This window comes from Callospermophilus lateralis, chromosome 1 (assembly GCF_048772815.1).
Source record: "Callospermophilus lateralis isolate mCalLat2 chromosome 1, mCalLat2.hap1, whole genome shotgun sequence".
Taxonomy (NCBI): domain Eukaryota; kingdom Metazoa; phylum Chordata; class Mammalia; order Rodentia; family Sciuridae; genus Callospermophilus; species Callospermophilus lateralis.
The window spans coordinates 55,572,383-55,634,099 of record NC_135305.1 but is presented as its reverse complement, the minus strand read 5'-3'; the positions used below and the strand labels follow the sequence as shown (position 1 = coordinate 55,634,099).

The 61,717-nt window shown below is 38.2% G+C and overlaps 3 protein-coding genes and 1 non-coding gene across 7 annotated transcripts in view; 2 read left to right on the top strand and 2 right to left on the bottom strand.

Moving 5' to 3' along the window:
* Nucleotides 1–5,729: 5,729 nt before the first annotated feature.
* Nucleotides 5,730–33,843, top strand: Rint1 (RAD50 interactor 1). 2 transcript variants are annotated; one of them, XM_076862401.1, is made up of 15 exons: nucleotides 5,730–5,882; nucleotides 6,512–6,557; nucleotides 10,763–10,947; nucleotides 12,412–12,653; nucleotides 15,134–15,307; nucleotides 15,409–15,558; nucleotides 16,099–16,255; nucleotides 18,373–18,483; nucleotides 18,576–18,801; nucleotides 20,016–20,153; nucleotides 22,181–22,380; nucleotides 29,669–29,883; nucleotides 31,458–31,638; nucleotides 32,187–32,305; nucleotides 33,280–33,843. In XM_076862401.1, exons 1-15 carry the CDS (start codon nucleotides 5,841–5,843, stop codon nucleotides 33,470–33,472), a joined length of 2,379 nt encoding a protein of 792 aa, XP_076718516.1. In that variant the 5' UTR covers nucleotides 5,730–5,840; the 3' UTR covers nucleotides 33,473–33,843. The 2 variants fall into 2 exon arrangements, with proteins under 2 accessions (XP_076718516.1, XP_076718520.1); XM_076862405.1 differs by having other exon boundaries at nucleotides 5,740–5,867.
* Nucleotides 23,489–23,560, top strand: Trnaa-ugc (transfer RNA alanine (anticodon UGC)). The gene has a single exon. It is a non-coding gene; the product is annotated as a tRNA-Ala (tRNA).
* Nucleotides 33,625–40,633, bottom strand: Efcab10 (EF-hand calcium binding domain 10). Its single transcript, XM_076853618.1, has 4 exons — nucleotides 40,525–40,633; nucleotides 35,314–35,478; nucleotides 35,112–35,199; nucleotides 33,625–33,664 (listed from the first exon to the last, which is right to left on the bottom strand). Exons 1-4 carry the CDS (start codon nucleotides 40,631–40,633, stop codon nucleotides 33,625–33,627), a joined length of 402 nt encoding a protein of 133 aa, XP_076709733.1.
* Nucleotides 40,634–57,781: 17,148 nt separating this feature from the next.
* The window catches only part of Atxn7l1 (ataxin 7 like 1), a 236,872-nt gene continuing 232,936 nt past the window's right edge, over nucleotides 57,782–61,717 (bottom strand). For 2 of the 3 annotated variants that reach the window (XM_077110607.1, XM_077110618.1), the window contains exon 12: nucleotides 58,023–60,937. In XM_077110607.1, coding sequence (XP_076966722.1) covers nucleotides 60,896–60,937 — 42 coding nt within the window. In that variant the 3' untranslated portion in view covers nucleotides 58,023–60,895. Of the gene's footprint in view, nucleotides 60,938–61,717 lie in introns of all 3 variants that reach the window. The other variant, XM_076834751.1, reaches the window with a different exon arrangement.

Sequence of the window (61,717 nt, the reverse complement as noted above, 5' to 3'; positions counted from 1 at the left end):
AAAAAAAAAGTTTAAAAAATAAAAAAATAAATAAGCCAGGCCAATGGCGCCTGCCCGTAATCCCAGCAGCTGAGGAGGCCAAGGAAGGAGGATCATGAGTTCAAAGGCAGCCTCAGCAAAAGCAAAGTGCTAAGCAACTCAGTGAGACCCTGTCTAAATAAAATACAAAAAAATGGTTGAGGATATGGCTCAGTGTTAAGTGCCCCTGAGATCAAACCTGGTACTCACCCCATACCACTAAAAAAAGAGCTAGCAAATCATGAAAAGACATGGAGGAACCACCTATGCATAGGACTAATTGAAAGAAACCAATCTGAAGAGGCCACATACTGCATGATTCCAACCATAGGACATTCTAAGAAAGAAAACTATGGAGTCAATAAAAAAAAAAAAAAAAAAAAGTGTTTGCCTGGTTTAGGATGCATGAACATGCAGAACACAGAGAATTTTTGTTTTGTTTTGTTTGGGTATCAGGGATTGAACTCAAGGGCACTTGATCACTGAGCCATATCCCCAGCCCTATTTTGTATTTCATTTAGAGACAGGGTCTCACTGAGTTGCTTAGCACCTCGCTTTTTGCTGAGGCTAGCCTTGAACTCTTGGTCCTCCTGTCTCAGCCTTTCCAGTTTCTGGAATTATAGGCATGCACCACTGTACCTGAACACAGAGAATTTTTAGGATGATGAAAACACTCTATCATAATATAATGGTAGATATATGTCATTGTACATTTGTTAGAACTCATAGAACCTACAACACCAAGTGGACCCTAATGTGAACTATGGACTCTGGGTGATAATTTTGTATTAATGTAAACTGATCAATTGTAACAAAGGTACCACTTTGGTGAGGGCTGTGGATGGTGGAGGAAGCTATGCATGTGTCAGGGAAGGAGATAAATGGGAAATCTCTGCAACTAATTATCAATTGTGCTATAAACTAAAACTGATCTAAAAATATGAAATTTTTCTAAATATTTCTGAGATTGTGTGCAAACTCCTCACAAATGTGTTTAGGAGAAAGACCTTTCACATTTCTTTGGCTATTGGCTGGGTCCATGGTTAAAACTTAAAAATTTTTTGCATCTTAGTCAAACCTGACTTACATAGGGTCCAAGTGAAATGTGCATCTTTAATTTTCTGTATTCCAAAATGGGTGACTCCATTGACTTTTATGGTTAAAATAACTCAGAAGCATTCAAAGCCTCTCCCTACTCTAACACACTTTACTAATCATTTAACAATTAAATGTTCTCAACTTTAAAACTTCATTTATATTATATACAATATTGAGTATATTGCTTTTAACTCTACACCAGCAGTATATACATTCCTAAGTGCCTATTATACACAATATATCTTCTTTCAATCTATGATTGCCTAGTATTCTGTCCATCTTAGACGTCTTTCTCCAAACCCCAGATAGCAGTTAATTTTTCTCTGTACTCCCTCAGTCATTACAAACCTTTCTGTTGTTAAGCTTCATACTCAATCCCAACTTATTTGTTTCCATGTCTATGATTTTTTTCAGAGGCAAAATTTTGAGTTCAGGGAAGTGTCTTTTCTCCTTTGATTCAATCTTTAAATTTTTATCAGACTTATGCATGTCTGTGATTAAGAGGCAAATAATTCTATAGACACTTTGCAAGGTTTGCAATGAAACAGCAAAACCTATATCCTTATCCCTCCCCTCTTCTTACTTGTATCCACCTTCTCAAAGGCAGTCATTTTTCTTCTTTTAACTGATTATTTATCTCCATCTCTATATAACATGCTTGTATTGCTGTTTTAATTTTTCACTTTTATGCATTATCTATTGATAATGGCCAAAAAAAGGCCTTAGTTTTCCTTCCTTCTCATTTCTCCACTATACTTCTCATCCCTCCATTTGCTCAATACAGTTATACTTTCTTTAGATTGTGTTTACTTCATTATAATGATGAAACTATCACTCTCATCTTGGGCAAGTAGGAAACTATAATTACTTCTCTTTCTCCTGCAAAGGCTTTTGTTTTTGCTGTAGTTGATATTCTCTTGGTTTATTTTTTATTACTAAGCCAACCCCCAATTCCTTAATGATTGTTTAAATTTCCCTCTCCAGATGTTTGATTAGGTGAGGTATTCTATCAGTTTCATCTATCTGGAGGAGCATCTTCCGGAGCCTTCTGACCTGCAAAAATCCATGCCTAGTACACACTTGTTGACAGGGAATCTCACTTCATTTCCCTCCTGTGTTATATATTCTGTTTCCTACATCTATGTGCTATGGTTTGAATGTTTCAACCAAAACTCATGTTAACATTTAATCCCTATTTGTGAGGTATTAAGAGGTGAGACCAGAGCTGTAGATATAACTCAGTGGTAGAGAGCTTGCCTAGCATGCAAGAGGCTCTGAATTTGACCCATGGGACCATAAAAGGATGTGGGGGGGGTGAGGAAGAAGGTGGGACCAGGAAGGCCTTTAAAAGAGTGGATCTGTTAATAAAGGTCATCTTGTTCTGACTCTTAGATCTGAGCTGCTTTTACCATCATGTTATGCTCTGTGCTGCCTTGGGACTTTGGCAGAGTCTACACCAGCAAGTCCTTTACCAGATGCTACCCCTTAATCTTGGACTGCTCAGTCTCAGTAACTGTGAGTTGAATGAAACCTTTCTTCCTTTTTTAAAAAAAATTTTTTTTTTTTTTTAGTTATAGATGGACACAATATCTTTATTTTATTTTTATGCGGTGCTGAGGATTGAACCCAGTGCCTCACACATACTGGGTGAGCACTCTACCCACCGAGCCACAACCCAAGTCCCCAAACCTTTATTCTTTATAAAATATCCAATCTGTGGTATTATAGAAACAGAAAACAGACTAAGACACTATGTCTTTTCTCATTGATTACTTTCTCATTTTAGGGGAAATAACCTTCAGTAGCTTCCTGAGAAAGAAAAGGTAAATGAAACATCAAGTTTTGAGATCTTAAATGTCTGAATATGCCTTTATTCTAATCCCAAAATTGAGTGATGGGTTACTAATCAAATATAGCATTCTAGTTTTAAAATAAATTTCCTTTAGATATTTGATGAAATTACTCTTTGGTCCTCTTTGTTGCTCTGAGAAATCCAACAATATTGATTCTTCTTCTTATTATTATTATTTTTTTTAATTTTAGCCACTGAACTAATTCTCCAGTCCTTTTTATTTTATTTTTTAGTGGTGCTGCGTTCAAACCTAGGGCCTTGAACATGCTAGTCAAACACTTTACTATCGTGCTATTGAAGCCAGAATTAAACAAGCAGATAGGCAAGGGTCAGATCCAGAGAATGGGGGAATAGAGATGTTATTTCCTTCAGAGCCCTTCCTCTACCCTTATCAAAATAACCTGCTCCTGCTCTAATCTGTTGCTAAGGTAACCTGTCCCAGGGATTGTCCTTCCTTATAAGGAGTTGTTAATTCCGCCCCACTTCTTGCCCAGATCACTCCACCTTGGCCCTTCCAGCTCATCTACTTCTCACCTTTTGGAGATCCCACTGAACATCTCTTGGGCCTAGTCACTACACAGGAAGGAGAAAGAAGGGGAAAAGAGAGCAGGAGAACAAAGGATGCCTAGGAGATTAAAAAGGCAGAACACCCTCACTTCTAGATAGATACTAGAATACCACCTTTGGCCCCCCTTCTTCTTCCCAGAAGTTACCCCTTTTTAAATAAACCCTGATTTATATGCTTGCCTCTGAGTGCTTCTCTAATGTCATACTTCAACACATGAGAAAGCAAAACTCGGCACTGGTAACCAGCAGCATCACTGTAACTCCATTCCCTTATTTTTTTAGACAGGGTCTCACAAAGTTGTTGAGGAACTTGCAATCCTCTGCCTCAGCCTCCTGAATAACTGAGGTTATAGATGTGGACCTTTTTTTTCCTGGATTGATTCTTTATTCTTTGTAAATGATCAGTTTTCTTTCTTTCCTCTTCTTCTTTTAATTGGAGCTTTATATTTATACATTGTAGTTGGGTTAGTGAATAGTTTCTCTCTCTGAAAGTCTTTTTGTCCCCAATGTTCTACAATTTCAGAGGGATGAGCCATGGAATGAATCAATTTTTATGAATTGTGCCAGACAGTTGGTGCATTTCAATTTGGAAACACGTGATTTCCAGTTTTGTGTAACTTTCTTGAATTATTTTGTTCAATGGCTCCCCCCAACCCCCCCCAGGATATTTCCCACCATCTATCTTTCAGTCATAGGGCTTTTCATTTCTGTATGTATGTGTGTGTGTGTGTGTGTGTGTGTATGTGTGTATAATTGGTCTCTGAATTCTCCTTTTAAAATACTATCCTATCCTATTCTTATTTTATGTTGGCAGTTGTAACTCATAGCATATCCAATACATATATTTCAATTTTCTCCTCACTGAAGAATTTGTTTCCTCCAAGGTTACTTTTTCTTTTGCTTTGATCTTTATGAACTTGAAGGACATGGAAAAACAACTCCCACGAAGTAAAAAAGGATAATGGGTCCTAGGGAGAGAAGGAAAGCAATGGGCTCTGGATTTTCAAAATTTCCCGTGTCTACTGTTGTTCCCCAGACTTCCCAACCAACACATTCTGCTATGATTCAGTTTCACTGAACCCTGTAAAATTCAGACCCCTACTGTAACCAGTTGCCATTTTCTCTCCTGAAAAATATGCCCCTCCGTTGCTTAATAAAGGATCGTTGATCCATTGAGGTCTGTCTCCGTTCTTTTCTTTTCTTCATTTTGCTTTCAGTACTTCCACATTAGTTTGTTTATGAAGTTATCAAATCCCGGGTTCCTTTACCAACCTTTGCTGCTAGGAACTCCCATTCCTCCTCCCTGGCAATCAGCAGGTGACGGGCGGGGGGGGGGGGGGGTTCCACTGGGCAAAGTGCGCGTTAGGTGTTGAAAGCTCTTCCTCCAATCAGCTCCTAGGACGCTACCAGAGCCTCATTCTCCAGGTAGGAAACCGGAGAGTTGTCCCTAGGAATCTGATCATCCTTAAAAGAAAAATTAAAGATCCTAACTGGAAGGTCCTTGTTTAGCATCTGGATGGTCATCTTAAGTGACAGCTGCATTTTAGGAAAATTTTCGCTTTCCCCCTTAAGGGGGTTCTGAGAAAGGCTCACCACTCCCTCATACCAATCCAACCTTCACTGCCCATTAGGACCCGCCCGGGTCTAATCCCCGAGCCTGCCCCATAAAAGTCCCGAATCCCAAACCTGTGTTGCCTCTCTCTCTTATGGAGAGATGGCCTTTATTTGTCAGCTCTAAATAAACTCTCGTGTGTATCCCTGCCTGGTCTGCGTCTTTCATTTCCCGCTCGCCCGCCCCGTTTCCTCGCTTTCCTTTCACTAAAATTCTTTGAAAATGTCCCTATTAAACCGGACCAAATAACCTACATTTACTTTTAAGTTCTTAGTCAATAAGCTTACTCACACTCTCTAACATAATATTGTCTTAAGATATAAATTTAAATGATTTACAGAATCTATGGCGTGGAGGAAGCATACCTTCAAGCTACATTATCAGCAGCTCCCAGCAAGCAAGGGGCTTTACAATGATTGAGAGGGATTGCCCCTCCCCTCTCCCCAACCTTACGGGTTCCTGAGCGGCCATTCTGACCCTCGGCCAGCAGGTGGTGCCACGGCGCGGCCCGGGGCTACGCTGCCATGGCCTCTCTGGGCCCAGAGGAAGGAACCAGAGAGACAGCAAGAGGAAGTCGAGGTGGCGCGTAGTCCTAGAGACACCGAGTCGGAGCTGGTGTCTGTCGCTGGCCGGAGTCGCACTCCACACACCAAGCTGGCAGCGCATGGAGCCGAGGACTCGTGCGGAGGCAGAATGCATCAGACCGGCGAGATCTGCGAGGTGCTTGCAGCCCCGGTGAGGCGACCTGGGGAAGGGACGCTGGTGGCCCAGTCAGATAGTCAGATGGTACAGATCTCCCAGGGTAGATTGTTGGGGTGAGATGACCCTAGAAACTAGTGGTACCCGTGGCTGAGCTGGAGGGTCTTCCAAGACCGAGTTGTGCGGGCCGTGGTGACGCAAGCTTGTAATCCCCATTGACCCAGGAGGCTGAGGCAAGAGGAGCGCAAGTTTAAGACCAGCCTGGGCAACTTAGCCAGGCCCTAAGCAATTTAGTGAGACCCTGTCTCAAAATAAAATAAAAAGGACTCGAGATGGAACTCAGTGTTGAGACGCCCCAAGGGACGTAGGTCCAACGAAGTGGGTCTGATGGTCTGGGTGAGATGACAGATATCATTGGGTGGTAACCTCGGCGACTGGGCAGGTAACTCTGGTCTTAAGTGTCACAGACCTGGGAAGGTGGCAGTGGTGGCACCAAGGAGATAGCTATCTTTCAAACTGATATCTGATTGCTCTGGCCCCTAAGAAGGCCTCGAAGGGAGGGAGACTGGGACTCCTGTCTTCCAGTGGGTGTCCTTTAGGAGCCCTGTATGAGTTTCATCTTACTTCATTCTTAATTTGTTTTGTCACACCTATTTTCCTTCTAGTGTTCCTCTGAAAGTGGCGAGGAAGGGAAGAACATCGAAGAGAAAAGTAAGTAGGCTCCAAATACCTTCGCTCTTTTTTGCCCAGCATTCCTTCCAAATTCACCCTTCCAGGGTCTGCAACAGAAAAGGGTTCTTAGCCTGTTATCTTTCAGATGAACTATTTTCTTTCTGTGGAATATGCTTATATAGTAATAAATACTGATTATCATTATACACATATTGCTGTGTAAGGTTGTAAATGTGGGAGGCTTTGGAAAAGAACACTTCCTGACTCTCTACCTAGAACAGGAACTGGTATGGCTTCATTCAAGGTCTGTCCGTCAGATACAACTCAGAATAATTGGGACCTGCTTGTCACGTTAATGATGCATCAACTTAAGCATCAGGAGTTTGGAGAAGCTAATGATCTAGGAAACATGACGAATATCTTAATCAGGTTCAAAGGAGGTAAATGATAATCATTTAGTTGCACTTTTACCCTCAGTGAATTTGCAATTAAAATTTGCTTTGGGAAGAGCACGATGGATAATTTGAGTTCTGGATCTTGGACTGGTCAGGGAAGGGGGAAAAGTTGGTGCCTACATTTCATACCTAGGATAAGAACATATGCCAGGAATGTTGACATTTGTCATTTTACTTTAATGTGATTTTTTTTTTTCTTTTTAAGTTAACGTAGTAGAATCAACTCTGTAAGATACAGCAACCTAAGTATGGCAGGTTATTGGAAATCAAGGAATCTTCAGGGGCTTTTGAAGTGAATTTTTCTTTTGAGGCGGGGAGTAGAGCATATAATAGCTCTTTTATGGGAATCAGGGATTGATACCACTGAGCCACAATCCCAGCCCCAGGTCATAACTCTTGACAGTCATGGCTGCTACAGCTTAATTCCTTTTCCTTGAAGGATATGAGGGTGCCCCATAATTTTTAGTTAAACCCTTCTGTTATGGTTTAGATATGAGGGGTCCCTTGAAAAGCTCATGTTAGGCAATGCAGGAATGTTCATAGGTGAAATGGTTAGATTATGAGAACTGTAACCTTATCATTGGATTGATCCACTTGGATTAATACTTTGAATGGACTTTGGGTGATAACTGAAAGCAGGTAGGACATGGCTGGAGGAAGTAGGTCACTGGAGATATGCCCTTGGACTATATCTGTCCTGGCTCCTCTTGCACTCTGCTTCCTAGCTGTCATGAATTGATAGCCTTCCTCTGCCATACCCTTCTGCCATGGTATTCTTCATTACCTCAGGGTCAAAGCAATGGAGTTGGCCAACCATGGACAGAACCTATGAAACCGTGAACCCAAAATAAACTTTTCCACCTCTAAATTTTTTTTGTAAGATATTTTGATCACTGAGGTGAAAAACTGAATAACATACCTTTCCTTTTCCACATTCAGATGCCTCGGAAGTCTGATGCCTACCAATATATCATTTTAGTAACAGGACAGACACTGATTGTCATATCATGGACTTTGTCCTTGTTCCCAGTGTTCAGTCAACTACTTTGCAATTAGTAGTGCTCCTTACAAAAAAACAGAAAAGGAGAGACATAAAAATCTCCTAAATCACCAGTGTGTCATTTTGAAGTATGTCACTTGATCAAGAATGTACTATGTGACACATTTGAATTGTTATATACATAAAGAGTGTGATTTTTTTTTCTTTTATGTTGGGGTAGAATCAACTCCCTAAGTTGTAGCAACCTAACTTTTCCTGGAGGATTCCCTGTCTCTGTTTATTTGTGGATATACACAACTCACTTATTTATAATAAATAGGAAAAAAATAAGAAATTGTGAATATACAATGATATTAATATAATATTCATATATAATGATTAACTTACAATTGCACTAATGTATGATATTATGTATTGTGATTAATATACTGTATTATTATATATTAATAAAGTGTGGATGAAGACAGGTCAATCCTGTTCATATTTGAAGGAGAAGAAAATAAATAGTATTGGATTAAGAACAGGAAATGAGGGGCTGGGGATATGGCTCAAGTAGTAGCATGCTTGCCTGGCATGCGTGAGCACTGGGTTCGATCCTCAGCACCACATAAAAATAAAATATAGTGTCCACCTAAAGCTAAAAAATAATTAAAAAAAAAAACAGGAAATGAATTTTAGAAGTTAAATAAAAAAAGGGAAATTTTAGTTTTTGGTGGTAGAAGGAAGGGTGGGGGAAGAACATACCTGAAACCAAACATACTGATATGTATTTTGTTAGTCTTTACATGAATAACTGAATAATAGCTGATATTTACATTTTACATTTAGGTATATATTTAGATGTTAATAGTTAGGATGACTTGTAATGAAGGTGATTACATGTTGTTCTCAGGAGGCTCTGTTTCGTTCCCCCCAGCTTTATCCCTCACACACACACTTTTTAAAATTATTTTTAAACTAGGAATTACTCGAATCTAGAAAGGTTAATTCATCAATGTGGAAAAATTGAAATTGTGGAGGGAGTAGAACTGAGTGTGTTTATCAATGAAATGAAGTATAATTATACTTCAGGTTTTCTAAACTTGCCTGGAAGAAGAAGCTATGAGTAATGAAAAGAGGATAGCTTATGCATGGAAACAGATTCCTCAGAGAGAAACCTGAACTCAGCACACTGGGGTGGGCTGCGAGGACTGTTCCTGGTTTCCCTTGTGCTCTCCCTTTTTCTTTGGTCATGTCACCTCTTAATTCTTTGCCAAGAAACTGCTATGAACCTCCAGGTCCCTGAGGTGCAGGGCAAAGTTCAGAAAGCCACCTTGAGCCAGGCACAGTGCCACACCTGTAATCCCAGCTACTTGAGAGTGTGTGACAAGAAGATCAAAGTAGTCCAGCCTGGGTACCTTAGTGAGACCCTTTATCAAAATAAAAAGAGCTAGAGATGTAGCTTAGTGGTAGAGCACTTGCCTAGCATACAGAAGGCCCTGGATTCAATTTCTAGTATTGCAAAAAATAAAAAAAGAATGCCACACTGGTCAGCAAAGTATAGCAAGAGATACCTGATAAGAAGAGCAATGCTATTGATCCACAAATTGAGGACAATTGAAAATAAGTTGCCTTTGAAATAGACTATTTACTAAAAATTTGTTTTCTTAAGTATTTTGTTAAGATGAAACTTAAGCTGGATGAGGTGGTGCATGCCTGTAATCCCAGTGGCTCCCTGTAATCCCAGTGGCTCAGGAGGCTAGGACAGGAGGATCCAAAGTTCAAAGCCAGTCTCAACAAAAAGCGAGGTGCTAAGCAACTCAGTGAGACGCTGTCTCTAAATAAAATATAAAATAGTACCCCTGAGTTTAGTCCCTGGTACCCCCCCCAAAAAAAACTTGAAAAATTTAAATTTATATATTTGACTTTTGCTTCATTCCACAAAGAATTACAGGTAACTTTAATTAGGTCTTAATAAACATCCTTAAGAGTATTTGGGAAATTTCACATTGCTCTTCAACAAGAAATGGCTTCAGGGTTCCAAGTCATCTGCTTTGCCACGTTTTTACTAAGTCCAATATAAATTGGGCTAAATCTGGTTTGTTTGCTATGGAAAGAATCTCATTTTGTACAAAATAGCCATTTTGATTTTTTTCAAGTAATTTTTGTATTTTCTCTCATGTATTCTTTTTTCCTTCTTCCTGTTTCTGATATGGACATCTTTGTAACAATGACATTTTAAGCTTTTAAAACTGTTTAAGAGAGTTTTTACTTATTGGTCACCTTTTCAAATTTCTTCCATATACTTGAAATATTTCAATAATTTAACATTTTAAAACTAGAGAACTTATTTGTTGTTAGTCTAAATCTACCATTGATTCCTCATAAAATTAGAAAAGGGGGACTGGGGTTGTAGCTCAGTGGTGGAACACTTGCCTAGCATGTGTGAGGCACCAGGTTTGATTCTCAGCACTGCATATAAATAAATAAAAATAAAGTTCTATCAACAACTAAAAAAAAATTGAAAAGTTATTATCATTGTCATGGCAATGTCTATTGAAACCTCTGGTTACTAGGTCAGACTTTATGAGATTTTTTTCTTCACTCTGAATTTCTTCCACTCTTAAGTATTTTACTTGCTTGATAGACTGCTTTATAGCTATTCATTTAAATATTATGTGTCTATATATAGTGTATGTGTTTTAAAATTATTAGTGTTTAAAGGTAAACACACTGTCTTGTGTATCTTTTATATTTCCTTTAACTCTATAGTGCTTAGTGGTATTGAGTAGTTCCTTTTTAAATTTTAGGTGACATGAACATTGCATCTCTCGTGGGAGGTGAAGAGGTCTGCAGAGATACAGATAGTGGTGACCTTCCTTCTTATGTGTCTGCATTCATAGAAAAGGAAGTTGGAAATGACCTTAAATCTTTAAAAAAACTTGATAAACTCATAGAACAAATGACAGAAAGTAAAATGCAGTTAGAAGAACAGGTAAGTATTAAAACTTGTTGAAATAATATCAATAATAATGGGGCTGGGGCTGGAGCTCAGTGGTGGAGCGCTCGCCTGGCACATGTGAGGCCCTGGGTTCAATCCTCAGTACCACATAAAAATAAATAAAAATAAAAAGGTATTGGGTCCAGCTACAACTAAAAAATAAATATAAAAAAATAATTTCAATAACATACTCATTATAGGAATAGAATATAAACATAATCACTATTTATAGAATTTTAGAATTTGGATTGTGACAAAAGTCTAATCATTTTTAAACTATTTAATAGGTTTTTAAAGACCTACAAAGGTACTACATATTTTATAGATTATTTAAAAGACAAAAGTTCTTGCTGATTTATGTCTTGAAAACATAATGATAGCTAACATTTTATATAGCTTTTATAGAATGACTTCTAAAGTGCTTTATGAGTAAATAATTTTGTGGTTTACAAAAATGTTTAGACACTGTCATTCCAGTTTTTTTTTTTTTTAATAAATGCACACAGCAAGAAAAACAAAAAGTATAATATTGTAATACTGGTTATTTTAGGGTAGTTGGCTGAAAGTGACTTATTATCTTCATATTTTATGTCTTTTCAGGTTCTTTTTTCTTTTTACAATAAACATTACCTAAAATAAAAAAAAAAACAAAACAATGAAAGTATTCTTGAACCTAAAATAACTGGATTTGTATACCTGGAATAGTCAAAGAAAAAAAAAATATTGTTTAACTACCAAATTAGGTTAAGTACAGTCTGTGGATATGTGGATGTCATCCCTGGGTTGTCAGTTGTCTTATGTTCTCCTATCCCTACCCATCACCTTGGGCCTCCTCAACTCTCCTCTTTTTATCTTTCTACCACACCTACTGCTAGCCTCTATGTTTAGCCTGGCCCCATCAGTTTGTTTCAATCTTGAAGGGCTCTGTTAGAGGTTATGTTGTAGCTGAGCGGGTTGTGCCTATCCATTATGTGGTCTTCTACCATGCCTCACCTCATCTGCCAATCCTTCTACAGGAAGGTCAGTTCTACTGCGACACTAGGCTGCACTTTCACAAATTATATGTGAATAAACATAATGAACATAATGGTTTGTCGAATTCACATCCAGCATTTTATATTTGGGATTGATTGGTAGGGTTGAAGAAACCAAATCTTTCTTTTGAATTTTTTTTTTAATATTTATTTTTTAGTTGTAGTTGGACACAATACCTTTATTTCACTTATTTATTTTTATGTGGTGCTGAGGATCAAACCCGGGATTTCACATGTGTGAGGTGAGCACTCTACCGCGGAGCCACATTCCCAGCCCTCTTTTGAAGTTTTTAATGGATGATTTTCAGTTCTGTCAGAACAAACATGCTTTTGGAAGTGAATGAACTAAAAAAAGATTATGAAAATTTTATCTGATTGCTGCTATTCTCTGTCTTATTTATTTATTTATTTTTGGTATGGTTAGGTACTTACCATTTCATCAGAAATTCCTAAAAGAATTCAGAGTGCCTTAAAAAATGCAGAAGAATCAAAGCAATTCCTTAATCTGTTTCTGGAGCAAGAAACTCATCTCTTCAGTTCCATTAACAGCCATTTGCTGACTGCACAGCCTTGGATGGATGATCTTGGGGCCATGATTAACCAAATTGAAGAGATTGAACGGCATCTCGCTTACCTTAAATGGATTTCACAAATTGAAGAACTAAGGTAAAATAGGCCTCTTTGTTCTCATAATTATTGTTTTCCTTTGAGGCTCTGTCTTAGAGCATGCATGCTTGCCATTAAATAATTGAGTTAATTAAAGATTATAATGATGTAATTTTACCAGTTGTTAGGAAAATAGCATTATGATAATGATTCTTTTCCTTTGTTGTGAATGAACATAAACTTTTCAGGGAGTTTAATTTGCATTTGAAAGAAAGTAAGTATGTTAAAATTTTAAGTCTTATAGTTGTGTTATGAACATGTGGTAAAAAGTATTGTTTATAATATGAAATTAGTAAAACAAACACTCAGTGTGAATAATAGGTATCCCTGTTTAATTTTTTTTTTTTAAAGAGAGAGAGAGAGAGAATTTTTTTTTAATATTTATTTTTTAGTTTTCAGCGGACACAACATCTTTGTTTGTATGTGGTGCTGAGGATCGAACTGGGCCGCACGAATGCCAGGCGAGCTCACTACCGCTTGAGCCACATCCCCAGCCCTCCCTGTTTAATTTTTAGAGATTGTCACAATAAAGTGGATTGCTTCCTCTAGAATTTGAATTTTTTTTTTTTTTTTGTATTGGAGATTAAATTCAGGGACACTTAACCACTGAGTCACATCCCCAGCCCTCTTTTATATTTTATTTAGTGATAGGGTCTCACTGAGTTGCTTAGCCCCCCACCATTGCTGAGGCTATGTTTGAACTCAGGATCCTCCTGCCTCACCCTCCTGAGCCACTGGGGTTACAGGCGTGTGCCACTGCACCCAGCTTAGAATTTGAATTTTTTTCAGTGTGAATCATTAAATAACTTTTCTTAGATGAATAACAAAATTCTACTAACTGAGTAGGGGGGAGAGAAAGAAGTTCTTTTAAATTGAATATATACCACTGGTGATTATATCTGGTGTTGCTTTTTAAACAAGCCAGAGTAACATTTCTACCTAAATGGGCAACTTATTTGGCTTCAAGATATGGTCCCCTGAAATTATATTGTTGCATCCTTGCTTAGTTTTAGCTATTCTTGTTGCATAACTGTCAGTAGCCATTAATGTCTGGAAAACCAAAGGGAGAAAAATCATCCAAGAGTACCCTCTTCCTCAGGAGTGAACTAGGGTCTGGTGCATGCTAGGCTAGTGCCCTTCCACCCTGCCTGCCCCCTGCTGCTACCCACCTTTTTTTTGAGACATGGAAGTTACTCAGGCCATTCTTGAACTTGCCTCAGCCTTCTGAGTAGCTGGGATTATAGGTGTGACACCACCATGTCTGGTTCCAAAATTTTTAATATTTTCTTTAAGATATACCATAGTTAATATATTTAATGTTATATATGTTATCAATGTTATGTATTATTTTGTCCTGCATATGTTTCCTAAGATTATAAAGCATTTTAGTTATTAGTTTGGTATGAAAATCCTTATTTTGCATATACAGGTTTTATTTTTGAAGATTGTAGTGTGATTAGTGATTCCAGAAATTGACTTAAGCTTTTTAGATCATCTCATTCTTGTTTAAATTATTTGCAGTGAGGGAATTTTAAACCTTGCTTTATTTTATTTCTTTATTTCTCCTTGCCCCTCTGAAAGAAAATACCAGTAAGAGATAATATTAATAACCTTATTAAGTAAAATAAATTGTATAAAGGTCTCCCTCTCATTTTACTACATTAAAATTATTAGACTAACTAAAAGTATTAGATTAACTAGAATAGGACTGTGATTATTTATAACCATTTCTGATATCTAATTGTTTAAGAGAAATGTGTCCAAAGAATCATATTAGAAATAAGAAATTTATAATGAAGTACAGAAACAATTGTTTCTCTCTTTAATAATGTGTTCTTTCCCTTAAGTCTTTTGTGGTAACATCTCTATTTCTAGCTTTCTTTTGAGCTTTTGTAATTCTCTCTTTTAATTTAAATAGCTTCTTCTTGTTAGGACTAGCAGCTTTGTTCTGTTTTGTGAATTCTACAGTACATCAGTATCACTCCAAATGAAGACTTTTCTTAGGCTCTAAAATGTCCTTTATGCTTTGGTGTTCTGTAGAGATATATATCATCCTAGAAAGCAATTCTTCTATATTCTGTGGTTACTTGTACATTTTAAGTTCTTTTGTAACATTTGTATATTTCTTAAGCACAGTAATCTTTATTCCAATATAATGGAACACTTAGTTTGCAATATATTTCTTTGAAGTGGGAAATCAAGATTTGTTAGGCAAAGGAAGTAACAATTGAAGATACTGTACTTGACCCTAACAGATGGTATCCTGAACATGGGCTGCTTGCTGCTCTTAGAAGGTTGCTAAGTAATTTAGAGGACTCCAGGATCCAAGAGGGACATGGCGTTAGGTTAAATAGCCACATCAGGGTGGTGCTTCATTCTTCCTTCGATGTAACTTTATATAAAATGTGAGGGAGAATTGTTTTTTACAATTATTCTGAATAAATTTTCCTTAAGTTTATTTTCTTTCCTTTGTTTTGCAGTGATAACATTCAACAATATCTGATGACCAATAATGTGCCAGAGGCAGCCTCTATCCTGGTGGCTATGACAGAATTTGACATTAAACTTCAGGAATCATCCTGTACTCATCTTCTCAGTTTCATGAGAGCCACAGTTAAATTCTGGCATAAAATTCTCAAGGACAAGCTTACAAGGTAGAGAATTTACCCATATTTCATGGTCATTACTTTCAGTTGGATATTTGGCAATTATTTGATAACCTTATACTGAAATGTGTGTTTGTTTTCTGTTTCAGCGATTTTGAGGAAGTTTTAGCACAGATTCATTGGCCATTCATTGTGCCCCCTCAATCTCAAACTGTTGGCTTAAATCGACCCACCAGTGCCCCTGAGATATACAGTAACCTGGAGACATTGTTTTGTCAGTTATTGAAACTGCAAACCTCGTATCTTTGTCAAAGTGGAAAACTTAACTAAAATTTCTTCTTTATAGAGTGGATTTGTGGCTACAGTAAAACTTTTTGAAAGTGGTCAAGAACCAAATGGGAGTCCTGGGCCATTGAGTGGTGGATTTTTCTTTTGCAAAGTGAACTTTGTGTGAGCCAGAGTATTGCAAGGAAGAGTTCTGAGACAGGGACTGACCCAAGTTTGCATCATATTTGCATCACATATAATAGAATGAATGAACAATTGGGAGGAAACCTTAGTAACAAATCTAATCAAACGATAAATTGAATTTCCTAATATTTTTATTTTAGAAAAGATTTACAGATTAATTCCAATAAAAATGTTGTGCAATTTTACTAAACTTGTATATAATGTAAAGTTAGACTTACTATTTGTATCATAATTTTTACTTAGTATTGGTACATTTGTTGGGAAATTGTGGGTATACATATATTGTGTGTGAGTGTATATGTGCATATATATGTGTGTGTGTGTGTGTGTGTATATTTTATTCTTTTTCCTTGACTTCACTATGTCAGAGATGAATTACTTACTGAGCCAAAAGAACTCCCAGAAAAATATTCTCTTCCACCTTCCCCTTCTGTCATCCTGCCCATCCAGATTATGCTGACTCCCCTTCAAAAGAGGTTCAGGTATCACTTCAGAGGCAACCGACAGACTAATGTTATAAGCAAGGTGTGCTTTGCCAACTCTTACCTTTGGTTTTTAGTAATAGCAAATATTAAATATTTCTGTACTTTTACCAACTTAAAATTTACCTCTATTCATTTTTCTGTTTTTCTTCTAAAGAGCTAAATTCATGTTTTGTCATTGCCATTTATATTAGGGGACTTGGAAGTAGATATGTTGCAGGTGTCAGTTTACTCATTGGCATGTCATGTGACCAGTTTCTAGGGTTGCTATGGGTGCTGTAGCATTTGCTATGACAGTTTTTACAATTGGATCCACTGTGTGTCATTGTACAAATTGCTCCTTTGGATTTATAAATATATTGAAAGAAAAAGTGAATTCCCCAAAATAGTAGAGCATTAGTTTTGAATATAGGTGCTTATGCTAAAATGCTTTATAGCTGTGCAAAGAGATTATGGGAATAAATGTAAACAGTTTTGAGGACATTATCACCAATATTTTAATTGAGGGAACTTACTGGTGTATACTAGGCATATTGTTGAGATGGTTCTTTAATTTGGCTTGAGAAATAAGTCAAATTATAATCTTAGAAATTACTAGGAGGGCTGGGCATGGTGGTTTATGCCTGTAATCCCAGTGGCTTGGAAGGTAGAGGCAGGAGGATTGCAACCTTTTTTTGTTTTTGTTTTTGGTGGTGCTGGGGATTGAACCCAGGACTTTGTGCATGCGAGACAAGCACTCTACCAACTGAACTATATCCCCAGCATTGCAAGTTTGAGGGCAACTTCCACAATTTAACAAGACCCTGTCTCAAAATAAAAACGAAAAGGGGCTGGGGATATGGTAAAAGTGTTGCTGGGTTTAATCCCCAGTACCAAAAAGAAAAAAGGAGTTATTTACTACCTTATCTATTGAGTTTTGCTACCAATTAATGTAGCACATATAGTTAGGGGTTCAGTAAGTATTTTAAATTTTACTAATGCAAAATCACACTAGGCATTGTACATATCATATAAATGAACTTATCAAATTCATAGAATTTTAAAGGAATCACTAGGCATGGTGTGGTACATGCCTGTAATCCCAGCTACTTAGGAGGCTAAAGCAGGAGAATCCCAAGTTTGATCCGGGCAATTTAGCAAGATCCTGTCTCAAAATAAGAATAAGAGTGCTGGGAATGTAGCTTAGTGGTAGAATATCACTGAGTACAATCCCTATTACATTTAAAAAAAATTTTTTAAAGGAATCCAGGAATAGGTAATTACGTTTGTGTGTTTGCATAGGAAGGAGCATAGTGGCTTCACTTTATGGGTCTCTTTTGTTGAATGGGGTAGAAGGAAGGGCAGAACCACTTAGTACTAAATAATAAGACAAAGCAATGAACCTAAAGTTGTAGAGAGGCAGTAATAAGTTGATGTAAGAAACTTGTGAGTTGGTTGGCTGCTTTTGAAAGTATGGTCCCAGTGGACTTAGCACTCTGCCTCCAAGCCTAACCTGTGCAACCTTTGAGATTAGATACTGCCCTTATTCGTTTCTGTATTCCCAACATCTAGCACACAAGAGAGGTTTACCATTCAGTAAATATTTTTGGATCTTTGTTCAACAAAACTTGGAATGCTTGCAGAGATCATCTCTAAGGAAAATTTAAAATGCTGCTTGTCTTATTCCTTTCTATAATTATACCTGTTTTAAGCCAATTTTTTTTTCAATTTTTTCCTTAATCATTTGAAAAGAAAAAGAAGAAAATGATGTTTAAAAATTTAAAAAAACAACTTAAAGGCCATCAGTTCATTTTACCTATTATTAAAGTGCTAAGTTTTAAATATATATAGTTTTTTTCCCCCCATGGTGCTGGGGATTAAGCCCAGGGCTTGGCACATCCTAGGCAAACACTTTATATCCTTACTCCCTCTGGGATTTTAAATTTATGGGTTTATTGGCTTACACCACATTATTGGAATTTGTTGGGAGAATATTGAGAAATATTTGGTTATTAAGCTTTTCATGAGTTTGAAGTTCAGAGTAGAAATTATTTTCTTCTACATAGGAATTTTCAACTAATTTTTAAAAAGTGTTGTGTGTTTACAATTAAATATATATTTAATTATGACTGTCTACTCAGAATAAATAAAAAATTTAATTTATTTTACCTTCTTCCTTAGCCGGAATGGTACTTGGCTCAGGTACTTATGTGGATTGGAAACCATACTCAATTTCTGGATGAGAAGATTCAGCCAATATTAGACAATGCAGGCTCTGCAGTAAATGCCAGGGTAAGAGACTCAGTCCTAAGTGTTTCAGTTTTAGAGTTGTACCTGTACTTGAATACCTCGTTATCTACTTACCTCATGTGTGTTTCTTTTAGCTTGAATTTTCTCGGGGTCTCATGATGCTGGTTCTTGAGAAGTTAGCTTCAGATATTCCTTGTCTGCTCTATGATGACAATCTCTTCTGTCATTTGGTGGATGAGGTGCTGTTGTTTGAAAGGGAGCTACACAATGTTCACTGCTATCCTAGCACTTTTGCTAATTGTATGCATATTCTATCAGAGGAAACCTGTTTTCAGAGATGGTTGACTGTGGAGAGAAAATGTAAGTGCTCATGTGACCATAGAACAGAGATGCCTGTTTTTTGTTGTTGTTGTTGTTTGTTTTGTTTTTCCGCTTTAAAAAATTTGTTCTTGGGCTGGGGATGTGGCTCAAGCGGTAGCGCGCTCGCCTGGCATGCATGCGGCCCGGGTTCGATCCTCGGCACCATGTACAAACAAAGATGTTGTGTCTGCCGAGAACTAAAAAATAAATATTAATAAATAAATAAATAAATAAATAAATAAAATAAAAATTTGTTCTTTTTAGATATATATGACAATAGAGTATATTTTGACATACATACATAGAGTATAACTTGTTCTTATTGGGATCCCATTCTTGTGGTTGTACATGATGTGGAATTTCAATGGTTGTGCATCCATATATGAGCATAGGAAAGTTATGTCAGCTTCACTCTACTGTCTTCCCTATTCCCATTGAAATACCTTTTTGTTATATAAATTTTGGTGTTTTCCACCTCCATTCCTGGGTAGGAACTATAGTCATCAAAAATTTTCCTGGTCAGAGTTTACCAAGTTGCTTTCAGAGATAATCTTATTTTCTTTTCTTCCCATGAAACTTTATTTTTTTCTTGAATTACACTGTACATGCTTCTAGAGTGGAACAGGCAAACTGGTAGAGCATATAGCTATTTTATAGATTTACCACATAGTATTTTTGTTCTTGGTAGAATCTTTTTGGATGTATTCAGTGTTAACTATTTTTTTTTTCTTTTGGTGCCTGGGAGTCAACCCAGGGGTGCTTAACCACAGAACCAGATCCCCAAACCTTTTTTTATGTTTTAGTTTTAAGTTGGCACAATACCTTTATTTTTATGTGGTTCTGAGGATCGAACCCAGTGCCTCACGCATACTAGGTGAGCGCTCTACCTCTAAGCCCCAGCCCCCCAGCCCTTTTTCTATTTAATTTAGAGAGAGTCTTGTGAAGTTGCTAAGTTGCTGAGGCTGGCTTTGAACTTGAGATCCTCTTGCCTCATCCTCTTGAGCTGCTGGGATTATAGGTGTGCACCACCGTGCCTTGGCAGTGTAACTATTTTGAAGATTTGGAAATAGAGTATTTTAAATATATTATAACTAGTGGGATATTGTGGGTTTATTGTATAGAAGAGTCCCAAATTCCTAAAAAATTATAGGTTGAAAAAATAAGGAATGACTATAATTACTTAATTGACATAATCCTTTTTTTCTTCATATCAGTTGCTCTTCAAAAAATGGACTCAATGCTTTCATCAGAAGCTGCCTGGGTATCCCAATATAAGGATATCACTGATGTAGATGAAATGAAAGTTCCAGACTGTGCAGAAACTTTTATGACTCTACTCTTGGTTATAACTGGTAAGTATAAATGTTTCATGATAGGGCTTTGTTTTAAAAGTATTGACTTTTCACATGATACTTTTTCTAGTAGCTCAAAAATATTAATATAATACAGTAGTTATTATGATTCAGTTTATATTTTAGTTGATATCTAACAAATATTTGAATTTTTGGATTTTTAATAATTTAAGTTAGGACTTAAACATTGGTATACCTAAGGGAAAAAATCTTGAATTGTTATATTTAAACAAATAAGAATTTAATTTTATTCCCTGAAGTGTCTTGCCATTTAGCTTTTAAATGCCTTCAGTAATGGCAATTGGCCTAAATTAAATTAATTTTTTTCAAGAGATAAAGTCTCACTGTTTTTCTGGACTACCCTTGAACTCCTAGCTTAAGGGGTTCTTCTGCCTTAGCCTCCTGAGTAGATGGGAGACCATAGGCATGTGCCACCATAAATTTTTTTTTCTTTTTAATTTTCTTTGGAGTTGTAGATAGACAGAATGCCTTTATTTGTTTATTTTTTAGACAGAATGCCTTTATTTGTTTATTTTTATGTGGTGCTGAGGATCGAACCCTGTGCCTCACGCATGCTAGGCAAGCGCTCTGCCACTGAGCTACAGCCCCAGCCCCTGAAGATTGGAATAGGAATTCTTATCATGCAAGATTTGTCTGGCTGGAGAGTAACCTAGCAGCTGCTGGCCCTGGTTGGTAGGCATTATCCATGTTGTCCCACTGTAGGCCTGCTGATTCTCCAGGTTCCAGAAGCCTTCATTGACACCATCCATCCTTAGTTCTCTTTGTTTCCCTGCTCCTTTGGCAATCTATTTCTTGGTCACATAACATGAAGAAGTGTATTCCAGCCCAATCAGTAAATAATTTTGTATTCTTAATTATAAGAAAAAAATATGAAAAACCCTTAAAAACTTAAGAAAAAACTCATGTGACTTTAAAAAAAATTGTACTAGGAATATTTTCAAACAAACACAAAGGCAGGAGCCTTTGTTACCCATTGTCAAGGTTCAAAACAATTGTGTTTTCTGTAACATTTTTCTACCCAACTTTTTTTCCCTTGGAGTATTTTCAAGGACATTTCAACATCATGTCACCTGTAATTCCTTAAATATGTATCTTATTTAATCTCTAGGAGCTTCTCCTTTATTTTTATTTTTTAAAAATTTATTTATTTGTTCTAATCAGTTATACATGACAGCAGAATGAAGGCATTTTTTTTTTTATTTGTTTATGGTACTGGGGATTGAACCCAGGGATGCTCTACTACTGACTGCCCCCTCCCCTCTTCTTTTTTGGTATTAGGCATTGAGCCACATCTCAGCTCCCCCGCATTTTTTTTTTTTTTTTTTTTTTAATTTTATTTAAAGACAGGGTCTCACTGAGTTGCTTAGGCCATGCTAAGTTGCTGAGGCTGGCTTTGAGCTTGTGATCCTCCTGCCTTAGCCTCCAGAGCTGTGTGTTTGCTAGGCTTTTGTGTGTGCCACCATACCCAGCCCTCAGCCCTTTTTATTTTTTTGAGACAGGATCTCACTAAGTTGCCCAGATTAGCCCTGAACTCCTCCTCTACTAGCCTCCCAAGTAGCTGGATTATAGGTGTGTGCCACCATGCTCAGTGGCATTTTTTTAAAAAAATATTTATTTTTTAGTTGTAGTTGCATACACTGTTGTTAATTAATTTTATTATTTTTATATGGTGCCTCACCCATGCTAGATGAGTGCTTTACTGCTGAGCCATAATTCCAGCCCCTCAGCGGCATTTTTTAATGTGATTTTTCTTATGGGTTTTTAAAAAATCAAGGCATGATTTATATATACAGTGAAGTGTACAATATGAAAATGTGAAGTGCATTGCCCAGTTTACTGTTCAGTGATTCTTGATAAATATGTATACCTGTGAAACCTGTATTCTTAGAGCATTTAAAAAAAGATAGATCCATACATAAATGATAAATTGACTTTTGGCAAAGTAGCAAAAGCCTTTATTATGGATGGTACCAAAACCTTTCATGTCTTACTAACTCTCTCCACAGACAGGTATAAAAATCTCCCCACAGCTTCCCGAAAGCTGCAGTTCCTGGAGTTACAGAAGGACTTAGTAGATGATTTTAGGATACGATTAACGCAGGTGATGAAAGAAGAGACTAGAGCCTCCCTTGGCTTTCGATACTGTGCAATTCTTAATGCTGTGAACTACATCTCAACAGTACTAGCAGACTGGGCTGACAATGTTGTGAGTTAACACACTTTTATATTAAGAAATATATTGGTGGTTTGAACTATTTTGACCTTTTGAAATGTTGAATCTATTGTAAGCAAAGTAACATGTTAGATACAATCACAATGATGCCAAACTTCAGAGATATGATTAAAGTATACTTTTTTCTCAGTCAAATCCAAAATAGATAAATAATCCTGATATTTTAATGAACTTAACCATTGGAAGACTGAAATATATATGACTTAGTGGTAGAATGCTTGAGACCTTGAGTTCAATCCCCAATGCCACCAAAAACAAAAAACAAAACAAAAAATTGAAAAAAAAAATCTTTCATGAAATAGTTGCTCATAGAATGGACCTCTTTTCATTTTTCTTTGTCCTCAGAAAATATTCATATATGGTAATTACCACCATGGAAAAATTGTTATTAAATAATGATATCAAAAATCAATAAAAGGGCTGTGTTGTGGCTCAGTGGTAGAGCACTTGCCTAGCATGGGTGAGGCACTGGATTGGATTTCTGGCACCATATACAATAAACAAATAAAATAAAGGTATTGTGTCCGTCTACAACTACAAAAAATATATATATATATATTTAAATATTTATTTTTTTAGTTTTAGGTGGACACAATATCTTTATTTTTTTTGATGTGGTGCTGAGAATTGAACCCAGTGCCTCAGGCATGCTAGGTGAGCGCGCTACCACTTGAGCCACATCCCAGCCCTGACAAAAATATTTTTTAAAAAATAAATGAAATCCAGGACTCTGGTCTAGAGGTATAGTTAGTTAGTGGCAGAGTGCTTGTCTAGCTTGCATGAATCTCTGGACTCTGGGTTCAATTCCTGACACCACCAAATCAATCAATCAATCAATCAATCAATCCAGGACTTGAAGGAAAATAAAAGAGTAACATTTGATACTTGAATGTCTTCAAAACATGACAAATTATGAAGAATCATTATAATAGAAACATTTTTAAAATTTTAATTCTTTCAGACATTAAAAAATTATTTATGGGGCTGGGGTTATAGCTTAGTGGTAGAGCGTTTGCCTCGCATGCATGAAGCCCTGGGTTAGATCCTCAGCACCACATAAAAATAAATAAATAGGGGCTAGGGATAATAGCTCAGTTGGTAGAGTGCTTGCCTTGCATGCACAAGGCCCTGGGTTCAATCCCCAGCATCACCAAAAACAACAATCACAACAAAAATAAATAAATAAAAGATATTTAAAAAATTATTAATGGCTGGGATGTGGCTTTGTTGTAGAATGCTTACCTAGTAGAATGCTTACCTAGAATATATAAGACTCTGGATTTGATCCTTAGCACCTCAAATAAATAACTATTTTTAAACAAACAGGAAAATAACCCCATGTGCCACCCAGCTTCTTACCCTACTTCTGTTTCATTTCAACTTCTTCACATCCCCCAACACCATTTAATTATTTTGAAGCAGGCCTCAGATATATTTCATGGTAAATATTTTAGTATTTATCTCTTAGAGATAAATACTAAAATAACCCAAGGAATATCCTGGCTAACAGGGCTTCTGGTAACCTGATTTTCCAAATGTACTTCTAACCAGAAGTGAAGAAACCTAATTAGCCTTTATAGCCTTGATATAGACAAATTAATTCCTTTAATTATTTTAGATACAGTATTATAGTAATCTCAGAGGGCTTCCCAGACTTCCTTCTTGGACAAGGTACACTTGCATGGGAACCACTGTTCTGAGATCATCTGAAACATCTATGTGTTTCATAAAGTAAGTTCATGACACAAAACATTTTTAGAGAACTAGGATGACCACCATGGTGAAATATACATTAAACAGTAAAAAAAAACTATGCTGCATAAATAGGTTAATGAATATGAAGATACATTCATTATAAATGTATAATTATGTCATAAAACAAAAATAGGAAAGTAAACAATAAAACAACTATAATTTTACCTATAAACTTAAAATATTACTCTTAATATGTAATAGGTAAAGTGGGAATTTAAAAATTATGAAGTATATAATTAGAAAAATTGACTAGCTGGGGAAAAACATAATTTCTTTTTTTTTTTTTTGTGGTCCTGGGATTGTGGTCCAGGGTGGTGTGCATGCAAGGCAAGCATTCTACCAACTGAGCTATATCCCCAGCCTGAAAAACATAATTTTTAAGTATGTTACAAAGATGGACAAGGTGAATTAATTTAAAATCTGTATATTATCCAATTTTAATTCAGTAAGAAAAAATAAAAGCAGAAAAGAAGCATATTTAAACACTAACATTTAAAAAATATTTAGTGTCTGGATTAGGGAGGAGGTATAGAAATAAGATAAGAATGTATTTTAAATTATGAATTTGAGGCAAAAATTATAGTGATAATGCATTATGTAGTGTATTTTGTTTTCCATAAAACAAAAAATTATAGTGTACTGCTAGAAGAAAACTTTCTTCACTGTACCTATTTACCATGAAAGAAAAGACAAAACAAAAAAGTCTTTTTCTTAAAAACAGGTGATAAGCCAAAATAAAATAGTAATAAGCCAAATAAACCAAAAATGAATTTACCAATAACAGATATAAACAAGATATTGATAATATGATCACAATCAGAGCTACATCCTTTTTATTTTATTTTGAAACAAGGTCTCACTAAGTTTACGAGGCTAACCTTGAACTTGGGATTCTCCTGTTTTACCCTCCCAAACTGTTAGATTTACAGGTGTGTGTCACCATGCCTGGCGTAGTTTATTCTTAATTGAACTCTGGGACTTAGTAATCATTTCAAATTGTTTTTTATAAAAATGTTAACAGAAATCCATGTGCATAATGTCATTCTGCTGAGCGAGGAAAATAAAATATTTTTAAAGTGATTATAGAGTATAATGATCAGTGCATTTGTAAAGTCAACTAATCAGCATACATTCATTCATTTTGCACTTTTGTGTGTCGTGTTTCTAATTTAAGTGAGTATTCTTCCAGCCCCCACACTGCTCCATTTGCTGCTAAAGCTTTTTCAATAGTATGAAACAAATTGTCATTCTTGATTCTTATGCCAGATGATCTAATAAGAGACTCATTCAGGGATAGATTTTTAGCTTCAATGAAATTATTTGTGGAACATCATTAACTAATTTACTTGGTGCCAGGGACTGTTAACAAAGACAAATTAGCCATTTTCCTTACCCTTAGAAAACTTAAAATCTTATGTCGAATTAACTAGGTCTCACCATGGTTTTTACGATGCTAATTCTGTCTTAATATCAAAATGTCCTTCAGTCTGTGAATGCTTTAAATAAAAAATCATTAAAGCTCTTTTTTACGTAATTACATAACTAGAAAAAAAGAAAAAAAAGAACTGAGTTCAATTTCCATTCATTGCATATTCTTTATTGATAACTGTTGGCAGATTATGCCAAGCCTGAAATATCCAGCCATTCAGAATTAGGAATTTTTTACTTACAAGTGACAGAAACTCGATTTGAACTGGCCTAAGTCATGGGATAGAGTGGGATAAGGAATTTGTGTGACACCTTGCCTGGCTTGGTTTTCATTACTTAGGAATGGCTGTTCTAAAGTTCATTTCTGGTTTCATTCTCAGGTAGGCTCTGGACATGTGGCTCTAGGTGGCTCCAGGCTCACATGTTCCATCCCTAATCTCAAAAGACTGTGTTTCCCCTGACAGTTTCAGCAGATTTACCAAGGTGACCTCTTAACTGTTCCAACCCTGAAACAACCTTGGTGTGGCCAGGGCATGATATTACCATGTTTGGCAACAAAGAGTAGGGATAATGCCACCTGAGTTTAGTTGTTTTGGAGTAGAACATCAGAGTAGAAGAGGTGATTTCCCCAAAGGAAATCAGGGGTACTGGTACTGTTATCAAAAGAAAAGGGAAAGATGCTGGTCAGGTAAAAGTAGCCATGACACATTACTATGTAAATGAATATGGAGAGAGAGAGAGACTGTGAATAATATTCTGTGTTCATGTTGAGTAGTAGTAAATTTTAGTAGTAAATGTTTAGGAAAATTGATCATCAGATTTTTTTCCCCCCAGTGCTGGGAATTGAACCCAGAGCCTATGCACATGCTAGGCAAGCTCTTTACCACTGAGTTGTACTCCTAGCCTGATTTATGTAGTTTATCATTCATGAAGTCTTTGGGGGAACTCTAAATGGCTTTTAGTTTATTATTGCTATTTGCATTACACTAGATTGAATTTGGGAGCACCTTATCATTGAGTTACAACTCTATCCCTTTTATTTTTTGAGATAGGGTCTTTGCTAAGTTGCCAAGGCTGTCCTCAAACTTGGGATCCTCCTGCCTCAGGTCCCTGAGTAGCTGGGATTTCAGATATGCATGACCTCACCCATCTTGAATTTTATTAATTTTTCTTTTTTTTTGGTGGGGGGTACCAGAGATTGAACTCAGGGGTACTCAACCACTGAGCCAGATCCCCAGCCCTATTTTGTATTTTATTTAGAGACAGGGTCTCACTGAATTGCTTAGCATCTCACTTTTGCTGAGGCTGGCTTTGAATTCGAGATATTCCTGCTTCAACCTCCTAAGCCACTGGGATTTCAGGTGTGTGCCCCATGCCCGGCTATTAATTTTTCATGAGTTTCATTTCAATAACTTTTTTGCAGTACTGGGGACTGATCCCAGGGGTACTTTACCAGCAAGTTAAATCCCTAGCCATTTTTAGTTTTGGTATTGGGTATTGATTCCAAGGGGGTTCTACCAGTGAGCTATATATCCCCAGCCTTTTTTATTTTTTTATTTTGAGACAGGGTTCACAAAGTTGCCCAGACTCTCCTTGAACTTGTGATCCTCCTTCCTCAGTCTCCCAAGTAGCTGGGATTACAGGTGTGTGCCACCACTCCTGGCTCATTTTAAAAACTTTAAAACAAAGGAACCAAAAATTCTTAAGGCAACATTTCAAGAGTAACCAAATATTTGATGCCTTTAACATGGTTCATTATGACATATTTATTGTTTAATATAGTTTAGGTTTTTATTTGAAAAAATAACCTTGGAAAAATGGAATATTGGTATTCTGTAGTTGTATTTTTAAAAAATATTTATTCTTAAGTTTTAGGTGAACACAATATTTGTATTTTACATTTATGTGGTGCTGAGGATCGAACCCAGTGCCTCATGCATGCTAGGCAAGCACTCTACCACTGAGCCACAATCCCAGGCCCCTGTAGGTGTATTTTTGAGGAAAGAAATTTCAGATCTTCATGGTTAATCTTACTCTTTTTTTTTTTTTTCCTGGTATCAGGGATTGAACCTAAGGGTGCTTAGCCACTGAGCCACATCCTCAGCCCTTTTTAATATTTTATGTTGAGATAGGGTTTCATTGATTGCTTAGGGCCTCGATAAGTTGCTGGGGCTGGTTTTGAACTTGCAATCCTCCTGCCTCAGCCTCCTGAGATGGTGGGATTATTGGTGTGTACCATTGTGCCCAGTGCTAATCTTACTATTAAATGCTTATTGTTAGTGACATTTTTTCTGTTTAGTTAAGTACAAGATTACTGTAGAAAGGAGCAAAAGAGAAAAAAATTTGACTATGTAATACAAAATTCAAAAGCCACAAGATGGCTTATAGTGAAAATAGGTAGTAATACTGACCCTGTCCAGTTTTATCAATTTCTGTGTAGCCTACCAAAGCTATTCATAAAAACACAGTGTGGAGGGTGGTGTGGTGGCACAGGTAATCTCTGTGGCTCTGGAGGCTTAGGCAAGAGTATTGCAAGTTCAAAGACAGCCTTGGCAACTTATTGAGACCCTGTCTTAAAATAAAAAGGGCTAGGGACGTAGCTCAGTGATAGAGTGCCCCAGGGTTTAATCCTCAGTACAACAAAAAAACAAGAGTGTGTGTATATGAATGATAACATACCACGAAACTCTTCTGATTTGCTTTTTCCATTTAACAAGACGAGGTGATTATTCCATTTCAGAACATAAGAGAGTTGTCTAATTCTTTTTAACTATAAGCTATATAACATTCCATTGTATAAAGAACATTAACCAGTCCTCAGTCAGTTCCATTTCAGAATATAAAAGAGTTGTCTAATTCTTTTTAACTATAAGCTATATATATCACTCCATTGTATGAAGAACACTAACCAGTCCTCAGTCAGTGGATATTTAAATTCTTTTTAATCTTTTGCTAATTAGCCACAGCATTTTTTTCCCCTGAAGAGGAAAAAGGATAATGTTAATTTCACCTGTAAAAATGACATTTTAACTCTCTTAAATTTCATGTATTCCAAGTTCCCTACAACTCTCAGTCTATATCAATAAAAATGAATAAATGGGCATGTTTGCCATCAGGAAAATGCAAAATACTACAAGCAAAAATGACTAGGGCTGGGGCTATAGTTCAGTGGCAAAGTGCTTGCTTAGCATGTGTGAGGCGTTAGGTTTGATCCTTAGAATTGCATAAAAATAAACAAGTAGAATAAAGGCAGTCTGTCCATCTACAACTACAAAGAAAGAAAGAAAGAAAATGACTAGCCAGGCATGCTGGAGCATGCCTGTAATCCCAGCAGCTTGGGAGGCTGAGGTAGGAGGACTGAGTTCAAAGCCAGCCTCAGCAATTTAGTGAGGCACTTAGCAACTCAGTGAGACCCTGTCTCTAAATAAAATATAAAAAAGGGCCCAGGATATGGCTCAGTGGTTAAGCACCTAGCAGTTGCTGTAGGAAACAGCCTGGCAATTCTTTCAACAGTAAATGTAGAAATACCATTTGCTCTGGCAATTCCACTCCTATAGTTTTATACCAAGAGAAATGAAAACACATGTCTGCATAAAACTTTGTGCACAATTGTTCAAAGAAGCATTATTCATAATAAAGAGTGGGAATAATCCAAATGTTTATTGGCTAATGAATGCATTAAATAAAATTCAGTATGTTCATACATTAACATACATACCACACTAATGTTACAATATTACAAAACTTAAAGCATTATACTAAATAAAGACAATCACAAAAAACACGTTAAAATGCTTAGGGAAGGCAAATCAATACAGAAAGTAGATTAGTGAGATTAGTGGTTGCCTAGGGTTGGAGGGAGTGGGGAGAGAATTGGGGGATAAAGGCTAAGAATGAGAGTTTGGGGGTACCAAGACGTTAATGACAATGTCCTAAAATTGTGATGGATGCACAATTCTAAATTTACTACAACAACTGAACCATATACACTTGAGAAGGGTGAATTGTATGATATATAAATTCTATTTCAAGATGTTGAAGTATGTTAATAAATGTGTTAATGTGTTTTTTGTTTCAGTTCTTTCTACAACTTCAACAGGCAGCCCTAGAGGTTTTTGCAGAGAATAATACCCTCAGTAAATTGCAGCTGGGACAACTAGCCTCTATGGAGAGTTCTGTCTTTGATGACATGATTAACCTCTTAGAGCGTTTAAAGCATGATATGTTGACTCGTCAAGTAGACCATGTTTTTAGAGAAGTTAAAGATGCAGCAAAATTTTATAAGAAAGAAAGGTAGGTACTTTGTATAAGTTAACTCTTTATGCCAGTTTAGTAAAAGTTGAAAGATGGTACATGCAGTCAGATTCCAAAGTGTCTAGATAGAAACAGGGTTTGGCCTGTTGCACTCAAAACTTTAGTTTTTAGTTGTTTTTGTAATGTTGGGGATCAAATGCAGGGCCTTGTGCATACTAGGCCCACTTTAACTGTTTTTTAGAAATCTTTGTAAAATATATTCTTGGACATTTTTAATCAGAATAAACTTATGGTACTAGTCCTCAGCTATTGTAAATACAGAGAGCACAGCCCAACCTGTCACTTGTTTTTCAAAGTAAGGTGCTCCTACAGCAACCTGTGCATCTTTGCATTATACAACTTATTTCATTACCATAATTCCCTGAGGGCATCTGTGACCTCCACCAGAACATGAGCTGCTTAAGAACAAGCAATATGTATTTGACATACCACAGTCCCTGCCACACAGAGGACCTCAATCAGTTTGGAAGTGTTATTCATCGCTGTTGTTTTTTGCTGAAAACTAGAGCATAAAAGTAGCTTATGCCTCAAATACTAAAAATACATTTTAGGGGCCGAGGTTTTTTTACTCAGCGGTAGAACGCTTGCCTAGCATGCGCAGGGCACTGGGTTCGATCCTCAGCACCACAAAAAAATAAAATAAAGGTATTATGTCCAACTACAACTAAAACAAAATATTTTTTTAAATACATTTAAACAATTTTTTTTAGTTATACATAGGCACAATATCTTTGTTTATTTATTTTTATGTGGTGCTGAGGATCAAACCCAGTGTCTCACACATCCGAGGCGAATGCTATACTGCTGAGCCACAACCCCAAACCTTAAAAAAATACATTTTAATTTTTTTCTCTCAGTACTTGAATTAAATCAGAAATTAAATCAAATCCCAGGGCCTTGCATATGCTAAGCAAGTACTGTACCACTGAGCTACATTTCCACCCCTTTTTATTTTGAGACAGGGTCCACTAAGTTGTCCAGGACAGCCTGGAACTTGTAATCCTTTTGTCTCAGTCTCAAGAGTAGCTTGGCTTGCAGATGTGTGTCACCATACCCAGTTTAATTTTTTTTTAAACTTTTATATCAATAAGTCAAATATTAAAATTTTGGGATTTAAAGTATATGTATCATCCTGATATTAAATAAAGGTATTTCATTGACAACTAAAATATAAACATAGGTACATTTGCTTTCTGAGAGAACTTTTAATATTGTACCTGTTTTCTCATCCAAAATTCCCCAGGCAGTACACGTCTCCAAATATAACATAATTTGTTAAAATATTTAAAAATACATTGATAAGCCAGATATGGTGGTGCCCACCTGTAATCCTAGTTACTCAAGAGGCTGAGATAAAATGATCCAAGTTCAAGGTAGCCTCACAATACAACTTATTAAGACTCTGTCTCAAAATAAAAAAAGGCCAGGGGTGTAGTTCAGTGGTAAAGCACCTCTGGGCTAAATCTCCAGTACTATCCCCACAAAAAAAGTGATAAAAAAATTTTAGGGTAAAAATGTAAGTTGTGTTTTATTTATTTATTTATTTTTAACAGATGGTTATCCTTGCCATCTCAATCAGAACAGGCAGTAATGTCCCTATCCAGTTCAGCCTGCCCGTTATTGCTTACATTACGAGACCGTTTACTTCAACTGGAACAGCAGCTTTGTTTCTCCTTATTTAAAATTTTCTGGCAAATGCTTGTGGAAAAGCTGGACGTATACATATATCAAGAAGTAAGTAAGAAAAGAAAATGTGGCATATATACACGAAGAGAATAAAATCATGGCATTTGCAGGTAAACGGATGGAATTAGAGAAGATAATGCTAAGTGAAGTTAGCCAATCCCAAAAAACAAAATTTGGAATGTTTTCTCTGATATAAGGAGGCTGATTCATAGTGCAGTAGGGAGGGGGAGCATGGGAGGAATAAGTGAACCCTAGATAGGGCAGAGGGGTGGGAGGGGAAAGGAGGGAGCATGGGGTTAGAAATGATGGTGGAATGTGATGGACATTATTATCCAAAGTACATGTATGAAGACACGAATTGGTGTGAATATACCATAATCAGAGATATGAAAAGTTGTGCTCTATATGTGTAATAAGAATTGTAGTGCATTCCGCTGTTATATATAAAAAAAAAGAAAGAAAAATTTGTGCTCATATGTATAATATGAATTGTAATGCTTATATAAATAAAAAAAAATTAAAAAAAGGAGAGTAGAAAGTTTTTTTGGACTATGATAATTAAAGACAGCTGTTATATAAATTATTCTTTGTTTCAGATAATTCTTGCTAATCACTTCAATGAAGGAGGAGCAGCCCAGTTGCAGTTTGATATGACTCGGAACCTTTTTCCTTTGTTTTCTCATTATTGCAAAAGACCAGAAAATTATTTTAAACAGTAAGCTTAATATTTAACAATTAATATTGATGTATCAAATTGTTAGAGAAGGTTGATTTGCTTTTAGCAACTTTAAGAATTCTACTGATGTTTGGTGGAATAAGAAATTAAAATCTTTTTTTAAATTGGTTCTTTTTAGTTATACATGACAAGAGTATTTTGATAAAATTATACATTCATGGTATATATTTTGTTCTACTTAGGAGATCAATTAAAATCTTAAGACATTGATTGTATAGCTACTGTATGTTCAGAGCACAATAGAAAAAGCAAAATCATTTATGAGATATGACCCATGACCTCAGAAAATTGACCAGAAGCAGATTTAAATTATCCAGTTGGACTTTGTTTCCTAAACATTTGGTTTAATGTTCTCAGTTGCTTATTCCTGGGAGAGTAAATAGAAATTGAAAGCAACTGTGGTTTCTGCTATATTCAGTAAATGTAAGCAATTACAGATGTGTTTAATACCTAACAATAAGCCAGGCCAGAAGAAAATTTTTTCTTACACATTTAATATTGTGATTCTAAGTGTACTTATATAAATGTATGTGAGAATAATTCTTAGAAATATATTCAGATTTATTTTAGTATTCTACCTATCTTCTGATTTCATTTTTAATCTCTTAATTTTCTGTTTTCCCATACCCTAATGGACCTAAAGTGGTAGCTATATTTAATAGACTATTAGTACCAAGTATTGTATTTAGAGAACAAATGGCTATATATTGGAAGCATGATTCTAGTACCTTATGAACTTACAAATTCTAATGAACTTACAAATTTTGTGCACCTCTGTAGTCTCAACATATTTGAAAAGACAAATAATTAGTCCAAAAATAGTTTTGATAGGATATTTGACCAGCAACAGCACAGGGAAACTTTAGCTTCTCAAAATGAAATTATTACAATATGGATGACAGAGATAATAAAAAATTCCATTTACCTCCTTTCTTTTTTTTCCCCCCAAACAGTGTAAAAGAAGCCTGTATTGTTTTGAATTTGAACATTGGTTCTGCATTACTTCTGAAAGATGTACTGCAGTCAGCTTCAGGGCAGCTTACTGCCACAGCAGCTCTAAATGAAGTTGGAATTTACAAACTGGCTCAACAAGATGTTGAAATTCTACTTAATTTGAGGACAAACTGGCCTAACACTGGAAAATAATCCATCTTTCAGAAAAAGTTGTGGTTTTTTTTTTTTTTTTTTTTAAACAAAAAGGAAGGCAGTTGGATTTAAAGTTATGAAGATGTTCTGAATTAATGAAACTGGAGAAATGACAACTTTACTGAATCATTTATTATCTTGAATTCATGGTATTACCAAAATGATGACCATATTTCCCGAGTCCTCTTGTTCCTAAGAAAACCAAAAACAGAAAACTCTGGAAACTCAGAATAATTCCATTTACAAATATAAATGCTGAATATATATGTTGAATAAAATACAAAAGCAAAGAAATTATAACTTTCAACTTCCTGTGCTAAAGGAAACTTTTGTGGATAATCAAACATAGCCAATAAATTTTTAAAAAGTCACTTAAGAATGCATGTTTATCATTGAGGTTCCTGTACCCAGTTTGTGAATTCAGTATATTTCCATGAGAAAACAAATTATAAGATGGTGAATTAGCTAGGGTTATTCTTCATGTTCTGTAACTATCTTTCCACTTAAAATACTCTTGGAGCAAGTGAAGGCTGTAGGTTCATTCCCTAGCCACAAAATAAATAAAATACTTAGTTCCATTCTTTGTGACAGTGGAAACCTTTTCTCTCTAGATGAAACATTTTAGGCTAGAGCACGCTGCCTCAGTCTTTCCCCCATGGTAGAAGATGTAATTAAACATTGCACTTTCTTTTTTCTTCTGACTTTTCCTTGGCTTTGGGCTATACTAAATAGTGCTTTCTTTTTTTTTTTTAATATTTTTTTAGTTGCCAGTGGATCTTTTATTTAATTAATTTATTTATTTATATGTGGTACTGAGGATCGAACCCCGGGCCTCACACATGCCAGGCAAGTGCTCTACCACTAAGCCACAACTCCAGCCCTAAATAATGGTTTCTTGATCAATAAATCCTCAGAGAGTAAAACTTGCAAACAAATTGAGCTAAATTAACTAGAGCCTTTCTACAAATATCAAATTTTATTACAATAGTTTTTCTGACAAAGCATTTAGTACTTTCAACACTGGTTATAATATCTCAAATCTAAAACTGTCAGGCTAATGTGTATTACACAATCGATAAACATTTACTTTGCAATAAATAAGTTTTGAGATAAATTCTATTACTGTGTACAGAAACTTTTCAACTAGTGTGTTGAGCTCAAAGCTTTTCTGTTAGTTTTAGCAGACTAGGTTTCTGTATCTCATCCTTTGAGAATTTCCGAGGTTTCCTTGAGAAAAGAATGAAGTTGCCTCTGTGCCTCTGGAACATCCTAACTCCAGCATTTCCCAGAAGGGAACATTCCTTGCCTGTCCTTCCTTCCTTCTTTCTTTTTTTTTGGACCAGGGATTGAACCCAGGGGCACTTAACCACTGAGCCATATCCCAGCCCTTTTTTAATTTTTTGAGACAAGGCCTCGATAAATTGCTGAGGCTGGCTTTGAACTTGGTATCCTCCTTCCTCAGCCTCCCAAGTTGCTGGGAGTATAGGCATGCACCTGTCCTCACTTTCTAGTTGCTGCAAGTTTCAGGGAAATGAAAGGTTTTTCTCAAAAGGGAGGAACTTATTTGCAACAGAATTAATAATAAACACTTGGAAATCATGCTACATTATTAAAATCATTATTTAAAAGATAGACTTACACTTCCTCCTTGAACCTATTCAGATTTATTATATGTCCATCATCCTTTAAATCTTCATCTGCATCACATAGACCCAGGGTTTTTAGTGCTGTAAACATCAGAATGAGAAGAAATGAAAATTTGCAAAATGAGGATTCTTTTCAACTAGAGAAAGTTATGAAATGATCATAAATTATTCCTTCATTTTATAGAAAATACTAACCTTCTTTGTACTGCACAAATGATATGGTGCCTTTGCCTGAATTGTCCAGCATCTCAAACATGGCCGTGATGTTAGAGTTATCCATAAAGTAAGGAAAAGCTACATTTGTTTCTTTAGCAATTCTCATACATTCCAACACAGAGATTAAATATTCTCTTGGGTTTTCTGCAAAAGAATAGTCCCAACTCTTTCTGATATGAAATTTCAATATGACACAAAAGAAATCAGCCATTTGACAACTATTGAACACCTGTTCAAGGTATTGTACTAGACACCAGGGGATACAGACCTTGCTTTCATGAAACTTACAGTCCAGCAGGAAACATAAAACATTAAACAATCACATACATAAGTGCTCTACTTTAGATGACTGAATAGAAAAGTCTAGAAACTGAACCTGGTCATTTAAAAAAAGTAAATAATTTTCCCAATCTAACTTACCTAAAGAATTGCAAACCGAAAGGAGTGGGAACAGCAAGATGTAAGAAAAGTTGGCTAGAGGGGATGATATATAGGTAACAAGCAGAAACTCAGATATAGTTCTCTAGATAGGAAGCATAAAATATTTATTTCTAACATTTTGAATAAATAAGTTATCTTTCATTAAAGCAATTTTAGAAATGAAAAATAAAGGACAATCTACTTTCCAGAAATAATGTAGGGCAATCATGACAAAAAAATCATAAGTAGCCAGGTGTGGTGATGCAAGTCTATAATCCCAGCTACTCAGGAGGCTAAGGCAGGAGGATCTCAAGTTCCAGGCCACGTGGGCAACTAACTTAGCAAGATTGTGTCTCAAAAAAAAAAAAAAAAAGAAAGAAAAAGGACTGGGGATGTAGCTTAGTGATAGATCAACCCTGGGTTCTATCCCTGGTCAGAAGTTAAGAAAAAAAGAAGTAAAGATGGAACAGCTGGTAAAACCCTACTACTGCACCATCATTTAATTTCAATCCCAGCTTTTACCCTTATGTTTATTTAAAAATTCTTTTAAAAGAGCTATTTATTGTTAAGAATTAAAGGAGTTTGGGCTAGGGTTGTAGCTCAGTAGCAGAGTGCTTGCCTAGCATGTGTGAGGCACTGGGTTCCATCTCAGCACCACATAAAAATAAATAAAAAGGTATTGTGTCCATCTACAACTAAATGTGTGTGTGTGTGTGTGTGTGTGTGTGTGTGTATTTAAAAATACAGGAGTTTGTAAAAGTAGAAAAGTACAGTGAACTCATCACCAACTTCAACTGTTAAAATTTGCAGCCAGGGGCTGGGGATGTGGCTCAAGTGGTAGCGCGATCGCCTGGCATGCGTGCGGCCCGGGTTTGATCCTCAGCACCACGTACAAAAACAAAGATGCTGTGACCGCCAAGTAATAAGAAATAAAGATTTAAAAATAAATAAATAAATAAAATAAAATAAAATTTGAAGCCAATATTATTTTACTAGTTACCCACCTACTTCCCCCCTTTACCTATTATTTCAAAGAAAATCATAGCAATCATGTTTCATTGCTATTTGAATTATGCATCTCTAAAAGATAAGGACTCCTTTTTCATATCACCACAATATTATCACAATACCATTCACACTTTTAAAAAAATCTTTTTAGTATCCTCAGTTGGTATTCAAGTTTCAGTTGTCTCACAAATGCTGTAAATTTTAAACATTTTTTAAAAATCAGTATCCAGGGGCTGGGATTATAGCTCAATAGTAGAATGCTTGCCTCATAGGTACAAACCCCCAAATTTGATTCCCAGCACTACCCAAAAAAAAAAAAAAGAAAAGAAAAGAAATATTCAAACAGGGTCCCCACATTGTGATAGATTATTTAAATGTATTTATTTATTTATTTTGAATTATGGCTCTACCACTGAGCCATAACCCCAGCCCTTAAATTTTTTTATGTTTAAATTTATTTAAATAATTTTTTTTAGTTGTAGATGGACACAATACCTTTATTTATTTGTTTTTATCTGATGCTAAGGACCAAACCCATTGCCTCACACCTGCTAGGCAAATGCTCTACCATTTAAGCCACAACTGCAGCCTCTTAAATTTATTAAAAAATTTTCTTTTAAATTGTAGATAGACACAATACCTTTATTTTATTTATTCATTTATGGTGCTGGGGATTGAATCCAGGGCCTGTGCATGTGAGGCAAGCACTCTACCAACTGAGCTATGTCCCCAGCCCACTATTTTATTATTTTTATGTGGTTCTGAAGATCAAACCCAGTGCTTCACAGGTGCTAGGCAAGCACTCTACCACAGAGCCATAACCCCAGCCCTTAAATTTATTTTTGACAGATAAAAATTAGATACATTTATAATAAACAACATGATGTGTGTATATAGATACATACACATATTATGGAATGGCTTAATCAAAATATTTAGCGTGCTATTTCACTTTTTTTGGTGATGAATACACTTACAATTACTCTCTTCACAATTTTTTAAAAATTATTTTATTAGTTATTGATGGACCTTTATTTATTTGTTTATATGTGATGCTGAGAATCGAACCCAGTGCCTCACACATGCTAGGCAAGTGCTCCATCACTGAGCCACAACCCCAGCCCAGATACAATATATTGTTATTAACTGTAGTTGCCATTATGTGCAATATATCTTTTGAACTTATTCCTCATATAACTGAAATTTTGGGACCAACATTTCCTCAATACCTACTAAACTCCTAGTCTCTGGAATCCACCATTTTGCTCTATTTCTGTGTTCTTTTTTTTTTTTTTTTCCTTAAATTCAGCATATTATAGAATATTGTACTATTATCTTTCTATGCCTGGGTTATTTTACTTAACACACTGACTTTCATATTCATCCAAATGACAGGATTTTCTGCTTTTTAATGATGAATAGCAGGGCTGGGGTTGTGGCTCAGTGGTAGTGTACTTGCCTAGCACGTGTGAGGCACTGGTTCGATTCAGAACCATATATAAATAAATGAATAAAATAAAAGTTCATCAACAACTAAAAAAAAAAGACAAATAGTATTCCATTGTAAATATATACCACATTTTCTTTACTTATCTGTTAATGGACACAAAGTTGTTTCCTTTTCTTGGCTATTGTTAATAATGCTGTGGTGAACATGGGAGTGTAGGTATCTCTTTGACAGACTGGTTTAATTTCTTTTGGATATACACTCAGTAGTGGGATTGCTGGATCACATAATATATCTATTTTTTAACTTTTTTTTAATATTTATTTATTTTTTTTTTAGTTTTCAGCGGACACAACATCTTTGTTTGTATGTGGTGCTGAGGATCGAACCCGGGCCGCATGCATGCCAGGCGAGCGCGCTACTGCTTGAGCCACATCCCCAGCCCTATTTTTTAACTTTTTGAGATCCTTCCTCCTTACTGTTTTCCATTATGATCGTACTAATCTGCATTTCCACCAACAGTGTACACATTTCCCTTTTCTCTACATCCTTGACAACACTTGTTATTCAATAATAGCCATTCTAACACCTGTGAGGTGATATTGGTTTTAATTTGCATTTCTCTGATGATTAGAGATGAAGAACATTTTTTTTTTCATATACCCTGTTGTTTATTTGTATGTTTTCTTTTGAGAAATGTCTTTAGATCCTTTGGCCTTTTTCTTTCTTTCTTTTTGTGTGTGGTGCCGGGGATCAACCTGAGTCCTTTCCCCATTTTAAAAATTGCGCTGTTTTTTTACCATTGTGTTGAGTTCCTTATGTATTTTTTTTATATTATATCTTACCAGATGTATAGTTTGCAAATAAATTCTCCCACACCATAGTTGTCTCTTCGCTCACATTATGTTTTTAAATCTGTTGGTTTCCTCTTGTCTTTTTTTAAGATATATTTTTATTCTTATTTGACACAGTAATTATACATATTTATGGAGTACAGTGTGATGTCAATACATGTATACAACAGGGTAAGTGGCATATCTACCACCTCAAATATTTATCATTTCTTTGTGTTGGGAACACTGAAATGCTATCAAGAGTACCAGTTGTGGAGTCAGACATACTGCTGCATTGAACAGCAGAATACTTTTCAGTGTTACAGTTATCAAGCACCAGCAAGAGACACAGTCACTTTTCCAAAGCACTTTTAAAAATCAGTTTGAAATCAATTTTACCTCAGAGCATTAAAAAAAAAAAAAAAAGTTAAGGGCATTCCTTTGTCTTGTCTTTATTTCCTTTCACTTCCTTATTTGTTACAGTGATATTTTGTTTGTTTTTAATGCTTTACTGCTGTAAAACAACTAGAAAGAATTTGATCATACTTAACACGATCATACTGGATGGGGGATGGGTGGTTTTGGCAGTGTTAGAATGTGTAGAATTTAAGGAAATGGACAGTTTTAGCATTTTGGATACTCCACATGGAACTTTTGCAACCTGGGGAGGACATATGATCATTTTTACTTCCCCCTCCTCCTCCGCCCCCCCCCCCTACAGTTCGAACTGTAGTTCGAACCCACGGACGATCTACCACTGAGCTACATCCCCTTTTTATTTTTTATTTTGAGATGGGGGTCTAATTTGCCCAGGCTGGCCTCAAAGTAGGAATCCTCCTGCCTCAGCCTCTCAAGTAGCTGGGATCACAGGCATGTGCCACTACACCCGATTTAACAAAACTTCTTAATTATACACTACACAAAAATTATGAAATGTTTCAAACCTTTTAAGGGGCACAGATGTATAAAAATGTCAGGAAAAGCTGCTCCCCAAGAACACCCTTCCAGCTCACCCTATCATTTGTTTAGTGCACTTACTGTATGAAAAACTCTTCACAAGCAGGGGTAGCAATGGAAACATCCGTTGTTTGCCAAGCACAGGCTGTTTTATATATGAATCTCCTCCCACGAGATCGGTTCTACTATCGTGCCCACTTTTCAGAGCAAGAAACCAGTTCAGAGTCTTGCCTTACACCACGGAGCACGCAGAGGTGGAGCGAGAAGCCTCTCTTCCCAACAACCGCTCCCCTAGCCTAACTCGCCGCTCTAGGTTAGCGGCTGGCACCTAGAGGTCGTTCCCGCTGCACGTGTTTACTGAAGACCACAGAGTTAATGGGCAGCAGCAGGACTCGGTGGCCTAGAGAGCGTGGAGGGAGGAAAGGAGAGGGAAGGAGGAGGCAGCCAAGCGCCGGCACGGGACTCCCTCGCGTCTCCGCGGGGAGGCGGGCAGCACAGGACGCTATTAGGTGGCAACGCCCTTACCTGGCCTGACAAAGAGGAGGACGCTGGTGAGGTGGTTCAGCAGATCCAGGATCCGGTGGCTTTTCAAATAATACCCGGCTTCCTGCTCCCTGCTAACTGGAGCCTCCATCGCTTCGCCGGCGGCGGTTGCTAAGCGACCAGGCGGCGTCCAGGCCTCCTACTCCGCCAGCCGGCCCGGCGCGGTCACGTGACGCGCTCCCCACGCGGCGAGCGGGGCGTGGCGTTCAGTTCCCGCCGGGTCGGGGCGTGCCGTCTGTGGCGGGCGGAGGTGGAGGCGTGGTGCCCTCCTTCCCGCTGAGGGCTACGTCTACAGGCCTTTTCCCGGTTCTGTCTCTAGCCCATAGCGAATTGCTTGAGGTGCTGGTAACACAGGATAAACCAAACAAAATTTGCGTAATTCTGGGGGTGTCTAGTGCAGAGTCCTACCTAGCATTTTAGGTGTGAGCGGCCTGCTGATCTCCCGCTGGCTTGACTGGATTGGGGAGCACAAAGCATGTGCCTGGATCCTGACCAGACTGCCTAAGGTTGTAGAGACCATCTGACAGTCATTTTGCTAGAGGGACACTGAATAATATGGAATGCAGGTGTCTGAGAGAGTCTCCGCTTATTCAGTGGAGTACCTGAGAAACTAAATTCGGCGGACACTTTCTGTCTTTGAGTGCTGAACCTCTGAAGCCTGTGCCCTTTGACCAAAGAACTCAAAACGGGAACTTTAGGGCTGAGGTTGTTGGCTCAGAGGCAGAGCATTTGCCTAGCATATGAAAGGCTCTGGGTTCGATCCTCAGCATCACATAGAAATAAATGTAGAAAATAAAGGTATTGTGTCCAACTACAGCTAAAAAATAGATATTAAAAAAAAGAAAAAAACAGGCAGGGCTGTGGCTCAGCGGTAGCGTCTGCCTGGCATGTGTGAATCACTAGGTTCGATTCTCAGCACCGCATATAAATAAATGAAATAAAGGTCTATCGACAACTTTAAAAAAACCAGGAACTTTAAGAAAAGATAAATGGCCAATGAACATGAAAATATTCTCAACCTCTTTAGGAATCCTGCGAATAAAATAAAATTACAAGATAATGCCATTTTATATACATAACAGACTGATAAAAACTAGGAAGTTGGGCAATATCAAGTTCTGGCAAAGATGTGGTGTGATCATGGAAGAGTACATTGGAACATCTGCTTTGGAAAATGGTTTGGAATCATCTTGCTAATTTAAACGTGGTTCACTATGACTCAGAAATGCCACTCCTAAAGCAACTCTTGTAAATGTGCACCAAGAGACATGTAAAAGAATGTTCACAGCAGCACTGTTCATAATAGAAATCATTGACAACAGTCCAAATGTCATCAAGAGTAGAGTGGATTTTTTTAAGACCTGATATATTATACAATGGAATACCATAAAACACTGCAACAATAAATTGTAGCTACTGTGACCATATAGGTGAATCTCAAAAAACATTGTCTCAAGAAAATATATACAGTATGAATCAATTGATAGGAAGTTTAAAAACATACCAAACTAAACAATATGATTTACAGATTCAAACATATGTAGGAAATCTATCCAGAAATTCAAGGGAATGATAAACCCAAATTTCAGTATAGGGTTTGCCTAGGAGATGAGAGGAAAGGGAGTAAGTTTAGGTAAAAGGAATATCCTGGGGATTGTAGTGTGCATGGTCGTGTGAGATTTCTTTACCTAAGTGGTGGATACACAGGTGTTTATCAAATTAGGATCCTTTTCTTTTTTTAGTGGTGGGGGGTACTGTGGATTTAACCCAGGAGCATTTTACCACTGAGCCACATCCCCAGCCCTTTTTATTTTGAGACAGGGACTTGCTAAGTTTCTGAGGCTGGCTTTTCTGCAGTCCTCTTGCCTCAGCCTCCTAAGTCACTAGGATTGCAGGGGTGCAAGACCACGCCTGGCTCAAGTGAGGATTCTTTATACTTTTTATTGATTTTTAAAATCTCAGCATTTAAAAAAAATTTAAGTTGCTTTTTATTTATCTATTTTTTTATGTGTTGCTGAGGATCAAACCCAGGGCCCCATGCATGCAAGGCAAGCGCTCTACCACTGAGCCACAACCCCAGCCACAATCCCCCCCCCCAAAATCTCAGCATTTTATAAAAATAATTTCTCAGCAATTAAAAAATAGTGGAAAAAGAAGCTGCGATATCAATGCCAGGAGACTGACACAAATCTGAAATGGAAAGTTACTAAGGTGGGGCTGGGATTGTGGCTCAGTGGTATAGCGTTCTCTTAGCACGGGCGGGACCCTGGTTCGATCCTCAGCACCACATAAAAATAAAGGCATTGTGTTGTGTCCATCTACACCTAAAAAAAAAAAAAAAAAAAAAAGTGAGGTGCCAGGGATGCGGTGGGGATGAGACTTCCAGCAAGCTGGCCTGCCTTTACAAGTTTGAGAAATGTGGCAAGCCAGGGAAAAAAACCTATTTAGATGACTGCCCTGAGCATCAGGGAGAACTAGATGCTTAACTAATTATTGGATCCTTGGTTCAACCTTGAGCAAAGAGGGATAAGCTTTTTGTCCTCAAAATCTGGAGAAAGTACTCCAAGGAGGAAGCTAGCTAACTCTTTGGAAAGACTTGAATATTGGGTACCCAAATCTGTAAAACTGGCTTGGATGTGTGAAACGGAGGGTGTCCTGGAGAATGTAGGAGAGTACTCTGCAAACTTTTTATCAGCAGAATCTTTTTTTTTTTTTTTTTTTGGTGCCAGGGATTGAACTCAGGGGCAATCAACCACTTAGCCACATCCCCAGCCCTATTATGTATTTTTTTATTTAGAGACAGGGTGTCCCTGAGATGCTTAGCCCCTCACTTTTGCTGAGGCTGGCTCTGAGCTCGCCATCCTCCTGCCTCAGTCTCCGGAGTCATTGGGATTACAGGCGTGGTCCACCGTGCCCGGTGACTCAGCAGAATCTTTTAAAGAAGTCCTGTGTGGAATGCCTTACCAACACATATAAACAGATACAAGAGGGCACTGTATTGAAATTTACTTGGAATGACAGGATTACATTATCTATTCTTCATTTGTGCTTTTCTCTGAAGTATGACTGGCAGCCTGAGTGATCCGTGTGATACAGGTAACTGGAACCCAGGAAGCCCTTACTCAGGGGCAGACCTACACTACCTAAACTGACAAAGCAGATGCATTGTTCAAGCGCCAGTGTATCCAAGAGCCCTGGTTTTTTGTGGATTCTGGGAATTTGAAAAATTCTGGTGTTGGTGTTATTTTTCAGTGGTTTTTGATCCGATTCTTAGGGGACTCACTTTATATTCCATGGTAGAAGGGACAGTATATCACAAACGAGATGACTATTCTCCTCTAAATCATGGCCACTTGAGTGTGTGACTCTTCAGGGTTGACCTAAGAATGTGATCTCTTGGGAAAGTGGCTCTGGGTCTGCCTAGAAGTCTGTATAGCAGAAGCCAGACAATGTCAACTGGGATTAGAAATGAGAGGGAGTCCTGCTGAGGGGACGGTGATGACTATGAGAAGCAGAAGACAACAGGCCTGGTGGGGGAGGACTTGAGTCACAATAACAGGGGGCCTGTTTGCAGTCTTTGGTCATGATCTCCTTTGGTTGACTGATCCAAGGCTGGTGTGGCCTGGGGAAAGCAAAGTAAAAGAGATGAGGAACATTCTTAATGGAGGAAGAGAAGATTGGGCGATGATCCGCAGAATGCAGTGGTTTCTGCTCAATGCTTCGACTTAAGACATTTGGTTTCTTCTGGGGGACTTCATTGATTTATTCTCTGCTCTTTGTACTCCAGAATGTGCAATAACACTGACAATGCAATTATCTAATTTCCTCCGCCTATGAAGTCAAGCTGGGGGGAGTATGTGGGCCCTGCTCACATCCTCCTCAGTTGCTGGATGTTTTCTTCGTCAAGAAATCTGCATGCTTTTCTCTACCAAAGGAACAATGAAGTCTGCTCAGTGCTCTCTCTCACACACACAACCTGTCTCAGACATGAATCTCCAGTTCCCCTGGAAAGGACACTACAGAGAAGTGTCCAGATGCCACCTAGTGGAGTCAGCTATTTTCTGTCATTGCCACTCTCTCTTAAACCAAACTGGACTTCATTAATTATTGTTATCAATGTTATCAGAGCACGTTTTCTTCTTTGTCTTCTTGTCCTCCGTCTCCTTAATATTGTTCTTAATCCTGCTACTGCTTTGAGGGAGTAACTCTGGATAAAAAGTATGCATGCAATGCTTCTCAGCCAGGGTTGCACATTGTAGTTGCACATCAGAGTACTGATGCTTGGACCCTATTCTGAACCCATGGAATTGAATCTCTTGGAATGGGGCAAGTGGACACAGGAGGTTTTGTTGTTGTTGCTGATATAACAGATTTTTAAAATTACATGTTTTTAAACACTCTATTCTTTTTTTAAAATATCCTTACTTTATTTGTTTATTTTTTATTGTGGTGCTGAGATTTGAACCCAGTACCTCATATATGCTAGGCAAGTGCTCTACCACTGAGCTACAACTCCAGCCCTGTTATAATAGATTTTTACATATAATTAACATTTAGTAAACTGCATATTTTTAATGCTTTAACATTTTTATATGTATTTTTAGTTGATGGACCTTTATTTTTAGTCATTTATTTAGTGGTGCTGAGAATTGAACCCAGTGCCTCACATATGCTAAGCAAGTGCTCTATGACTGAGTTACAACCCCAGCCCAATGTGTTATGTTTTGATGTAGCCATGGAAATTACCATAGAAAGATAAAGAACATATTCATCACTAACCCTGCCTCCAGACAACCACTGACCTACTATATGTAACTGTAGATTAGCATAGATTCTGTAGGATTCTATATAAATGGCACCATATAGTATGTTTTTTTCTGGCTCTTTTTTTTACTCAACATATTTATTTTTTGAGATTCATTCATGTGGTTACATATATTAATATTTCACTCCTTTTTTTTTTTTTTTTTTTGGTAGTGAGGATTGAACCCAGGGGTGCTTAACCATTGAGCCACAACCCCAGCCCTTTTAAAATATTTTATTTAGAGACAGGTTGAATTTCTAAGTGCCTCACTAAGTTGCTGAGACTGGCTTTTAACTTGCCATCCTCCTGCCTCAGCTTCCTGAGCCTCTGGGATTACAGGTGAGCTCCATGGTAGCTATTTCACTCATTTTGTTGCTGAGTAGGATTCCATTGTATGGATATACCACAATTTGTATATCCATTCATCTATTGATAGACATTTGGTTGTTTCAGTTTGAAACTACTTCAGATAAAGCTGCTGTGAACATTCATGTACAGATGTTTGGGTGGATAGATGATTTAATTTCTCTTGGTTAAATACCTAGGAATGGAATGGAGGGTAGGCGGAATGTTGGTGTAGGTTTAACTTTGAAGAAACTGCCAAACTGTTTTTCAATGTGGCAATACCTTTTTATATTCTCAAGCTGAAGGTATTAGAGGCTTCCAGGTGATTCTGGTGTACAAGCCAGGACAGAGACTTGTATAACAGTAAGGTGTGCAGGTTGAGGTAGAGAGCTGAGAAATGTGAATTAGGACTCTTGTAGCATCTGGGAGGACCTAGATCATGCTTGATATAATCCTACTGTGATTCTTGGACCCAGGCCACACAATGCAATCTGCTGAGGAGTCATCTGTAAATACGTCTGCCCTTCTCCCCACTCGCAGAGTCTGATAAAATTGCTCTGGGATCCATGGTGCAGAAGTATCTCAGGCATCACAGTTTATTAACAGCTCCCCAGAGTGACGAACCTCTTGATTTGTTCAGGAAACTTTTAGTGATAAAACTGGACAATTTTAAAGTTAACTACAAAGTTGGTCATCCTGTTTGTGGATCACTAACATTAAGACCTTGGGCTTTGGTATCAGGTACACTTGTCAATTTTCCTGTCAACCTTGGAGTGATAGGTCAGGATGCGTGAGTGAGTGTGTGTGTGTGTGTGTGTGTGTGTGTGTATGTATGTGTTGAGCATGGGGAGATGAGATTGTATAAAAGGAAAAATGAGGAGACAAGAGTGTCCAGAATAGACTGTGGGTTTATTTCTTCTCTCTGTTTTCTGTTTTGAGCAGGAACAAGACAGAGAAGCCTCAGCTCATGGTTTTAGTTGCTGTTAAAGGAGAGGGAAGGGCCTGGGGATGTTTCTCAGTGGTAGAATACTTGCCTAGCACACGCAAAGCCTTAGATTCAATCCCCAGCCATGAAAAATGGAAAAAAAAAGAAGGGAAAAATATAAAGGACAAATTTTCTGAGAAAATGTATAGTGATGCAGTATTGTGTAGTGATCTCTGGAACCAGACTACCTCAATTCAAATCCCAGTCTTACCATTGACCATTATGAACTACGTGACCGTGGGCAAGATGCGTAATATTCTCTGCCTTGCTTTCCTCATGGATAGAATATCTGCCTCATAGGAGACGTGTTAAGGCCAGAACAAACAAATATACATACAGCTCTTAAAACAGTTACAGGAATGTACTAAGTGTTTGCTGTTAAGGAAAAAATTGGTGACTAAATAGAGTTTCTATAACCTATGTCCGTGGGCTGTCCTGCTTGATTTCCCATGAAAGTTACTTTTTTTTTGTTGTTTTGTTGTTTTGGGGGGACACGGGAAGAGAGAAGGATTCAGATTTTGAGTTATATCTTTTAAAAACTACAGACTCTTGGTTCTATGTGGCAATGTGGAAAGAAGAAAAGTTATTTATTATATGCTTAACATTCTTGGGCAATTCATATGGAGACCGAAGTTTGAAATCTAATAATTGTATTTTTACCAAGTTGTTTTGTTGGTGGGTTTTTTTTGTTTGTTTGCTTGTTTTTAGACAGAACACAGCTTAATAGTGACACTGTGTTATTGTTTTTGTGTTAGGTAGGCCTCAGCAGCCTGTTTTAAGCTTTGCAACCAGAATTTGACAGGTATACAGATCTCTGTAAAACTCAAGTCTCAAAAGCTCCATCTCAGTCTTTGTAAAACAGCAACATTCAATTTCTGAGGAAGTGCCAGCTTTACTCAGAAGGAATGTCAAGTTTGCCCTCATTCTTCATGGACCTAAAAAGCCAAAGTGCTGAAAACTGGTTTTGTTTTGTTTTCGTTTTTGGTGCTGAGGATGAACCCACGGCCTGACACATGTTAGCAAGCAAACTACCACTGAGCTATCTCCCCAGGCCTGAAAACATTTTAAAGTCCTAGTTTAATTCCTCATTACAAAAGACAACAGTGTAGAGAATATCAAGTGAGTAGCTGTACTACAAAGGATCACGGGCCAAGGTTGGGATGATGGTACCAGTTGCCCTACAGTAGACCAAAATGGCAGCATGTTACCAGGTACTGGTTGCAGCAGTCCCTGGAAGAGTAGGGCCTTGGGCAAAGTGGCTTTGCACCCAAGGCTATCCCTAAAACCAGAGGATGACTGAACATGGTACCTGCTTTATAACCCACACTTTCTTTTTTGATTCTGGAATAGTTTAAGACTCATAAGAGGTTGTAAAATTGCCGCAGTCTGGCTGGGCACAAAATCACGAGCCACTCAAGCAGGAACAAACTTTATGTTTTGAAACTGCTGCCAATGCCCCGTATGCTCCCGGGAAGATTGCCGACTGACCCACAGAGCGTTCTCCTGGACCCCAACAGGAAGTCCCTCCTCCGGAATTCCCTCCTACCGCACTTCCCAAACCAATGGGAACTCTCCAGGAGTCCCGTAGCAGGCCGAGGTGGACAGCAGCAGTCCAATATCCATATGAATGTAGATCTTAACATAATCATACATAATCATACCATCTCAATGGCCATGCATCATATTACTTGGCTATGGCTCTTAGCATAAAATAGTTCAAAGAGCTCCAGGTGCCCTTCCTCCAGCTTTTCCCAATGCTGACATATAACCACAGAATCAGGAAAATGGCTCTAATACAATGCTATTAACTGAGCCCTAGGATTTATTTGGATTTTACCAGTTTTAATCTAACCCCCATCTCATTTTTTTAGACAATTTTTATATTTCAGAACATCAAACTATAAACGTAGCCTTAATTTATCCCCCATAACACCAACTATGTCTGTTTAAGCTTTAGTTAGGTTCACCAAATTAAAGCCCAGGACAAAATTTTTGAATACTAATACTCTGCTGAGTGCAGTGGTATGTGCCTGTAATCCCAGTGATTTCAGAAGTTAGACAGAAAGATCACAAATTTGAGGCCAGCCTCAGCAACTTAGCAAGACTTTGTCTAAAGAAATAAATAAAAGAGCTAGAGATGTAGCTCAGTGGTAAAGCACCCCTGGGTTCAATCCCCAGTACCATGAAAACCAAACAACAACAAAACCCCCAAACCAAACAAAGCAATACTTGCTTGAAGGATCAACTCAAATGTTCTCCTATTTACCCAAGAACCTTTTCCCAGCAGGCTTCATCCTTGCTAGCTGTGTGATCTTGAACGAATTACTTGATCTCTGTAAACTTTGTTTTCTTACCTATAAAATGGGGATAATAATCTTACATATAGAGTCATTGAGAGGATTAAATTTGAAAAGATGAGGAGCCCAGGCGTGATGGTGCATTCCTGTAGTCTCAGCTACTTAGGGGGCTGAGGTAGGAGAATCATGAGTTAGAGGCCAGCTTAGACAATTTTGTGTCTCAAAAACAAAACACACATACACACACACACACACACACACACACACACAGTGGGATTTAGTTCAATGGTAAAGCATCCCTGAGTTCAATCCCAGTACTTAAAAAGAAAGAAAGAAAGAAAGGCTGTGAGATATATACAGATATTAGTTACTATCATTCCTACTGGTCCACCAGCACCAATACTAGCACCACCAGGGTAACCCTTGTACTTCCAGCCCATTTCTTGATGTCAGAGAAGTACAGGTGTAGCTTAGAGCTGGAGTCTGCTCTGGGGGCAGCTGGGAGTCTTCACCTCTGGCAGATGGCAGATGGTGAGGTAGAGGGGTGTGCTTTCTCATGGCTGGGATGGTGGCCAGGTAGCAGTCTCGTCTTCCCTGACTGAAACTGAGAATGCATTTCCCAAAATAATGCTACTGAATCAATGTTAAGACTTTAGGTGCATTGTGGGCTACCCTGCAACCTAGTCACCCTTGATATTGCTTTTTAGTGGAAGACCATGTTAGGTTCCAATGAAACAAATTTGGAGCCCAGTTCACAGAATGGGTATTGAGAAGAAAAAAGAAATTACTTATGTATTATTAAAACAAACAAACAAAAAAATCCATTTGCCCAAGTACCCTTTTCAAACAGAAAAATGGGGGAAAATGTTGGCTAGAAAAGTTGGTTGTTTTCAAGTGATAGCAAAGTTCTCATTGTTGGCCTTTGGGGATGAATGATTTCATATTGTTTAACATGAATTAACACAGCATTGCTGGTCATAGCATGTGTGTGGCATTGGCAAATCAGCCGTGTGTGGCAGCTGCTTGCACAGCCTCGCTAGGACCAGTCAGTTCGTCTCTTCCCAGCTGTGGGTTCTGTGAGGTCATGCTGCCAGCTTGTGGTTGGCCATGGGGATGTATTTACATCACAGAAATTAGCAAATGCTTTCCCTGTCACTCTCCAAGCCCATCAGTCTGTGTTTACTAGAACACCACTGGCTCCTTTATCATACATTTGCTGTACCTCAACTATATGTCTGATGCTGTTTAGGAACCGAACAATACTTAACAAGCCAGCTCAGGTCTTGCTCCCTTAGAAATTTAAGAGGATCCCCAAAGAAGAATTTAGAGTTCAAGTAGACATAAAATATACATGCTTTTGGAATGAAAAAGTTCTACAATGTCAATGAAATCCATGTGGAAATCTATACCAAGTTTTACAACATTGGAAAAGTTCTCCTAGGAAGAACTTTTTTTTGGGGTGGGGTGGGGGGGTGCTGGGGATCAAATCCTGGGCCTTGTGAATGCTAGCATGTGCTCTATCACTGTGCTACACCCCAGCCCTATAGATTCTTTCAAAGCCATCTGAGAGTCAAATGCTATACCATGATAAAAAGGTAGATGAGATCACCTAATGGTTCTCATATATTTCTTTTTCTTTCCCCTCCCTTTCTTCTTCCTTCCTTCCTTTTTTTCCCCCCTCTCCTCAGTGCTGGAAATCGAACCCAGGGTCTTTGCACAGTAGGAAAGTTCTCTACTACTGAGCTACACTTCCTGCCCTGTTTCCCCATGTACTTCATTACTCTTTTAGGCATCCTGATGGTATGCTTACCTAAGTTAAAACAGACAAACTCCAAGCACTATTTGAAAATTTTAAGTTCTGTAGAGGAATTTATGATGAAAAGAAGCAATTTCATACTTCCTTCCACTTTTCACATCCACTCTGAGGTAACCTTCTCTGCTGGGCCTGGTATCCTTCAGTCCGGAATCTCTAAACATCTCATTTAATTTCTCCTGAAAACCCTCTAGTGGCCACAGAAGGGAGAGTTGGCTGCATATGGGAGATGAAGGGAGGCCCAGCAATCTCATAGGAGATTAATTTATTTCTTTCACTCTCTTATTTTCTCCTCCTCCTCCTCCTTTGCCTCCTCCTTCTTTTTTTGGTGGTACTGAAGATTGAACCCAGGGGTGCTCTACCAGTGATCTACATCTCTGGCCCCTATTTATTTATTTATTTAGTGGCAGAGTCTCACTAAGGCGCACAGCTTGGCATGGAACTTTCGGTCCTCCTGCCTCAGCCTCTCAAGTTGTTAGGATTATAGGTGTGCATACCCATGCCCAACTCATGTGAGATTTCCACCCTAACCTCACCCCCGTTTCCCATTTTTAACCCATTGTTTGCAGCCTCTCCTCTGTGGTACATGAGGATGAAGGACAAATTGAGCTTCTCATCAGTATTCTCCTCCAACCATGCTGTAACTTTCTTCTTTTTGCTGACACATATCACTTCAAGTCTTCCATATATTTTGTGTATGTGTGAACATTTAAATTTAAGAACACAAAGTGAAATGAACATTTTTTTTTTTTTTTGGTACTGGGGATTAACCACTGAGCCACATCCCCAGCCCTATTTTGTATTTTATTAGAGACAAGGTCTCACTGAGTTGCTTAGCATCTCGATCAATTGCTGAGGCTTTGAACTCGTGATTCTCCTGCCTCCGCCTCCTGAGTCTCTGGGATTACAGGGTATGCCACTGTGCCCGGCCCCAAAATGAACATATCTTAAGTATACAATATGATAAATATTTTACAAATGATTAGATCATTTAACAAACTCTCAGCTCAAGATGGAGAGTGTTTTCAGCACTCCAGAAATCTCCCTTGTGCCCCGAAAGGTAACAGCTATTCTATAAGTCAGTGTGTTTGTATTCATGGTTTTAATTCACCAAGGTTACTTTGAATGCCAATTCATTAATTAAAATGTTAAACAATGCTGGGATCAGCGTGGACCTGGCAGGAACAACCTCACCGAGCTTGAAGGTGAGCCGGGGCCTGGAGGCGCCCTCTGTGGGTAATCCCACCTGATTAGTCCTCTGCTCGAAGTGGGAGCATGTGCACAGAAAAACGTTCTCAGTTTGTTGAGTTGGATGGAACCAAAAGGCTGATAAAAACTGAAAAAAAACAAAAACATGACATCTGATTCTTCCTACTAGAAAAGCCTCAGAATCCCTATTATTGTTCCTGCCCATTCTCTTCATTTCTGTGTCACCCTTTGTCCTATTTCAAGAATGTGCCCAAATTGTCACCCTCTCTCCCATCTCCCAGCACTGTGTCTGGATTATTCAGGGGCATGGAAGAGCATTTCTGGGGAGGGAGGCAGTCCGTGATAAGACCCGGTTGGATATCAGCCAGGGAAGTGAAGAAGCTGGGAGCAAATGAAAATCCTAACACAGACGGTGGAAGCTCCTATTTCAACATCAGCCTCCACAGTTCGTGTTCAGGTTGCAGAGGAAGCCAAATACTTTCATGATGATGCTGTTTGATTAAACACTCACTAAATATTTGTAGGCTAAAGGGGAAACCCAGAAAGAGTTCTACAATTTTTTAAATTAAGAGAGCCTTCCCAATGTTAATGACCTCAGATCTGATTTGTGATTTGAATTCTCAATAAATGCAGCACCTCCAAGTTGTTGGCAAGCTTCCCACAGTGATTTTGCAACGATTCAGACTTGCATGGGATTGATTTGGTGTTTGAAGCATTCAGCTCTTTTGCATCTTTCTCATTTACTTTTCTAGTTGAATAGCTTATGAAGATGTAATGATAGAAAATAAACATTAAAATACATTCCTGGGTCCTGGGTACTTTTCTCAGACGCATGGATACATAAAATCTGCTGCTCTGGAGGTTGTCCCAACCAGATCAGAAAGCAAGAAATAATCCATTAGGCAAGTAGGTATTGCCAAATGGGAAAAACCAAAAAAAGAGAAAAGTATTCAAGTACAGTAGAATGAATTACAGAAACCTGAGAAAAACAACTAGGGGACCCATAGAATTTTAAAACAGCTCCATGAACATACAGTAGTATAGGAAGAAAAGCCTTTAGACAGAGTTTATTTCTACAGGAAGCAGGGAAGACCATGGAGAGGGTACCAGATAGAAGGGAGAATAAATAGGCTGCATGTTCTTAGTACCTCATTTCACCGCTGTGTGTTTGTTTTGTCGCCTGTAGAAGAGGGGCCTTAAGATCAATCATTCAAGCCAGTCACAGTGGTGCTCATCTGTAATTTCAGCTACTTGGGAGGCTGAGGCAGGAGGATGGCAAGTTCGAAGCCAGACTAGGTGACTTAGTGAGATCCTTTCTCAAAATATATATATATAAAAAAAAGGGCTAGGGATGGAACTGAGTAGTAGAGCCCCACTGGGTTCCTTCCCTAGTACTATAAACAAATCAATGTGTCCATCCAATTTTCATATTACCCACAGAGGGTGCTTCCAAGTCTCACTCATTTTGAAGGAGACTTTTCAGAGTCCTGAGTTTGGAAAAAAACCAGAATGCCCAGGCCTTTTTCAAAATGGCATTACAAGTCACCCAGGCCAAAGCAGTAATGGGCAGCCAGTCACACAAACAAGTCTCTGAGAGAACTGATGGACAAGGAAGTTGTTGATACTAGCAGTGCTATGCTGATGTTGTTGTGACCGTTGGCAATCAAATTTAACATGTATTCAATGAGCCTACTGTGTGTGTACCAAGCATCAAATCTGCTTCCTCTGGTTTCTGTTCTGCACAGTAAGTGAAAATATTCTCTTGGGCCTGAGTCAAAATGACAAGATATTTGCCTTCATTTGCTTAAGAGCTTTGGCTCCAACTGTCCTTGTTCTGCTCTTTGTGTACTTAAACCGCTGTCCAAGACCGTCTGTTCCATGTCCGATCCTTCTTCAATCACAGATTGCAAATGTGCCCTCAATGTTCTCTAGCAATCCAGTTTCTTTAGTAACCATTTCATTCTTTCCTTACTCCTCTCAAACTTCTCCAGCTTTCTCATGCACCTTCAACTTGCCTCTGGTCACTGAGAAAATGGAATCCATCAGGTGGAAATTTCCTCATCTTCCCAACATTGAATCTACACAAGCGGACTTCTTCCTTATTTCCCTCAAAGAAGTGTCCCTCCGTCCCCCCCTCTTGCCTTCCCAGGGACTCTTCTCTTTAGCTTTATCAACCTCCTTCTGTATGTGTCTGTATCATAGTCTGGCCTCTCCTTCCTTGAAAAAAAATAACAACCATTCAACCAACCAACCAACCAACCAATCAACCAACCCAACAAACAAAAAAACCCCAATCCCAAACTTCCCTGTGCCTTCTAACAGTTTTAGGGTTTGTCTATACTTACTGAATTTCCTTGCTTAGTTTTCATTCATCCTTCAAAACATTCCAGTCCAGCTTTGCCATCCTTACCTCCCAAACTCCACCATACCTGCTGTCAGGTCACCCGAACGAATTAAATAGTAATCACACACATGCACAGACACACAAACATAAAATATATACATACAAATATATAAAATCTCTCTATATTTTCAAGTCCCAACCCCAGAAACTATAAGTATGGACTTATTTGGAAAATGGAACTTGTGGATGTAATTGAGTTAAGCATCTAGAGATTAATCAGGATTTAAGATGGGGCTTAGATCCAGTGACAGGTATCCCTGTAAGAGAAAGACAGTGGAGATGTAAGACATGGGGGACACCCAGGAGAGAAAGCCGAGAAGATGGAGACAGAGGTTGAAGTGATATGTCTCTAAACCGAGATTTGCCAAAGAATGTCAGCAGTCACCAGAAGCTGGAAGAGGTGAGGGAAGATTCTCCACAGCCTTTGGAAGTCTAGAGACTTTTGGTCTTCAGAACTGTGAGAGAATACATTTTTGTTATTTTAAGCCACCAAAGTTGTGGTAATTTGTGTGGTAGTTTCAATGACCCCCGTGTTGCAAAACCCCAGACACATTCCATCTCTCTCTTACACTGCAGTGGTATTTGATTTAGTTGACTGCTCCTTGAACATCTTAAAGTCCTGGCTTCCTGGGAACCACTTTCTGTTGTGTTCTCTTTTCTCAGTGAGTGCTTCATCCTTGCCAGCTTTTGGCTTCTACTCAACTTCCCCAATGTCTGCTTGTCTCCCTTTACATTCTCTTAAGCAACCTCACTCAACCATACCTATGGCTCTAATAACCTCCATGGACCTGCTTCCCAAATCAGTGCCAACCTAGACCAGCCCATAGTGTCTGCACCATGCCTTCCTGATAAAGCAGCATCAGGGACAGTTACACATTTTACTGTCATCTCTTACATGATCAAACATCTAAGTATAAATCAAAACTTAATATTAACTCCTATTTACTTTTATTTGATGTTGAATTTACCCACCTTCCCCCGCCCCCAGGGATTAAACCCAGGGTCTCGCTCATACTGACAAACTCCCAGGTGATTTTTTTCCTTTAGTTTCTTCTGGAACATCTTTTTGTTATGTGCAAGCTCCTCTGCTGGTTTAAGAATAACTTGTTCTTTAGTGGGGATCATCTTGATGTGGAGCTTGTGTCTGAGTTAACCTGAGCCTGGGCTCTCAAAGGATGATGTGCATCTTGGGTGCCTCGTTCATCTGGAGGTGCTCAGTAGCCACAGAATCTACCAAAACCTTTAAGTTTAGCAGCACCCTCTGCCTTATGAAGCATGTGTAGCAAAAATTCAGCCCTTTTTTTGGGGACCACTGGCCCTTTGTACAGCCTCAAGGTTTGGCCTGGGCACACCTCCCAATCCACCACTGTAATAATGGAATGGCACACATGGCTTCTGTAAGGTGACGCCTTTCAGATACTTGGTGGCTTTTTGGGTAGGCCTACCTTTGATGGGCTGGGCAGTTTCCCTGAGCTCCTGAGGTGAATATGAAGACTGGAACCTCTTAACTTGCATGATTTTTGTAGGGTTTTCTGGGTCAAGTGAACACTGAACGGTTTTCAGAGATCACCTTGGGCTGCTCATGTGGAGAGCACACAATGGGATTCCCAAACTTCACTAAACACGATTCCTGTGGCCCCCTAAAAAAATCTCTTCCTGCCTTGGTTTTTCACACCTCCACCCAACACCATTGCTCTACTAGAAACCTGGGAGTCATTCTTTCCTCAGATGAGTCACGTTAATTTAATATCTAGAATGTATCTTGAACCTATTTTTTTTTTTTTTGGTACTGGGGTTTGAACCCAGGGGTGCTTAATCACTGAACCAAATCCCTAGCCATTTTTTTAAAAGGTCATGACAACTTCTTTTTTTAAATACTTTTTTTTTTTTTTTAGTTGTAGTTGGACTCAATATCTTTATTTATTTTTATGTGGTGCTGAGGATCGAACCCAGGGCCTCACACGTGCTAGGCGAGCGGTCTACCACTGAGCCACAACCTCAGCCCCCCTAGCCATTTTTATTTTGAGACAGAGTCTCACTAAGTTGCTGCGGGCCTCACCAAATTGCTGAGGCTAGCCTGGAACTTTCAATCTTCCTGTCTCAGCCTTAGAAGTTGCTAGGATTATGGGGTATACCACCATGCTCCGCCAGTTCCCTTCTCTTCATAGCTCCTGTCTTTATCCTGGGACCACATGGACTTTTTTAGTGGTAGATGGACATAATATCTTTATTTATTTTTATGTGGTGCTGAGGATTGAACCTAGCGCCTCACACATGCTAGGCAAGCACCTTACAACTGAGCCACAACCCCAGCCCCTAGAATACTTTTTTAATAGATCATGTCATGCCTTTATTTAAAGCTCTTCAGAGAATTCCCTCTGAATTTAGTCCAAAATCCAAATTCTACAAGGCTTTATGTGACTTTGTCCCTAACTTCTGTCCATCTCTCTGTCTCTGCTCTGTCCAGAGTGGACCCTTCCTTATGCCCTGAGGGTTTACCAAGCTTTCCTACCTTGGATGATTTCTACCTTCTGCTCCCTTCTTTAGAGACCTCTAGACCTGCCCTCTCCAATTCACACCAGTTTCTCTTGTTTTTTTCTCTCCCATAAAACTCAGTTCTTTCCACATAGCATTGGCCACAAGCTGTAATTACACATTTGATCATGTGTTTATTTGCACTCTCCCCGACTGGGTAGCTTCCAGAGAGCAGCTGGGATTGTGTCTGTTTCTCTTCACTGAACACACAGCGCCTAGCTCAGGGGCAGGCACAGAGAGGAGGCTCCATAAATATTTGCCCAATGAATTCACTATCCCCGTCATCTCCTGCTGCAAACGTATGTTCTAGGGAGAAGGCTCTTCTGGTGACAGTGCTGTCACCCACAAGAAAAGAAAGGCAGACCAAAAGTTTAGAATTTATGAAAACCCCAAGTCTTTCTTTCTTTCTTTCTTTTTTACAAACATATAAATTATTTTATTTACAAAGCCATGTTACAAAAGAAAAAAAAAAGCAAAAAAAAAAAATTACAATCGCTTACTGGAGAATATTTCCAGGCCTGATGCTGAACCGTGGCAGTATCAATAGATACATATTTGTTCTTTCTTTTTAAAACTGTAAGCCATAGAATTTACTATTTACACCTCCTTACATTTATTCTGCTTACAATATCACAGGCATGGAATGAATTCTATCTGATAGTGCTAATACATAAAGGTGCGGGACAAAGAAGGAAAATACTTAGTGTTACAAAATATGGATCGTAGAAAAGAAACCCACTCCACAAGTGTGGCATTTGTTTAGAATGATTGGACATGCTTTCTTCAAAATTCTTCTGGAAAAGGTTCTAAAATCGGTAGTAGGAAAGGACAAATGAGCAGGTGCAAATTCTTGTCTGTGCAACAACAGTTATTTAATGTACCCCATGACTGACCAGCTACCTAAAACCCACAGAGTTTTGTTAAAGTGCCATGGGCCAACAGCGTAACAAAATATAAGGTGTAAATAGAAAATTTCTTTTTTTCCTTTTTTAAAACAAGAGTTCACTGAGAATCAGCAATAATAGAATATGCTGTATAAACTATTCTCTACAAAGGTTGATCAGCATTATTTACAATTGGTACATTGATACAAAAGAAGGCATACAAGTTATCCAAGTCGGTTTTTTTTCTTTTTTTCCTCTTTCTTTCTTTTCTTTCTTATTTTTTTTATTTTTATTTTTTTATGGCTGACAGGTCTATGCATTGAGTTATGTTTAACAACCAGAGCTTTCGAGCCTCTATGGCTGGCGACAAGTCAGGAGATCTTCAGGCAAATAGGGGTGTGTGCAGTCAAGGGGCTGGGAAAGAAGGCTGTTGGGAGTGTGCAGAACAGAAGGACCCAAAGGATACCACCCTAAAGATGCTTTATAGGCTGGTCCAGTTGAACTCCATGAAAATAAACCCAAAGAAAACCTTTATTTGCATTCCACTTTTCAAGCTGCAAGTTTTTAATACATCATTACAAAGTAAACCTGTGGTTGATTGCGAAAGAAATACCGTGGGTTTTCCCTTTTTGCTCAGTTATCCATAAATGTCCTCACCTTGGTCAGAGCCAGTTTTTCAAGAAAGTAAGCAGCATTTGGTGAGGAACCTCTTTATTCCAGCTTCCATTTCAAGACGCAGGGAGCTAAAATGTTGAACCCGCTCCTTCAGTCCCTGTTGAGACATTATTTCTCAGAAGCAGCCACTTCATCTCTCAACCTTTGTTTTCCCTCTTCGAGTGTAAAAGTTTATAAATCAGAGGGTTATTTTGTTGCTGAGATTGGTTTTGTTTCTACTCCTGCAAGTTTTAAAACTCAAAATAAATTATAAAAAACATCAGACTTCTAAAACCGAACAAGACAAAAATTGTGCAAAAATAACAAAGATATGTACATACTTTTCGGTCTGAAGAAACATACAATAAAAACATAATTCAAAGAACATTTTAAAAATATAAACATTGCTTAAACTTTCCTAAGTTTCATATTGTTTCTGAAACTATTCTGGTCAGTTAGCTCTGTAATATAGTAAAACATAAATTATTACAAAATTAACACTATAAAAATTTACTTTAAGAATATCTTCTAAACTTTTTTTTCAAAGGGTCTAACCTTGTTTATAATTTCTTAAACATTTATAAGTCTTAAAATCTGCCTTAACCTTTTTTTTTTTAAAGAAAAAGTTAATAATCGTCCCTTCAATTCGCAGTCTCTTTTTTCCAAGACTCAAATAAACCAGCATATAAGTGCACTTTTAACACTGTTGAAATAAAAATGAAATCATCTGAACTAATGTCCTGGTACTTAATATCAACTCCTGATTTTTAAAAAAATCTTTTTTTATATTAAAAAATTTAGTAATCCTATAAGAAATACTGTCAGTGCAATTCCATCAATGCAGATCACTCCGTTGGCCTCCCACCTTTGCAGATTCCAATCGTGTGGTGAAACTTAACAGTAGTCTGATCTTTGGGTTGGGGGATGGGAAAATAAAGGAAAACCTTGGGATTGGGGGTTGCACCCAGCCACGAGACTAGCATTTCTGATTTTAGGATGAAAGAGAACCTCCTAGCATCTCTGTTGTATGCAAACTTATAAGATTAATTAATAGCGCAGAACACCTATTTCACATTAGGAATTCCGTTCCTGATGATGATTCCTTATTAGAGTTTATGGTATTGCTGTTTCTTTCAAAACTCCAGTGTGAAAAACTTCATAGCTGCGATGCTCCAATGTCTCTCTTCAGTTCTTCCAAATGGCTCTTCACTAAGCGATGGCACGTCCTTACCATTCCTTGCCAGGGGTGCTGTCTGAGTTGGGGCATCTGAGAACAGAATGCATGCTCACTTCTGGGTGTAGGTGGGCAATGCAAGCTCCCCTCTGGGCATGGGTGGACAATGCTAGTATTTATTTTCACAAGGGATTTGATACATGATCCTCCATGGAGGCTTTCCCCTGGAGGATCTTTCCTGTCCCCAGAGGGCAACTTGAGAACCTTTAGCTGAAGCTCACCATGCTTCCTGATGGAGTGACTTTTTTGGTTCAGTGGCCTTTCCCCTAGGATTCCTCCATCTCTGACTCACTCAACTTTGGGAACCTGCACACCGTGCCCTGGAAGGGATTCTGCAGAATGGATTCCTAACAAGCTCAGACCGTCACAATTACTTGGTCCCCACCATTTTTTAAGGGACATTGCCTCCTACTGGCCGTGTTCTGCTTTCTGCCACTCTTCCAGGTCCCCTCTGCTTCTGCCCCTGTATGTCTTTTCTGAGCTGTACAGCTAGACACTGGTATTGGTAAACCAGGTCATTAAGCAGCCAATGTTCTCAATTTTGCCTGCTGGGCTGCAGAAATCTGTTGAGGGCACCCACATACCCTCTGGCTCTTTCAGGATCCTCCCTAACAAAACTCCTTCCCCAGCATGCTGTCCAGGGGGTACTGGTGGGAGCCAGCCACTTCTGATGGCCAGTGGGCCCCTCCTGCCCTGTGAGTGGCAGGTTGGGGATGGGAGGGGTGCGGTGGGAGAGAACAAGGAAGAAGAGCTCTGCATGTGCTAAAGTTCAAGAGCTTCAGACGGCGCCAACCCAGAACTGACATTCTGCGACGTCTGCTCTCAGGGCAGGAACAAAATTATGGTGGGGTAGCAGCATCAGGAGTGAGGGAAGTGACCCCAAATTTGGAAGAATGTATAAATGTGGCAAATGAAAAATGGAAAGAAAACACTGGTATTGTTTTCTGAAAGTTTCAAATCCACGTTCTTTTGCCTTTTTCTGTTTCTTCAAAAACAACAACAACGAAAAAACTGATCATTAAAAAAAAAAAGAAGAAGAAGAAGAAGAAGAAGAAAGGCCAGAGCCATAGGCAGGGCACAGGGAAGAGACGCTCCCCAAGGGCTCACTCCCCTCCCTCCTCCTCCTGCCATGGCCTCCTGGGGTGGGATCACAACCAGGAATTGTTTTGGAAGTGGCTTCATAGTCTTGTTATGGAAGAGTCCTTATCCTGCCCATTCTGTTTGTGTTCTTCTAGGAAAGAAAAGAAAAACTTGTTTCAAAACCATACATTTGGGATAGCCCATGAAAATTCAAGGATGGAGCCTCAGTTTTCTCAACCATAACAGAAAGGATAACATCCCACCTCCAGTACATGGCAAAGGACAGCTGTAATAAGCAAATGAGGTGGTGGCTATAAAGGACTCCAATATGTTATGTAGTCACCATGATCCTAGGACTGGAGGAAAACACAGGGACAAATGCAGTGGACATTCCTGGAACTCCTCTCCTGGAGAGAGGACTGGAATAAGTGATGTCTTCATTTTCCCCCCTCTATTGGTTCACCTTTTCCTATGTAACCTACAGATGGCCCAATGAATTATCTAAGGAAGGAGCATACCGTTGGGTTAAACACAGAGGCTTTAGAGAAGCAAGATTTTGGGTTCAAGTTACTTAGCTTCTTAGGACAGCCATCTCCATCTATCACAAGAGTATAATCTTGTCTCTCATGGGGCTGTTACAAGTATGGACGTACAGCTGCAGAGACAGTGCTCACCAAGCAGTAGCTGTTGGTATTATTCCATATTTATTAAGTCTCACTGCCAGCATTCGTTTTCCCAGCAAGGGACCTGGAGCTATGGACACATGCTTGGTGAGGGTGAAAATGTGTTCTCTAGGCACACTCAGCAACCTCTGCCAGCCCCCCGCTCCCCCACTACAGAAGCTGACTAAGCATAGAGGCGCCACCCTCCCAGACTAGCACAGATGATGGGCTGCAGGGGCTTAGGTGCAAAGAGGCCCATAGCCACTCAA

Coding starts and splice junctions, on each gene's coding strand:
- Rint1 (XM_076862401.1), top strand. CDS start 5,841: ATGCATCAGACCGGCGAGATCTGCGAGGTGCTTGCAGCCCCG. Junction 12,654..15,133: donor TCACAAATTGAAGAACTAAG/GTAAAATAGGCC, acceptor TTTGTTTTGCAG/TGATAACATTCAACAATATC. Junction 22,381..29,668: donor CAGACTGGGCTGACAATGTT/GTGAGTTAACAC, acceptor TTTTTGTTTCAG/TTCTTTCTACAACTTCAACA.
- Efcab10 (XM_076853618.1), bottom strand. CDS start 40,633: ATGGAGGCTCCAGTTAGCAGGGAGCAGGAAGCCGGGTATTATTTGAAA. Junction 35,479..40,524: donor CCTCCTCTTTGTCAGGCCAG/GTAAGGGCGTTG, acceptor ATTCTTTTGCAG/AAAACCCAAGAGAATATTTA. Junction 35,200..35,313: donor ATTTGTGCAGTACAAAGAAG/GTTAGTATTTTC, acceptor TGATGTTTACAG/CACTAAAAACCCTGGGTCTA.